Below are 60,948 nucleotides of genomic sequence, written 5' to 3' on the forward strand. Positions count from 1 at the left end.
TTTAGTGGTGTTAATGTATCTATTTTGAGGTAGAGCTTTCTCGTTTTGTTTCTTAGATATTTTGGAAGAGTATCTATTTTAAGATCGTTAGCATATTCATATTTGTGATATACCAGGGTATTTTGAACACACACCTTAAAGAAATGGTTTGGAATGCATATAATAAGCAAAGTAACACAAATGAACTAAAATTTTAAGGTATTATGACTAATGTATTAATCTTACTATTATTATTATGTTGAGGATAGTTGAGTCAGTGTACTCTCTATTAACTGTTTCTTCATAACCCCTCTCTACGCCTTGACTGGATTATTGTTTATCATTTCATCAGACTAAGCAATAATTGACTTCAGATATGCGTCCCTCCATAAAAAGCCTTTAACCATTCTGAGATTCGATAACGCGTTATTGGCAAGTCTGTCAGTTTTTGTAAATAATTTCAGTGCTCTATTTTTTATGTATATTTTGATCAAATCAATCTTGAAGTTCCTGAAGAAGTCATTCGTTCTAATGTACCATGGTACCTTGAAAAGTCTTCTCAGAGCCTGGCTTTAAGCAGTTTCTAGTTTGTGAATATAGTGTTTGAGACCTAGCTGAACGATCGAATTATTTGGTTATATAACATCTTCCTATTCTTAGCATTTAGATTTTAATTTTTGAATAGCTGTTGGAGATGATAAAGAGTTTTGGCATAGCTACTTCTTTTAAGCCATGTGAACCGTTTGTCCAGCGTGATGCTAAGATATTTACTTTAAAGAAAATGTGAGTACTTTTCTTACTTATAAGCAACTGCCATTACGATTTTTGTGATAAATTCTTTCTAATGAATTATTTCTTTCCTAAGTTATGTAGTTCAAGCATTCCTATATGCCTAGCAATTCAATGCAACTGTCAAACGAAACCTTGAACACGAACTCGCAATTAATTTCAGCAGATGCAGTCGCTTTGTTTGGCAAATTCGCCTAGAATTTATCGTTGCCATTGAATTGCCTTACTGCTTTCTACGCCTGTCATTAGAAATCGAGACTCAACTAGAAGTTTACATAACTCACAAAGTATTAAGATTTAGTACTTTTGCATCCTGCTGCTTGTGTACAAAGTCACCTGCGCGTACTCAATTGTCAATTGTTGTCTGTAGTGAAATTAAAAACTTCAATTGCAGCAAAATTCAGTAGAAAAGTAGATAAAATTTGAAATTTATGTGTGCTCACCTCTGCACCTTCAAACGCCTTTTAAAAATATTTACAACTTATTTGAAGCACATACGCTGAACTCATTTAATTAGTTAATACTTCAGCTCACTTCCACTTCTCGAAAGCGGAACTGTGTTTGTGCCCAGAAATCTCCTTGTAAGAAATTTAATAAAGGCAACATCGTATCTTCAGGTTGTAATTTTAAATTTTCAGTACACATCCGCAGGAATTTATACTCGCGTCAATATAAAAGGTGTAGATTATAAAATTCCTGCGTGTAATGACGCCACGTGTGGGTTGATTAAATGAAATAATATAATTTCAAATATTTAGTACGTATTAACAGAAACACACCATCATACATATACATACGTTTCAGTATAATATTACCGAATATCTGTACTCACTCAACAGATACAAGCACATATTTGTACGGAAATCAAAACGGAAGTATTAACCGCATTATTTCGGTGCAGATACATTGCTTAGATTGAACTAAGCAGTGCTGGGAAGTGTTGTGGAAGATCCTTTGTATATTGTATAAGCTTCGTTCAAATCTCGTTTGGGATTTATACTACACATTCCAGAACTCTAAGAGTTTGTAATTAGATTTAAGTTGTTGTGAGAGTTCACGGATGCATACGAAGTGGCAGAGGTTGGCGTATTAAAGTATTGATTAGGAACAAATATGATTTAAATACCAAGACGGCGAAAATTAATTCCATTTCAGTAAATAAAACAATTATGACATCATTATTAGTAAAAAAAAATAATGAATATAATATTTTTGGAAAGTTAAAATAATATTTATTTAAATTAACATAAAGTCAAGTACGGCTTTGGAACAGTTGGTTAAGTAGCGCTGACTCTGAGCTTCAAATTTGGCAGGGTACGAGTTCGATTTCTGGTACTCGCAGTCGAGTAATTAAATACAAGAATTATTTCCAAGACCACTTATGATGGGGATTTGGCAATAATCGAAACAGCTGTATAGTCAGCCAAAACTTCAATTAATTAAAATAATATAAAATTAATTTTTGTTGTTGTAGTTCACTACTGTTCGAAAAACCTCGTTATTATTTTATTTTATTTATTAAAATTAATTTTAAAGTTAACTAAGAATAAGGAACTGCACTGCTGGTTCCTCAGTCCTGTCAAATATTATGTTTGACAAATAAAAATTGGAAAAAAATAAGATAATAATAATTACAAAACTTTCAAGAAATTGATTATTTCCCTAAAAAATTTTTTTTGTTTATTAAATACCGTAAAATAAACAGGCAACTTCTGATATTTCATTCTAGAAGAGCGCTGTGACAATGGTCTTTTCTAGTAACAACCAACTATAACAAATCAAATCCCAGGTTCAAAATGTTACTCATTCATTATTTTCTCATGTCAGACGGGACTTAAGTATACGTTTCAGCACTCCTTTTATTTTCCATGTGGAAGGCGAAGTATGTAGCGATAACATTCAATTAACTAGGAAAAACCTATCTGTTTTTCACTTTAGTGCTGTACCAGGTTACTGCACCCTGAATGTAATCGAAATGTTGTTGTAAATAAAAAAATAGCCCGTTAACATCAATTATTAAAAAAATTTAACAATAAATTACTAATAAGTTATTATAATTAAGAACTGAAAAATGAATCTACAGTTCAACGCAACTATGAAAATATACCTCACTTTATTTACACTAGTCCCAGCTAACCCTAGCAACCCAAAATCCACTCTTGTTCAATTTATTTTTTGTTTTGCTTAATTTTCAAAATGTTAGCAATCTATAAAAATAGTTCTCAATTAGCTTAGAAATCGTTGTAGTAATCAGATTTGTTTAGTCAGTCGAAAGTAATAAAATTACAACACTGAACCGCAAAGTGCAAAGTTTCGCATTTCAATGCAATTCACATCCCTTCGAAATGCAGAGCTGCATGACTTTATCTCTGTGCAGACTAATTTCCGTTGTCTGTCTGAGTGACTATTAGTGCTGTGGGTCCTTATAGTTATTTAACAATATCCTGCTGACAAATTATTAGTTTTTCTGCTTGAATACAATGACAGGTAAACTGCTGAACACAAAGTGAAAAACAGTAACTCAAATTTCGTTTCAAAGGATGAAACACCGCAATGAAACTTCGAAATTAAGTGCTGTCAAACAAAGTTAGCGTACTGAATGTCTGTGTCTTCTTCATAAAATATCCCACTACCGTTCAGCCTTGCGAACCTACCCCATGACTCCCGTAACTTGACTGTAATTTCCATGTAAACATTTTAAATTTCATTGTAGCACTCGAGGATGAAGTGTTACACAACTTAGGTGTCTGAAATACTCACCGAGACGTCGTGATACTACCAATCGGGCAATGCAATTAACTGAAGTAAGCAGTATCATGGCCAATGGTTACAGCATTTGCTAGACTGTAGACTGTCCACTGAATCCCAATCTGTTGCTATGTTTCCCCATTGCTGTTAAAATAAATTATAAATTTTGACTTGTTCGGAATCCATAAAAAGCAAAATTGTTGTAATATAATTTGTCTGCATGTCTGTCCTGTTGCATGTCCTTCACTGTAGTCATTTTCAGCATCAACGTCAACTTCAGAAATAAAGCAACTGAAATTATGTTATAAATGAACACCAGTGAATATTAATTTGAAAAGTTTTTTACGCGACTTTCTATTGCATGCAAAATATTTTTATTAAATCTTAAATATTAAATTAAGGACATCAATCATTTCAAACCAATGTGTTTCCATGTTAACACTAAAGTTGGAGATCCTTCACGTAAGGAGTTAGAAATTAAAATTATTTTTCTACGAAAATACTTGTTTTAAATTTAAAAATTAGCTTTAGTAAATCAGAAGAAATTCTGAGACTCTGATATTATTAGGAGATACAAACTGCGACAAAGTCCTGGAGAATCAAGTAGGCTAACTATGTATGTAATAAGTGATTTAATTAATGACAATTAAATCCTGCTTTGGAAATTTAGACTAAAAAAGAATAATAGAGTGTCCACGAATCTCGTTGGATTGATGATATTAAAACTGATTTGATGGAAATGGGCATAATTGATTGTGAATCGGCTGCAAGAAACCATAGATTAAAGAAGTGTTATGAAAAATAAACTACAATCTTGAATATAAGCATCTAGCATTCAAGGTATTTTCAATTATTTGCGCTTTTATGCAGAAAGCGAACTTCTAAAAAACCCATATATGTATATATAATCCAACCAACTACCTTGGAATATAGATGAGAGATAGTTGAAAAAATAAATGGTTTAGGATTCATTTAAACTTTGAAACAAACATTATTTTATGTATTATTTTATATTTTAGATTTAGGATCAATATTTTTTAATAATTGAAATCACTTGGTTTTGATCCTAAAAGCGAAGAGACTATAATATAAAAATATTAATTCCTTAATACCAAGTGAAATATAATTTGATGTTTTTGAATAAATTTAACAATAACACTCATCCATAAACAATATTACTAATCGAAATATGCACCTTTTCTTATCTTTATTATTTAGAATTCGAAATAAAGAAGATCAAGTTTATATAAAAATAATTTATCTCTTATTTTTGTTTCCGGTGTTGTCTTGAATACGCCCAGTATACTAAGAATTTCCGTAAAAATGTGGGAAATTTGAGAATATTGGTGTATATATGGTAGGTACTTCAAGATTAGTGCATAGCTACTGCTTAAATTCAAAAGAAGTGACGACATCAACATATCGTCTAGTCTTCTTAAAAGTCTTTCTTTATCCAGATCTATTGACTAGACTGACAAAAGCTGTATTATATTTGTACGGTTAGTAAAAACATGTCAAAATTTATTTATTTTAGTTTCTGTGTCCAACTTTTTTATATGCTATATCTTTATACTGAATATAACACTCAATTGTATATTATACTGAGTTCATATCTGTGCTTTAAGTGCCTTTACTTATAATCCAAATTTGATTTATTATGACATTGCATGCTAAGTTTAATTAGATACTTTAAATCAATTATATGTTTTTCACCTGTGTGAATGTAATATTTATTAGAATCAAACCGGCTCTAAAAAAAATAGAAAAGAAAATAACTGAGTTTAAGGCACCAGGTGAAACCAAAGACTATATCCTTTAGACGAGCAACTGACCTTAATTGAATCGAAAACATTATCTGATTCATATGGAAGCTGGAATGTTTCTATGAAAGGATCTCCACCCAAAGTTGCTACTACACTAATCAGTATGAGTTATCGTTCAAAAAAATCTTCTGCGAAAAATATAACTATCATATTTTATTTAACTAAAACCTCTTTTTACTGTTTAAATAGTTTTGCATATTAAACAAGACAGATTACTTCAATTTATTTTAACAAGTATACAAGAATTGAAACCAACTGATGTTTTTTTTTTTTTGGAAAACTATCCCAAATTACAAAAGAAGTATTCAGGAAACGTTCAGCATAAATAAGAAAAGCGTGAAAAGTTAATGCGCTGCTAAGAAGTGTAATATAAGAGCATAAAGAATGTTTATTCAGGCATCAACGTTGAAAGGAAAACCAAAATGGAACTAAATTTCACATTTAAATTGAATTAATATAAGATTCTTACCTACGGCCCTGTACTACTTTCCAGTTCTTCCTTTCCTATTATAATAATTCTTTCGTTTTTGCTCTGGTAAAAATATAACAAATTCGTACCTTTACTGACACAAATTCCCTTGTTAGCGCTATTGTTAAGGCAGCGCTAAGTTTTCTTCGGCTATTATCCTTTCGAGCTTTACAAGTTTTGCATTCCTGCATTCTGGCATTCCTGCATTTTTGCTTACGTGAATTTAATTTGTGGTCAAAGTGGCGAAACTGAAAATTAAAATTTAATATCGCAATGCCCAAGAAAATCATAATAAAAATTATTTACTTGTAAAGTTTTGTGGAGTTGAGTTCTTTCTGGCCATGTTTATTGCAACGAAGAAAATGGGTGGACTTACTTATGTTACGCCATGTTGCACTAATGGAGAAGGTGTGAAAAAAGTTGCAGTTATTTGTAGCAACAAAAAGTTAAACGATAATGTGAAAAGTTTTAGTTAAGTCTAATATTTTGTAAAGAAACATTTAAAGTAATTATAATTATAAAATTACAAAGCACTTTGTTCTCACAAAGTTCTAAACACAAAAATAGTTTTCACTTAATGATCATAACTATAGCATGTAGTGTAATTTTGAGGTAAATATCACAAAAAAATAGATTCTCATAAATTATTTAACATAATGCACATTATACTTCTTTATATAGAAAGGTACGAATAAGCGTATCAAAAAATGTCAGTCTACTCTGATAATAAAAAGTTTTCCATTAATTAATTCAATAGCACTTATGGAAGGAAGTTATGGAAGTTTTTGAAATATCCAAATCGCATATATATTTGCATTATTATAGATATCAGTCATTTTGTTGAGCTCAGATTTAATTGAGCATCAAAAAGCTCATAGCTTCGAAAATTCGTATTTCAAGCTGTACTAGAGTTATTTATAGATTTGCGATTAAAATGTTAAACAAATTTTTAATTCAATATATTGTTTAAACCTTCCCATGGAGGTAAAATTCGGTACCATTCAAATATCTTAAAATTAAACAAAGGTAATGTAGCTAACTTATTAGCTACAAATCCAAATTGCTACTATATAAACAGATTTAAAACCTATGTGGACGTTTATAAGGCAGCTGTGACATTTCAGTTACCAAACTTACATTGGCAGAATTAAATGTTTCTAAAATTAAGTACTGCAAAATGTAGTTGATGTACCCTTTTATACCAGAAACTGTTGTATTCAACGTAGCTTTGACATGCCTTCTTTATCAACGTAATGCAAGAATATCCTGAAGCTGCCAAAGAGCAATTAACACATAATGCCAACATTGAAGCATCCAATCTTCTTCAAAGGACTGCACAACGGATATGGCTAAAACATAAAATTGTTAAATAATCCATATTACCTTTTGTCTATAATGTCTAGCCTTTCGCAAGATTTGTATGTTCGAATACAATTCGTATTATATTCGAAGTTTGTCAGCGAACAAGAATCTCTATTTGTTAGTAAAGTATAAAAAACTTACCGACATCTAGTTAGTGTCGATGCTCGATTATAAAAAACATATCCTACTAAAGAATTGCGAAAAGAATTAGATTAGAAACTTATCACCACGTCACTGCATCCTCTGAGGATTATTGTGACATTCACACTTTAGTACCATAGCCGAGTAGTAGTTAAGAACGCCATTATGTCCCTTGGAGAGATGTTGCCTAATTCCGTTATGAGTGCAGCTATCGTCTCTAGTAATACCTAGATTCAACAGCTGCTTTTTGACTCCGCAATGATTAGTAAGAAACCCTGCGAAAAGTTAGATGCTACTTCTGTTCAGCATTAGTAGCTCCCTAGTTCTGACTTTTGATCGATTCGGCATGGATTCTTTAGCTTGTCTACAGGTAATTTTATTATCCCAATCAGTCTGAGCTGCTCTTTCCAACCACTCATAAATTTTAAATTTGAAAAAGCTCCATGAAGGACGGCAGAGTGGTTGTAGCTCAATACATTATGAGGCCGCCCCTTTTCTGGCTAGTTCATCGGCTTTCTCGTTTCCCTCAAATCCGCGGTGCTCTGGAATTCATATTAAGTGAGCCATGTTCGTTTCATCAACGTCTTTGAGAAGTTGAAGGCATTCCCACACTAGTTTTGAGGTCAGTGTCAAATGAATCACCATTATATGTCTTATATGTTCTCAGACTACACCTTTATTGGGTTACAATCGTCTTGATAAACTTAGTATTACTTTTATTACTTTTAATTTTTTTAATACTTGTCTTTGTATATTAGTTGAATGTTATAACAAAGTCTGTTAGTTCTTTTCTCAATGAGAGGTTTTTTTTTAATTTTTTAAATATCCTGAAGTTTTTTTTACAAAAAATATTCTTCTTGCACAAATGCTCAGAATGCAATAAATGCATGAGTTGAGTGCTTCATGCCAACCAGTATTGATGCAGAACTCTTACACTTTCCTTTCCTTTCAAAAAGTATAATCACAGACAATTTCATTGCTCTTAAATTATTTTTTATTTTTTTACACAGAATACATAATTTATCTTAATAATCTTCATTTCAATCAATTTAAATTATATTTTATGTAAATTATTTAAGAAATTTTTACCTGTAAACTTTTTAACAGAAATATTTAAACTCCCATTTTTTATACCAATTTCTTGTTTTTTATTCTACTCTAAAGCAACAGAAAACAATAATTTTTTTAATGGCTGGAAGGAAAAGAGAAACTGTATAATTAAAAGAATTTTAAGTGTAAAATAAAAATAAAATTAAAATAGCACAAAAACAAAAAATGCCTGAAGTTAGAAGCGGCAACATCCGCTCTTGACGGCAATAACAAAAAATGCCAACATACAAGTGCTAATATCTTTGTTTGTATGTGTGCGCACTAACACAGAATAGTGTATGTGTTAGTGTCTGGTGTGTTTATGCGAAGAGTTTCTAATGTACAAAATTAAAATAACACACAAAAGGAAATCATCATAAAAACTGCAAAACCTGGTCAACAGCCAGAACAGCGTAAACAGTCTCCGACCAACATAGCAAATGCATGCGTTGATGTATGTGTGTTGTGTATGGTGTGTGGTGTGTGGTGCGATGTGTAATTGCGTAGTAAAAATTGTGTCATATTCGCCTTCGTTTCGCTTGCGTTTATACATACGCGACGTGGTAAATCATTTCCTTCACGCTTCTTTCGAAATGTGTGTGTGTATGTGCGTGGGTATGTGAAGTGCTATGAAATAGTAAAACTCAAAAGATTTTAATTTTTACACTACATTGAAAGAAAGTAATTAAAGTCCGTAAGGATTATAGTAAATTTAAAGACAGTTTAATGTTGTGTATTATAAACTTACACAAAACCATCAAGTATTTTTTAAACAAGAAATGGTTTATTAGAAATACCAACACAGTTTTAAAATAAATAGTCTTCAGACGTTATTTAGTATGTCATTTTTTTACATGTTTTCTGTGCTAGCCTCACATTTTGGAGACAGAAGACAATTGCCTTAGACGAGCCCGTACTTGTTTTACTTCATGGTTACTTCATGACTAGTAAACACGTAAAACTATTTATTGTTACTAAACGCATGTCAATATAACGCTCTAATAAATAGTCAAAATAGTCTATATAGAATTCCAAAGGTTTCGTCGTTAAATTCATCCTTGTTAAGGAGCAAGAACAATCTAAACAATCTACTGTTGTTGTTTAAGTCAGTATGTAGTTGAATAATGCGATTGCATATTATTTGAAATCATAAATTCTAACATCACTTATCTGTAGTTACCTTAGATGACCCTTTCTTTAATAAACTGAAACAAAACTTTATAGGTTCCTTAACTAAGCGGACTGGATTTAACCATGATGTCTGCATAAAAAGCCAAACAATCACTTGGTAGCGAGTAGTTGGCAACAAATCGATGGAAATACACTTAGGCTACTCTATACTGTAAGCACTAATTAACCAAATCAGCGTGTTATTCGTATTACTTTTTATTCAAGCCAAAGTTGACACTAAGTATAAGTTTACTCTGTCTTTGCCCTCCCTTACTTCTCAGTTTTGAACGCAGATAGCGGACTTTAAAACTGAGGTATAAGGAAGTGAAATTTATAATAAGTGTGTTTAAGTTACGCGTTTGTAGCAGTCTATCAAGTTAGTCCACTCGCTCAGACCCCCTATATGTAGATTGCGATACAACTATTTAACACGACATCTTAACTGCTTGTTATTTTTGGAATCATTTTGAAGTCTGAGTACTTTTGTTAGAGGCATTAGAACATAATAACTTAAGAAGGCAGCTGGAGAAGAACTCTTTCATTGTTTCTTCTTCTTTCTCATCTGTACAGTTTCCGCAATATTAATGGTATGCTGATATCACTTGGTGGTTTCCAACAGGTGGTCCGTGAGTTGGTTAAAAATGGTCCTTGTATCAAATTTAACTATTTTTATAGATAAATAGCTTGTAGTTTGTCCACTTGTTATCAGCAAAGGTTTTTTAAAAGAAATGTAATTTCCTATTGGTACTTCTTGTCTTCTTTTAAAATGTTCAAAATTCAATTTTTTTGCTAGTTAAATTCATGCCACCCCCTTTACCAATCCATATATGAATAGTCGCATATTGTAGTTGTTTTGACCGACTATAGGTATTTGTTTTGGTTTCCCTACTTCGTTTCCTTTAGTGTTTTGCACTTTTAAGTAAATTTACGTTTGCCATTTTTTTCTACTTCATTTTTGCGTAATTTACATTTAATGATGTGTGAATGTAGGCATTACTTTTTATATATACCAGGGCATGTTTGGCGTGTGCATGTGTGCATATTTAAATACACAATATACACAATGTAGTAACTATGTAAGCTTAAGACGTACACAGAGCTATGGCACAGAAAATTTTTCTCTACTTCCGCTTCCGTTAGTACCAATGCGCATTTTGTTTACAATCATCCGCTTTTGAGATTCGTGGACCATTGACCTGTTATTGCGGATGCTGAGTTTTTTTTTTTTGCTGAGTGTTTTTTATTTATTTTGTTGTTGCATGTTGTGTTTATAGTTCTGGAGAGAGAGTTTTAATATATTTGCATGATAATTTTTTTTAATGACTATGTTTGTTGAACTGTAATGATTATGGCCTAGAAGTCATAAAATATTCAAAGCTATTGAAAGTATGGGCACGTCTACGCCTTTCATAAGTTCTTTAAGTCGCGTTCTCATTTTAATGGTAAGTTAAAAAATTTAATTTAATTAAAATTAAAATCTGTTAATATTAATAATATCTAAAAGTTGTTAACAAAAAATAGTCCTAAATATTCGACACGTGTATTCAAATCACTTTGAGTCCTTAAAAATATTATTCATATTAATTTCATTTTCAGATTTTTTCTAAATTATTTCCAAAATTTATTATTCCACTTTTTTAACCATTTTATCCTCTGGTGGCATTTCTTATCCTCTGGTGGTTATTTTTGTATGCTACTTCATAAAAACTTGGAAGCTTTTTTGTGTGAGCAAATGAATACGTGTTTATAATGAAATGATAATGAGTTTTGAGATAAATTCGAAACATGATCCTTAAATGCATTTTTTCTTACTAATTTACTGCCACATTCAATGAGGTTCTTGATGCTGTTGAACTTGCCACTTGGAGCACAAGTGTAATTGCAGCTAATTTAGCACTGATTAATTTGTGTCTACCGAAAGGATACTTGAACGTACTCGTGTAAATACATGAGTTTTTAGTGATTTTTTGAGTACCCTATCTTATTACGACTGACATCATTTCAACTGAAGTCATTGCACTGCATGAAAAAGCCAATTAATTTGGTATGAATGGCATAGAAATACAACTAGGAAAGTTGAATAAACTTACTTTTTGGGTAAATGTATAACTTTGTGGCTTATGAATAAAAGTAGCCGTAGTACTTTCAATTAATTAAATAATTTATTTTGCAGAAAATCATTCTCAACTACGCACTACATAAACTCGTAAAATATTTCCTAAGGATTTTAGTTCAAATAGTTCAAATAGCACAGACAACAACTTCAGTTAGTTAATTATTAAAACAAATTAAGTGTTGTTCTTAGAAAGCAATATTTTATGATATTTATTGACATTATACCAGTTAATCCAAGTAAATATAGGTTGAAGGTGAGTATAGTAACTTTTGAACTTTGATAGTGCAAATACTATTAGTAACTGCGATAAACAATGCTATTTTCGCAGAAAGTTATAATGTGGATAATTTATATAATGAGAGGGATTTAAATATTTTAGATATAAGTTATTGATGAAATCTGGCACTTAGTTGATACTCAATGCTATAACTTAAACAAAGTCTTTATTCTTTTAATAAACACATAGAATTCTTCGAAATCAAAAAAAGGTTTGAATTAATTTTGATAACATTTGTTTCGACATAGATCATTTAGACTTATTCCAAAGAATAACTAATTACCATAAGTTGTCCTCAACAAGGCGAAGAATTGGTACGACATACTTATAACCTATAAACAAAAAACAAAAGAAAATGGTTTGAGTTTTATTGTATATTCTAAATATTATTAAAAAATATTTTGCTTACCTTCATATACGTATTAAAGGATATAGGTGGAAAAGTTGGTGCACGTATGGAGGCTGGTTTTTGACTCCGTTCAATGAGATAGACTAGCATACGTTTATATTTGACACTGCAATTAACCCAGTCTTGATTATAAGCAGCATCGCCGACACGTTGACTCTAAAATAAATTTGTAGAACTTCTATATTTGAAAATTTGAACCAACACAAAACTCTAACTACCGAGGATATCAATCCATCTCCACAATAGCACACAACGAAAACTTGTAACAGTGATGCACTCAAAAATATCACATATTTGAAAATATCCTCCCAAGTGGAATTGGTCAATTGAAAGCCAATAAAGCAAATTGTCAGAGATGCAGTAAGAAAATTCAACAGCAACGAGAAATTGAAAATGCTATTAACTTGTTCGGTTAACCTACAAAACGTTTTAAAATTACATACAACGGAACCACGACACAGTATAAAAGCACATCACAGTACAGCTCAGATACTCACTCCAAGCACTTGGCATGCCGTTGTACAATTTCCTGCAAAAACTTTATGTGCTCATTATCGCTTTTGCCAGCACCCACAAACTCTTCCAAACATTTTGATATGTTGTCGAAGTGCATACACAGCTGCGTAACAGATGCAATAAGCAATAAATCAAGTGAGAGAAAGGCCGCACCAGCCAAGTAGGCGCCATGAATTTGCGTCAAGTATGTCAACCAAAAAATGGTTAGATCTTCGGTTGTATTAAACGGATACCACGTGTAGAAGCCCAATTTTCGCTCGAAGCCCATGCCTAGTATGTACCTTACAACGGACTTGAAAAGCGGATAAAAACTGAAAGTGGACGTGTACGCCAGACACAGCATGGAAAAAACAATCATTATACGCCGCATGAGTCGTTCATGATAATGTAATTTGTACTCCTCTTGCTTCGCTGTAGTTGAAGGAAATATGGCTTCCAGTTCATCCAAAAGTTTGCGAAGTATCTTTTTATGCACCGCCAGTGCTCCTTGCTTGAAGTCCACCATGAACGAGAAGCCGATGCAAGGTGCAACGCCAAAGGCAACCATTTGTGTTGCTGGATCTTTTAATCCATTTACGAAGTACACACCTTCAGCTAATGACAAGAGATTGAAGTTGATGAAACCAACATAAAAGTAAATCACGTACAGCAAGCTTAGTTGTTTATTGGTGGAACGATGCGCATAAATCTCTTCGCCTATTGTTTTATAGAAAATGATGGGTAAATCAATGAATTCATGATAACTGCGTAAATGTGGCATTTTAGTGGCCATCAATTAAGGATTTATTCACTTCTGAAAGAGGCTTCGCAATGGATTCACTTTTATATGCCAATAGTTCAAGTGCAAAGTAAAATTGACAAATTGCTTTTTAATAATTAAACAATTAGTCAGTTTATAATTGAATGAAACTTTAATTGAAATGAGAACTAAGCAGTTGTGCAACCCAAACAGATTTAATTTTTAATTTCGTAAATCAAATAAGCAAAAAGGATTAATTAAATTTACTTCCTTCAAAATCCGATATCAATAAAAGTTTGGTTTTGCTTTATTTACTCATATTAAATGTTAAAAATTACTAGCAAAAACGTTGACAATACTTTTAAATTAACAAAAATTGTATAGCTACTCTTTGTAACACTAATTAAATCCTTTACAGGTCAGTTTACCTTACGCTCCATATTAAACACATACGACAGCGACTCAACACTTTGGTAGCCCCCTTTCTTGAGGATCTTGATAAATTGCAAGACCTGACTCTATATAGCGTTTTAAGCTTCGCCAAGGGTTCTAGGTAGTTTTAAACCCCGAGTTTTTCCTACACATGCGGTAACACAATGGGCCAATAGGCCTAAGTGAATCCACCAGGGACCGTCGGTATAACCTAACCTAACACACATACAACGCAACGTGTTTATATTTCACCTACTTATATATTAAAAAAAAACCAATTAAAAATTGTAGTACTATAAGCTTTATTCGAAAAATTGCTACAATTTTTAGAAACATGAGGTGTTACCATTCAAACATGGCATGAGGGCTGTAGTTAACTCTTAAACTTACTCAGGTTAGAGTTGTTGCATCTCTCAATCTGATACTGCGACCCTTTCAACAGCAGATGTTTAGATGAGCCGCGTTCCTCATCAACTAGATAGTTATTTCCAAACAAATAATTTTAATTAGTACTGACAGAATTTATACTAATAAAGCTTTTATTGGTGCATTATCTTGAAACATATGTTTAGAATACCGTACTGTTAAGCCCACATACCAGGTAACCACATAAAACAACTAAGACTTATTATTCTTTTTTATTTGATAGACATTAGTTGATGAAAATTGAGAAGCTCAATAATTTAGTGATCACAATACCAAACTGTAACTAGGAATAGGAATACGAGTAAATGGGGTACCAGCTCCCAACGGAGCAAAGCACTGCGACCGTGGCAACAGACCCTAACCATACAGAAGACATTCCGCCTTTCGAATGGAAGCCAGAATGTAACTTATAGTTGTAGCAATTTTTTCTTCTAATATTTATTAATTCATCAATAAATGTCATAAACGACTTATGCCCCACTAATTTCGCTACAAGGTCAGAAATTTTGAGTTGTTAAAATTATAGAAATCCCAAATTATAGCCAAATTAATTATTTAAAAAATAGACCGCGTTTAAAAGTTAAAAGTCTACCGCAATAATTTAATTATTTGTAGATAAAAGGGTTCAAAGAGCTTCATCCAGTAATAAAATTTAAATTTGATTATTGTTTTATTTTATGTATTTTCTTTCTCTTTTTGGTTGTTGTCATGAAGCTAATAAAAAATGATTATTTTTTTAAACATTAAATTTTGATGAAAGCTAAACTCTTTCAACTCATTTTTGAGAAATGGAAAATGTCAAAATTAATAAAAAAAAATTATACGAAACTTTCAAACAATTCTGGAAGACCTTTTAAGTGGTCCCAATAACGTTGCAAGTACAAATTTAATATTTTTTATAATGAATTAAACTCTAGCGGACGTAATTCTATTGAAGCGGTCAAAGTGCAGTTAATCCAAAACAACAAAGCCGTCATTTAAAGCTTGAACAGCATTTTACTTTTATTCTTGCCAAAATAGAACAATATTTTTATTACGGTTTCGTTGTTCTTTGTTTTGAGAACAGAAAAAATCTTTGTGAAAAAAGATCAAATCTGTCTGCTGCCATCTTTGAAGTCACGCCATCCTGTCACCATATGCCGTTTTGCGAAGTTTGATTGAAATGGTCGGTATGCAGCGTATCCGATACAATAGGTTGTCACTCTACTCGACATGAAATTTCAAAAAGTACCATCAAGTGGACAGTTGTTCATCCGAAACATTGAAAACGCATAAACTCAACTGATACGGCACACCGCACAGCAGAATTACTGGCAAACGTCGGTTGTCGGTTGCACTGCCCATTTGCCTTGAAGTATTTCCATTTGCTGCCATTGATGAAAACTCACCAGGCATTCGCTGTTTCAGTTTAAAACGAAACCCTCGAAACTGTTATGTGAAAGTAACATTATCACGTACGTATCTGCCTAATGAACAGAGTGTAAGATACATAGCTTTTTATCTGAGTAAAATGAAGTAATTTGACTAAATTCTTGCCATTATATAAACTAATCAATATATAAAATGAAGTCTTCTAATTTTAGAGACTTTAAGTTCAATGTTCGCTCTGCTCCCAAAATGTTTGCCAGACACAATAATTCCACGGATATTCGAGTTTATAAACAAAAACTTTCCAATATTTGCATTTAAATGAGTGTGTAAGTACGAATTTTGAACTTGTTGATTCCAGAGTTCATAAGTATTTGTATCCTGAATTAATAGGTTGACTTTTAAGCACGGAGTAACTGAAACTGAAAATTGCTGCAAGCTTTTTCTTCACTGCATGCACTGAAATCAACACAAATTCGTTCATCTAACCTACAATTAGGGCTAGACAACATTATTCATCAATTTGGCATATCAAGCATGTCTGCCACAAACTTTCTCTCTTGTCAAACGAATTTTAATAAAATATCTTTTTTGCTACTTTCAATCAAAACTCAACTTTGTTCAACTTCAGTGAAATCTGAACAAAAAACGGAATTTCACACAAAAAACTGCATCCATATGAAGACATGCCATGCCATATAAATTAAGATACTTTTTGTGTTTGTTTAAATGAAGAGTTTGTTTTTCGAAACACAATCCAAATAAAAAGGGAATAGCATAATATGTATTATTTTGTTGGTATGAAATACTGTTGATATAAAGATGGCAACAAAAAATTTACTGAAAACAATTTTATTAAAAAAAAAGGATATGTTATACACACGCATCCTTGGGCAGAAGGAATTTAATCAAGGTTAAATGCCAAGCACTCATAGACTGACTTTATTTTTATTTGCCTTCACAGAATATTTAGAAAAATATCAACATTTAAATTTGTATATTTCAAAGGCCATACAAAAAAAATACAAATAATTTTTCTAGACTTAATGAAAAGCATTGAAAATATACTATAAATCAACTGCATCGATAAACACTACATCCCTCGAAATAACACAGGAATCTGATTCTTGTAGGTTCATTCAACCAGTGCTGAAGTTTTGAAAGCACTCTCAAATAAAGACAAGGATTTATCACATTAAATCAGATTTTAATATGAGTGACATACGAGCAATGACAAAATCGGGTCTAGAAAGCGATCCAATGAACTCATATGGTCACATGGAGCAGAGTGTATGCTCACATTTCAGACAAGGACCTGTTACGATATAACTCCGAATGCAAATACTGTTGTTGCATTATGCAAACCTAGGAATTGCACAAAGATAGGCTCTGAGAGAGACGTACGTTAGGACAAATGACATCTTCAGGGACCTCAAGATTGGTCCGATCAAAAAATACATAAAGAATACAACACTGAAATTATTTACGAAAACTGACAGGCTTACCAACACCGCATTATCGAATCTCAGAATGATTACAGGCTCCTCGAGGAGGTATGCAGATTTAAGGTCAGTTATTGCTTACTCTGATTAGGTGATAAACAATAATTCAGTCAAGGTGTAGAGAGGGGTTACGAAGAAATCTCGCAGTTAATAGAGAGAAAAAGTGCTCAAGTGCACTGACTCAACTGCACTGACTTAACATAATAAAGTGTGATTATATTTTATAATAGTTAATAGTGAATAAGACAATTTCTTCAAATGGTCGGATGGTTTAACAAAAGATTTTAGGGAAACCCCACATTTCAATTCCATCACTAAAGATGGTAGTCGGGGAGTATTTATTTTAATTTCTATATAAATATTACTGATACCTCAAAAGATAAAGTTTATTTAGTTTTTAAAATAAGATCAATTTTTTTTTTATTGTATTGTAAATTGTTAAGTCAAATATTAAAAATAGTTTAAAAGCAATAAGACAAATAACTCTGAAATATTTTTTGGAAAAAGAAACTATTTTAAAATTTTCACTTTAAGAGTTTCTTTATGAATATGGCATGAGAATTCGTTTCGCTATATACGTACATTGTTTTCTTAGACCAATTTTCGAAAATAAAAAAGTTTTTGGTTCCAAAAAATAAAAGAAATTTGACAGGGAATGTTGAATTATTGTGAAAATATTGCACTGAGACAAAAAATTTGTTCAAAAAGTTAAAAATATTTGTCTGCGAAAATACTTTGACACTCACGTACAAGAGTTTATTAAATTTGGCAGCAGTTTATACATAAAAAAAAGTCCAATTTTTAGAGAAGTAAAAAAGTTGACAATTTTGTTAGAACTTAAATTTCAATACCTCATATATATAGACTCTTAATAATTCTATTGAAATAGCAACTTAGGAAAAATATACATATGATATCAACAAATGTGTGAGCAGAAATACTTTTTATATAAACACTTCAATATTTAAAAAATATAATAAACATTATGAATGTATTGTAATGAGAAGTAACTTCAACAAAAAATATCTGGAACCATAAAAAATAGATTGATTGTGCTATAAAGTGGCGAAACATAATCCAATGGTTTGCATTATATTTTAATATTAACCTTTTTCAAAAGTTTTAATCAGGAAATATAGAATTTAAACATATCAAAAAAATTTTTCAATGCTTCTAACAACTTCGGTCTAAACAGAATCAAAAAAAGAAGATAAAAATTCCACTAATTCACACTATTCCTTTCCGGTATTTATCATAATCTGCCAGCAAATACGTAGTCACAAATGTACTCGAGAGGATAGTTGTCATTAATTTCTGGAGGGGGGAACACCTAATAAGGATGGAAGTGTAGGGTTCCAAGCCTGAAACACCTCCTCCTTTGGCACCTCCTCCCTTGAAAATGAGGTCCAGGCACGTTGAACCTCATTTTCATAGATGTGCATCTAATACAGCTTTTGTGTTAAAAGAGACATTGTTCATTCTATTAAAGATACAAAATATCCTGTAGAATTAGTAATAATAGTTTTAATAGAAAAAGTAGTGGTGTTTGTAATAATAGTAATATCAATAACAGCAATACGCCATCCAACTGATGCATTGTGCTACTAACTTTGCCAATATTCAAGCAAACTTGGGGGCCTTCCACAAGCTATTTCACTAAATTTATCATTTATCTTAGCCGTAGGAGAACTGAATGACCACAACGCAAAGTTTATGGTGTCACACAATCAGAGTTAAAATAAATAAAACTCCAATTAGATTACTCTAACTCCGTGATGGCTGACGCCATTCTCGACACCGTCAAATTAAGCCGACTTCTACCTATCAACCCACACTCTACTCCGTTGACCTTTATACTCAACGATACCAGTCAAAACACTACACTGCAGCACAAATTGTTATTGATAATTTATTGAAGCATTTTTTAATTTTCTTAATTTTTCTTATATATTAAATAGACAGCAATTGTACTGGATTTCTCACACCAACTGCTCTCCACACCTGTCACTTCCCACTCAAACGACACTGTTATAATATCTACAAAGTCAATTATAAATGATGCATTAAACTCTCACTCCTCCAACCCCTCTTTGTTAAACCTTCTCTACTATAGAATGTTAAACATTTATTATTATTCGTTTATCTTACACCTACAGCACCTATGGCAGGACATACATTTATGACAGTTGTGTTTGCTTGATAAAAGAATTATTGTTTATATAATTTAATCCTGCATAATTAAATTACAGTATGTGGGTGATAATTACTACTCTATGAAAGAACTTCATTAACAATGGACAGGCTATTGCGATTGTCAGTAAGCAAATGACACTTTCATTCCAAATTTAACTCATACTTTTCTGAATAAATTAAAATTTATTCATACAATATTCGCTTTAGTTACAGGCAAATGTATACAATTTTTGAGTGATTATTATTTTTATGTCTTACCGAGGGCTTCTATGTAAGCTTATTATACAATTAGAGTACATTGCCCTTCCTACATAATAATTAATTATTTTTATGTGCTTAAAATTAATAAAATTCATTGTAAAATAAGATATACAAAAGCAAAATAAATATTTTATTTGTATGAATAATACTTTATGGTACTAAATACCTTTATAAAAAAATATAGGTCCTATAATTATGTGGTCTACAGTGAACTACTCGAACCATTGAATTTTAAGCACTCCTGCATAAGTTATATATATTAAACATTTTAGCTTGCTTAATTAAATTTAAGAATAAGATAATTATCTTTTGCTTTTGTGCGTACAGTACTTTAGTTACAGGAAATATTAGCTAAGTTTGCGTTCATTGCGAACGGCAGATCGATTATACAGTTTGAACATGACTAGATCTATAATATGACTAGAATATAATACTCGTCACGAATTCACTATTCACGAGTCATCTATTGACTGAAAACGAATGCCTCGAAGTGGTAGTTTGAATTTTGAAAAACGAAAAACGTCGACCGACTCATGTTAGGAGTGTCGGATGGCTCCATATTCCCACTTGATAAGATTTGTTGAGTATTGCGTTATGACTTTATTACGAAAAATCCACCACGCTTTGGGCGATTTTGAACTAAAAACTTAATAGTTTAATCATTTCTAAGGTTATTTTGGGACAAGATTAAGTTCTTCTTTATTTTGGAACAAGATAAAATATAATTTTAGTACACTCCAGAAGAGACGAAAGACAAAAAGCTCCAAAGAAGGCGTAGATTATGCTGTCAGATAGGACTGAGTATGTTGCTTAATAATTATTACATACTGTACAATATTATTGATTAAATTAGTCTTTATAATTACCAAAAAAATGTTCTATTTAATCAGCAAGCAAGTATTGTTTTATCAAGACAATTCAGCAGCGCACACTTGGGAAATCGAATTAATTAATCCTTTTCTATATTCATTATTCCAAAGTTAAAAGTTTAGCTCGAAGAAAAAAATAGAGGTGATGAAGAGATGATGAACAGTTAAGTATTTGAAAACTTATACAGAAAAGTCAGTCGCTTTTAGCGAAGATTGTGTCAATAAAATATACAATAACAAAAAAATAAAAACAATATTTTCTACTTTGAGCCTAGAACTATTTAAATACTTCTCATATCAATGCAAATCACTCCAGTTCACTGTAAATACTTAGTAAACTTGACGTAAAAATTCATAAGAAAAAACCACATTTTTATATGTAAAATAATTTGCTAAGAAATAGTAATAAATTGTTCTTGGCTAGATTTAGAAATTAATAGTTAATTAATTCTCTTTAATTTTCAGCTTAACGTTTTCATTATTATTTTACGTCATTGTGATGGAAATGAAGGTCGATAACTGATTAATTATTTAATTGCTTACACTGAAATAAAAAACTATTTTTCAAATTATTGTGTAAAAACCAGAATAGAAAAACCCACTTTTTTCAAAAAAAAATTTTTAACTAAAATGCAATAAGAGAGTTAGACTGCTTAGCTAACAGATAGTTTTATTAGCAGATGTATGTAGTAATAGGCGGCCCTATTAATAGACAACTCTACTACACAGCAGCTCTACTAGCAAACAATACTATACTATATTAGTAGACAGCTCTGCTAGCAGACAGATATCTTTTAATATCTCAGATATCTATTTTAGTAACAGATGTATTTAACAGCAAGTTGCCCTATTAACATACGCCTCCTCTAGCAAACAATTCTACCTACTAATTAGCAGCTCAACTAAAAAACGACTCTACTAGCAGACAACTCTGCTAGCAGGCAGCCCTGTTAACAGATAGCAAACTATTAATCTGCTAGCAAACATTTCTGCTAGCCAGCAGCTAAACTAACAAATGACTCTACTAGCGCACAGCTCTAACAACAACAGAGAACTCTATCAATAACAGTTGCAATTTAAGCATTTCATAATTTAAAAAAACGAACGAAAGCCGGTAAATAAGCATGATGGAGAGAGAGAGAGAGAGCAAATATACGCAAGCTTTTGTTTTGTTTATTTTCCTTCGACGCGCTTATTTTGCTTTGTATGAATGAGATGGTTGCTTCTTCTTTGCTAATAATTTCATAAGGGAACTCAATTGATTACAGCAAAAACACATGTCATTAATTGTTTTTATAGGAAAGCTTTTTCCGTTTATACAAATTTCACAACGATAATTTTTTGTTTTGACCAGCAGAATCTCATATAAACAAGCTGAAACGTGCAAACCGCAGCATTAATCTGACAGAGCGCACGTTACCAAAGATAAAAGTAAACATGTTCGAACGTAAACAAAATTTCTGTTTTATTTTGATATTTTATTTTACGCTAATTTGTGTACGAGAAGTTCAACTAAAAGAGTTGCAAGTTCAAGAACCAAGAGATGACTTGCAAGCAGAATTCTGCCAGACATCGAATAAGATGTGCGATACATACGACGAAGCCGAAGACAACATAATGCCATATTCCAGAATATTGGAGACGGAAACATGGCAGACACATCCAATGCAACAGACATGGAACACAATAATCGTTTACTTTGTGGCAGCGATCAGTAGACTGAGTTACTACGTAGTCAAAACTCCAACTTATTTCTACATTTAAGACTTTAATTAAATATATTAAGATGTATTAGTTATTGTTATCCTATGCTGTGATGGTATTTTTGTATTTTTATGTTGTAATAGAAATATAATTATAAACATTTTTTATACAAATGATATTAAAATAAATATTAAAAATATTTCATTTAAAAATTATAAGAAATATAGCTTTTACTAACGAATTCTAATATGAATTCAATGAATTCTAGTAATCACAGATATAAAACTGAGACCTAACCATTGTCACAGTACTATTTTGGATCTGGGTGTTAAAATTCTTCACAAATACATACATGTATGTCAATCTACAAGATAACTTGTAATTGATGGCCTAAGTAATAAATAAAACTGACAATTATCTTGTGGTTAGCAATCAACGTGTAAATAAAATGTTTTATCAAGTAAGTATATTTTTATTTTATACTCTTTTATACTCCAACCATATGTAGATATGGTTGGTTGGTTGCAGTGGCAGGCCATTAGATAACTTTCATGTACCTCAGTTAGCAATTTACGCCGTTTTGCTACCACATTCCTCGCAAGAACTCTAGTATAGAAGAGTAAAGACTAAATCCATCCCGCCGAATTTCCAACCGATAATTTAATAGATCTTTCGTCTTCACCGATGAACAGTCTGATAAACTATCAATTATTATCTTCCTAAGAACCTTTATCTTCTGGACGCCAAAGCAGGGCATTCGCTGGGAGAATCGATTTTGGTTTCTTTTTTCTGCTCGTTTCCACAACTTTTGCATTGAGGATTATGAGGAATGCGCAATTTCTCTGCATGGGTTACTATACACCAATGCCCAGAAAGAACTGCTGTAAGTCTTGCAGGGAAGCACCCGCTCTGGTGCTTCCCTAGATATCGGTATATTCTTTAAAAATCAAATTCATGATATACCAATTAGCTCCTTTAAACTTATTATAGATAGTTTATCATTTTCTAGTTATTTTAAGTTTATCATTTTAAAAACGCGTATAACTTTATATTGATTCCTTAAACAAATAACACCAAAGACGATTAAACTAGAGCAAGCAAACCGAGTTCAAAGTCGTGACAACCGCTTCTCACTGGCGTCACAGCGATAACAAAAGGGAATTGCTCAGATCTTCTTAGTTTTACGTAAAAAAGCAGATGATTTAACAAGAATAATACATTATAATAACAAGAGTTAGTGTAACTCGTTTCACTCAGACAATTTTCACGACATCGCTATAAGTAGTAGACATCTAAAAGTGGAAGCGATGAGTGCTATTTCAGCACGCGACCTCTCAACCTTACCTCACCGTACTCTTCCACTTTTCTCAAAAGTTTATAAATCACGATACTAGTTATATATCAGAACGATATAACTGTTTTGGTTAAAACATTAACTACTTCCCACTTTAAACTTATGTTTTATTCTTGTTCTCAACTAACACTATTAAAAAACTAAAACAATATGTATAGTATTACTTAGAAGAACCAATGATTTCATTTTGTGTAATCAGTTGTGCGATACAAATGTTTGCACACTTAATTGCAATATAATAGTTAATTGTAGATTGTAAATTTTTTTTTGTTTGCTTACATATCCCCTATAACATTTTAATATGATTTTATCACTTTTAGTACTTTGAAAGTAATCTCTCCATTCACACCAATCAGTACCCAAAACTAAATCTTATCTTTAAGTATTGTAATAGTAGTGAGGTGTTTAGTGGTTCCTCATGTACCTATAACCACGATGTCATAAATTATAATCTCTAATACCTACTTGTGAGGTAAATAATCAGAAAAATTTAAACAAAACTTTAGTGACAATTAGCCAATAGTAACAAATATTAATCAACAGTCGTTAATTATAGCCAATCGTTGCCAACGAAGATATTTCCAATACTTTTAAACGAATGTATCTTACATATAATCTTAACTCCGTGCTATAAATATTTTTATGAAAATAATTAAATCAAATGAAAAGTTTTAAAACTTTTAATAAGTATTATTTTATTCTATAAACAATAATTGTACATAATTCAAATTTTAAAAATACAATGAATAGGAGTCTCATCCTCCTCCTCCCGTTTTAACTTCTACTTTTTCTGGATTGCAATTGCGCCTTGTTCTCTTTAAATCAACTAAACTTCAATTCTTCACATTTTGTTGGCACTTGGAACTTTTTACATTTTATCTTATCTTCTATTAGATTTTCTTAATACTTTGTTTTAAACTTTTCCATTTAGTTGGAAATTTTCAAACGCAATGCACGTAGGCAAGTATAGCAAAAGTTCGCTGAGAATATTGTCTAAACTAGGCAATTCCGTTCTTAAACAAAACAAAATCAATTTAAGAACTGTCACAATAGTTGCAAATAATCTAACGATAAAATGTATCTCTAAATATGGCCTAAATGAAATACATATAGCATAAGGATACATCTAAATGGTTTATAATGCTTACTCGTGGCAGCCCACCTCGCAGAAGCCAGGACTCTAAGAAGGCTTAAGAAGGGGATTCATTACAATATCACTATTTTAAGTCATGCTAACGGTTTTGATAAACTTTAGCTTGAGGTTTTGGATCGAGAAAACACTCTGTTTTTTTTTTAATAAAACGAATTATGTGCATCCTGCTTAACTGGATATATCGGACAAAAATTTGATAAAGGGAGCCCTGATGTGTATATTCACATTCTGACCAGTGTTGCACAATATCAGAGTAGGTGAGTGATAGTTATTAAAATAGTCCCAAACCAATTGGCTTAGCATACCTTTAAAAATACATAGTAATGGAAAATTATCATGCAAATATAAAACATGAGAACTAGTGATTATAGAATATTTAAGTTGATTCTATAACACTATTTTGTACCATGTCGATTTTTCATTTAATAAGTTTTGACGTAAAGTTTAGAATTTAGGATTTATTCTAAAACATCCTATGTACAGTATAGAATCTTCTTTTTTTTTTTTTCTTCCGTAAACTGCTTATTCGAGTTCTGCTCGTAATACAGATAATATACGGAAACCACTATTTTTTCTCTGTTCTTTTAATCAATACCAGTGGACCATAAGACCTCAACAATTTCTACAAATGATGTTATATGTACTGCATGGTTTTTTCTGTTTTTTCCAATCAATCCTACTGAAGTATACCTCCTTAACTACTTCTTATGTTCGTATTTCACTCGGAACTGAAGTACAGATTATGGTCACTGTGTAATAAACTGAAACGAGTTCGATGTATTCTGCTTTGGACTCCATCTCAAGGTTGAGTTCGCAATATATGTTGTTGTTGTTGTTGTATGAATCAGAAATAGAAGGTCATAAAACTTCAAAAACTTTTTGTATTCACATTAGTCGCAACTGATAAAACTCTTATCTGAAAGAGAACTTATTATGATCAATAATATTCTGTAATTTTAAGAGCAATTAACAATCATGAGTAATTATTTTATCCAACCAATATTTTAAGAGATAATCTTATAAAACCTTGTGTAAATTGAATAATTAACAAATTAAAACTATTTATTTTACTGATAATAGAGTAAAAGTCATAGCCTCTATATCTTCTTATTTGGCACTACAGTCCATTCTGGACCTTGGTCTCTCTTATAGCCACTATTTAAAAAGGGTAAAATATTTTACCTAATTTCGTACCCTTAAAGACCTAAAGAAGCAATGAACTTTGCTACTCCAAACTAAAAATAGTTATTTGAATTTTAGATAAAAAAGTTTTAAAAAACAATGTAGAGAACAATGTTGTAGTAAAGATAAATAAAAAAAACAATAAATAAAATAAATTTCAAGACTCTAAGGAATCTGAAAAAAAAATTATTTGTTGGCAATAAGACAATTTCTATAGGAAAAATAAAATTACAAGCTAAACTTACAATTTACATTGAAATATAAGAAAAGTTTTTCAATTTCTGCAAAAATTAAATAAAAATGAAAAATGTATTTATTTTATAAACTGAAATAGTGAAAAGTTAAACTATGGGATATGCTTATGCGCTATTGCATTTGAAACTGTCAGCCATATTTCATTATCTTGACATTTAGGGATACATAGATACTTTTAAGTACAACTTTCAAATTCATATAACTATTCAAATTTATATAAATTACAATTTATATAAATATATATATTATTATGTTAAAGCTAGTTGAGTCAGTGCACTTAGCAGTTTTACTCTCTATTAACTGCGTGGTTTCTTCATAACCCCTCTCTACGCCTTGACTGGATTATTGTTTATCACTTAATCAGATTAAGCAATAATTGACCTAAGATCTGCATACCTGCTCGAGAAAACTATAACCATTTTGAGATTTGATAACGCGGTGTTGGTAAGCCTGTCAGTTTTCTTAAGTAATTTCAGGGCTCTATCCTTTATGTATTTTTTTATCGGATCAATCTTGAGGTCCCTGAGGATGACATTCGTCCTAATGTACTATGGTACCTTGAAAAGTCTTCTCAGAGCCTGACTTTGTGCAATTTCTAGCTGGCGCATAGTAGTGTTTGAGGCTTTACTAAACCCTACACAACCATATAGAACTGACGGTCAATTTATTTGATTATATAAAAGCTTCCTGTTCTTAGCATTGCAATTTGGTATGAATCGCAGCAACCACCATACTCCTATTTAAAGGACCAACCTAACCCTTTTTTGTCGCATCGTGATTACCATCTGATTTTTTGGTTCCTGTGTAGTTAGCGCGGTTACATACAGCCTTTAACGTTTAAGACACTATAAGGTTATTCTGATTTCCCTAGATTATCGTTTCTACTGTTCTGCAATATTCTCTTATATTCTTTTATCTATAAGAAAACAAGATCAGTACCAAATATTCAGTTTAAACGATGCTATCTACTGATTTTACTAATTTCGGCATAACTACATACACACATTTAAAGTCCATCTGGAGAAATCTAGCAGAGAAACGTATGTATGACGTTATCGATACGTCACGTAGAACTGATCAAGACTACATCTACTTCATTGAGTGGCCGACGTCTTCTCCACTTCATTACGAATATCTTGACGAACATAGTATTCACATTTCATATCATTTGTATGATAAGTAAAATAAAAATTACATAAACAAAAACCCAGAATTCTTTTGAATTCATATATTTCCAGTAATTTCACAATTTATTTCAAACAATTTTATCGCTAGGCACGCCAGAGAGCTTTATAAGCTTTTTCTGCGCGCCTACAGTATAAATGAGTAGAGCAGCAATTGAAATACAACAGTAAAGCCGCAGCTGCAGTTTGTGAGCTTCGCAAGTACGATGTCGCCCCCTAGAGTTGATACGACTTTGAACTTTTTCGCCACAACTTTAGTTTTAATCGTTATAAGCATTTTCATGTGCTTGCATAAGGAATGCCAGTTGGGCGCGAAACAAAATCAACCTCATCTGGACGAGATGTACAATTACTTCAGACTGGATGAGTCGCAATTTCTAAATGAATTGAATTCTGAACTGGACCATGGTATATATCATGCTACCTTTATCGGCTGAATGTGTTAATAATATAATAATGTGAGAAAACAGCACACTTCTATAATGAAGTATCTATTCTTGGTGTTTAATGAAATGTTGATTGTGATAACATGAAGAACAGAAGTATCAATTGTATTGACATACGACAAGCATAAACATGGCATAGTGTATGGAGTCATTATATTATATGAATAAATAAAATTGCACGAATAAATTACTTTTGAAATTATTTAATTATTTTTTGTTTATATATATTTACTTAATCAAAAAGGCAAATAAATAAACATTAGTAAATAAACAAAACAAATTTGAAGTTCTCCCTACTTTACCCACTATTTCTTATAGCTGAATTCACAATAGTCTTTTTGACGTTTTCCTTTTCTTTTGACAATTACTACTTTGTTGTTTTTTATCTTCATTTGTCATTCATAAAAAGTGAAACCATTTTACCTGTGCCTATTGTGTTATTTTATCTGCAGAAAAGCATTTGTAAATAAAAAATACTTAAGAAATACATAACAATTTTCAAACGGTATTAGCAAATTTAAATTGTTTTATTTGATATAAATTTCATTCGTTTAAAACAAGCTATTTAATTTATAATATAAAATCTCTTTTCTGCGCACTAATTTGTTCAAATGGACGGTCAGCGCAAGGAACGCAAATCAGCAATGGTAACACGACAAATATATGTAAATGCAAAACTTGTTCTGTTCTATTAACGTTTAATTGTTTTAATAATTTGTTCAAATTATAAAAGCAAAAGCGTTTATTAATTCACATTAAACAAAAATTGTATATTTTAGGCTCCACTATCGCCTTGTCCCATACCCGACATAAGTGATGACGAGCTGGTGTCAATATCTGTACGCGATCTTAATCGTACACTTAAAATGCGTGGCTTAAATCGAGAAGAAATTGTGCGTATGAAACAACGACGTCGTACGTTAAAGAATCGTGGCTATGCTGCAAGTTGTCGCATAAAACGCATCGAGCAGAAAGATGTCTTAGAAACGGAAAAATCACATGAATGGTTGGAACTGGAAACGATGCATGATGAAAACGAGAAAATTCGCAAAGATATAGCAAATTGGAAAAACAAATATAAGGCGTTGTTGCAGTTTGCTGGACAAAATGAAATACCTATACCGCCTGAACTAGAAGACATCTAAACGCAAATTTTTATAGTGAAAATTTTTTTATATTATTATTAAGTTGTACAAAATGTTCCAAAACTGAATTATATAGTGATTTCTTATTGTACTTGTTTAACTTGTATACGAATATGTTTTATTATACCCAGATTAATCTTTTATTTCTTTTATAATACAAGATATTAAAAACTATATATGAAATGGATTAAAAACTATATTTTGTTTATATTAACAAAGTAGTATAAATGAATCTATAAAGAACAAGTGTATAATGTAATGTGAAAATATCTAATAAGTTAACATCATTCCAAGTGTTGGAATCATTTAATGTGTTTGATGACTAAAGGAGTAATTGATTTGACTTGACAAAATTTAATTTATTTATATTTGATGTACACAAAGAAATTTCTTCTATTAACTTCTTGTGTAGGGCATAGTCTCAAAAGTTCTATTAAATTGCATACCGTTTGGAACTGCACTTGTAGTCTACATATTTATGCATAACTTTAATTTTTCTAGCTAAGGTTTTTAAGTGGACATTATGCCAACGAATATCATGTTACTTTATTTGAAATCATTCAAAACATTGTGTAGGATAGCATACTTTTTTAGTACTATTTGTCAAAGATATATTCATAACGTTTCGAAATATATATATTTGCTCAAAACAAGATATATTGAATATGACTATTGATTTATATATACATTTATAATGTACTGATGTTATAAAAACAATCAATTCAAACGTAAAATGTGTTTTATATTAGCTGGAATCAAAATAAGTATGAGTACGAAATACACTTCTTGATAATATCTAAAACTATGAATTAAATTGTTTAATGTTTAAATTCAATAGAATTATCTTTGATATATATATTAGATAAACAACTGTTTTCAATAGTCTTTCATATTCTATTTAAAATCCAAGAAATAATATACATATCTTAATGATTAATTTTCAAGGATGGCTACAAAAACAGATAAATTAATTTTTGGGAATTCAATTTGTCATAAAAACAAATCCAACATAATTAGCCTTTACACAATAATTTATTTACCACCATATTTATTTATAGTAAAACAATAATAAATGATCTTATTTAAAATAACACTTATGTATCCTGTGAATTGGAAGCATCCTCGATAGTTTGTTAATCGATTTTATTTAATGCTCGTCTATTGTGAATTGCTTTATGTACCTTAATGTCAAAAGTAGCGTAAAAGAAAACGAAAATAAATTGAGTTTGTGAGAAGTTAATTTATTATAAACAAAAATATAATATAAAAATAATTGCTAATAAAACACAAAATATCTTTAATAAAAAGTTATATGCTAAAATTGAAGTTGAGTAATTTAATCCAAGAAAAACTGAACTGAATTTGAAAATCGACCAAAGCAAAGAAAGGAAAACAATAGATTTTCCAAAAAATGGCCTCCAGTGAGATATCCAGCTCCAATGAGCGGCACTATTATGCGAAATTGGAAGCAATCAAAGACATTCGCGACAAAACTATTGCGTTAGAAAAATTAAAAGTTAAAATTGTAAAAGAAGTGAAAATTAGCGATGATGAAGAAAAATGTCTGGACGAATATCGTAAGGAAATGGAACATTTGTTAGAAGAAAAGATGTCACATGTAGAGGAGTTACGTCAAATACATGCCGATATAAATGATATGGAGAATATTATTAAACAAACAAAAGAAAACCAAACTCGTAGTGTAGATATGGCTAATAGAGTGTATGAGGAGTATTTGGCACTAAAATATCAAATCGATCATATGAGACGTGATTATTTAGGGCTCAGTCCACTGCGTGATTTACATGAAGAGGAGGGTAGTCCCATATCGAAAGATCGATTTCAAACAAATTTTCTAAAGGTTGCTGCACAGTCGGCTGCAGCAGCAGCTGCTGCTGCTGCCGCTGCATCACAACCAACATCACTTGCACGTCCACATCCTCGCCATCCATTGATGCCCGAAGCTACTGTTACTGCTTTACCACCTAGTGGTGGTGGAACAGCTGGACCAACAGGTGGACACGCATTTATGCCACCAGCACCGCCAGGTTCGGCTGCTGCTGTAAATGCTGTTGCACGCATAGGTAAAGGAGATTTTTCAGCACCAGCTCCTCCTCCCCCGCCTACCAATCGTTTGCAGCAAGCACCAGCTATTGGTATAGGACACCATCCATCGTTTCGTTCAGATTTTAATGTTAATTTACGTCAACAACCGCCGCCCATGAAATCATGTTTGTCTTGCCATCAACAAATACATCGCAATGCACCAATATGTCCACTTTGTAAGGCTAAATCGCGTTCGCGTAATCCTAAAAAGCCAAAAAAGAAAAATAACTAATTTACACATAATTTGACAGTAAGTTTTGCGAACTGAATTTATAATAATTTTTTTTAATAAAAATTTCTTTGAATTTATTTACAGATACGCAATAATGTTATTCTTTGAAAACGTAACATATAAGCCAGTGTATAATTAAGAGAGATTTATTCTTAATTATTCTTAAAAGTCTGTATAATTATAGATGCTATTATTTTTATTTTTTAACGCATATTTTTTATGCTCATTAACTTATCTCAGAAATTCTAATCAAATCAAATTTAATTAACGTCATTGCATTTCTTCAAGAAAATCTCTTAATATTAGTCCATAATTCTTATATATAAATTTCACATATTATTTTATAGTAACTGAAATCTTCAACATGCTATAAATACTAACATTTATGTTTACATTAGAACAGATTTTCTTTGATATTTTTTCTTGCTATCGTTACTGTAATAGAGAAAAACTTTGCCAGCTCGTGTGCAATAGCCACCCATCCATGAATTAATTCAAATTTAATTAAATTAATATAAAAATTAATGTTTTCATACAAATTAATCACAGTTCTATATTTTGTAGATATTATTATATTATATTTTTATATACTATTAATATATTTTAAATATTATTAATATAATATCTTATATATTAATTTTTTATTATACTATATTTTTATACATTATTATATTAATTATTAAACTACGTCATTAAATATAACAATAAATTTTTTTGTAATTATACTGCATATATTATTACAATTGTGTAATAAATAATTAGTATTATGTATGTTTCAATAGCTTATAGCTTTTATGTTTTTGTGAAACTTATTTTAAATAAGAGCTTTTTCCTTTTCAATAATTTTTCACAAATGCATAAATCATTAAATATAATTATATGAAACGTATATATTAAAAATTTATACAATTTTTTATAATAACATTTTTTGCAACTAACCAGATTGTTCCGTTTTCAGAACAATACGTATCCCGCTGGCACGGAGCTCGTACATCACTGCGACCTTTCATTTATTTTCAGTATTAAGTAACATAAATGCAATGTAATGAGAGCACGAAATCTATATACTTTTTATAATATTATTTAGATTTATGCAAACATATTAAGCATGCAATTGCATTCATATACATGATATATAATTTTAATAATAATGTTAAAAGTTTAAAAAAAATTATATAATAATGTGTATGTAAACATTAATTTAAAAAAGTTTTCCATTTTAACTTAAGAGCTTAAACATTTTTTTATAAATAATTGAAATTATTCAATGTAAATTTAAAACCAAAAAATAATTTTTGAACTTTTTGTAGTGCTTAATAACACATTTACTAACATTTACTTATACAAATGCAAAAAGGTCGAGTAGTTACATATATATTTTGCTTTCCAAAAAAGACCTTTAACATTTTATTTATATTATTTTTTAATTACATTGTATTAAACTGATTAATAAATAACAGTATTCAAACTGTATTTCTAACGATCTTATAAAATTTATATAAATACGACATTTTTTGTAACAATAAATATAAACTCGTCTTTGAGATAAAATATATAACAATAAATTTTTTTAAAAAATTTATTCCATATCACTGAACTCCAGGCTGGAAACTGAATTAAAACGAATCACTTTGCCGGTATTCCTGGCAAACATATCATCAACTTCCTTTTTAGTTATCGAACGATTGTGACCACAGAGCATATGATCCACATACCTAAAAAATGACCAACAAATCAAATGCCGATTTAAAAAGAAGAATATTTTTTACTTACGTCTTGCGGCGCGTATATGTCTTGGAACAAAACTCACAGCGATACGGCTTACCAGTATGCGTGAACATATGCACCTTTAGAGCACAGGAAGACTTGAATGTGGCTGGACACACTGAACAATAGTGAATAATACCATTGTGTCGTTGCATATGATATCTGAGTCCGCCTCGAACTGCATATTGTTTTTTACACAATTTGCACTTATAAGGAAGTCTATTCGTGTGGGTCATTTTATGTATATATAAATTTGCTCGACGCACATATGCTTTCTTGCAATTCCCGATTCCATACTTGAACTTCTTTTTTTTGTGTAAGCATAGGTGCCATCGTAATTCATTTTTGGAGTTATATATATTGCCACACACATAACATCTATTGTTTTTCAAATGTTCAGTGTAAGTGTGATTTTTTAATTCGCCGTGAGTAAGATATTTCTGGTCGCAGTACACGCAAATATAATTTCTATAGACACTCTGATGCACCGAACTTTCATGGTGGTTTAATCCGGATAAATACTGAAATAGCTTAGCTGGAATATACGAAACATGAATTTAATACGGCACATACCTAAATACAAACATATATCAATAAATATCAATAGTTGAAATAGCAATATGTATATCTATTAAATACCTTGATAATAATGACACAATTCTGAGGTCATACTTTAGTAGCAGTTCTGTTACTTAAGAATATTAAAAAATAGAAAATTTTTCTATATTTGTTCAATATTAGCTTCTGTTCTTTTAAATAACTATTCAGGGAAATATGTAGACAGCGCCTATGTGGCGTAGAGTAGTAACTTATCTTCTAATTGATAATTAACTTTATACCACATTATTTACAACGACTATCGACTATCACAGCCTGAGAAGTTCCTTTGTAAGAAAACATGGACTTGACTTCTTGAACGCCCCGGAATCACATGGACGGAGCAACTAGTCCTGTATACCGGAAGTACTCGTTTTTTCAGATGGGAAAGTGCAAATTGCTACTTCTAAATTTCAAAAAGCTGACCTGAAATAACTAAATTTATTCCAATATCATTTAGTAACTGATTTCTTAGATATTAGTGCCAACACCACATTATTTATCAATTTATTCTTGTTAGGGGATGTGGCACTGCGGCCGTCGGGTCTATTATGCTCCCTTCTGGATTTAGAGTAGGTCTCTAAGCCCTGTTGCGTCAATAAAAAGTAGTACAGAGCCTACTTTACAGAGTTTTATTACCTCTTCCGTAGGAATATACACTCCCAGGAGCTTAATCTGTATGTGCATTATCGCAGGCCATTCTAACAGCATGTGTGTGGCCGACTCCTCATTCGCTTCACAGAATCTACATTTTGCATCCGTAAATATACCCAGTCTCGTAAGGTGGTATATTAGTTTACAGTGCCTTGTTAGGTTTGCTGTGATGATTTTAACTTTTCCTTTTATAGGTTCATACTATCCTATCTATCTTATATCTTATAGGTACCAATAAGTGATTTGGATAATGTTAATCCTGGTATATTATCCCAGTAGCATTTATCAATTTAAATAAAATTTGAAATTGTTGGCCTTTAAAAAATTAGGTACAACTGATTAATGACTAAAAGGAATACATCATTCCAAAAGGTATTTAAAATTATCGAATTTATCTTATGAATCATAATTGTTAAAGCAATTAAAAATAATAAAAACAATTTATAATAATATTTAAATACATTTTAGTTCAATATTGGGTATATTCAGTGACTTCAATTTTGCTCATCCATATACGTACGTACGATATTCCAACAAAGCGGTATGTTCAACATAACCGTTTCCTTCATACTTTGTTATTTACCGCAATTATTTAAATGAATGTAAAATCAAATTTTTAAATCTTTAAGATTGTTAATTTTGATCTAACCTAATTTGAACCAAGGTTCGATAGTCAAAGTCAAACCAAATTCATCACTAAATTGCTTGAAATCCGTAACTGCTTGTGGTTTCACTTCATGATCTGTAAACCTTACAATATATAAATAAATTAATGAGTTTTTTTTTCTGATTGGAGATCTTTATTTAGTTAATATATTAATTGTTCATAGTAATAATATTTATCACCAACAGCCTGCTATAAAAGTAAATAAGTGTTTATTTCTTCTGATTCCATTTGCAATAAAATTTTATAGAAAAACAATATATAAATAACAAACACTATAAACAATGTTTTACAAATAAAATATGGATAAATAAAATTCAATAAAATGTTATATATATAAAATATTTATGAAACTTTTTATTGGATAAAGTACATAAATGCTGCTAACTTGACAATGGTTTGCTCCGTTTAGAGTCTCCTTCCCTAATGTTTATTGAATTATTCTACGAAAAAATATTTCACAGTAGTTCATGGCTTGTTATCTTTTTTTAATTTTATTCCATAAAAAATATACACATAACGATAGATACTCCCATTTCGAATTTAAATCAGAGTTTCTATTTACTGCTCTGTATCTAATATTATATAATTAATATATATATATATAATTTAATCATTTTTACTAAATTTATTTTATGTCACATTAAAACAAAATCTTTGATATACAATATTGCAATTAAAACTAATAAATAATGCCGAGGTACAAACAAAAACTTATCTGCTAATTATTGACTAATAATTAATAGCGAATTAGCGAAGCTATAATAACAATGATCACAAGATTATTACTAAATATTTAAGCAAAAAATTATTTATAACATCATCGCTTGACTATCTCTTGAACAGTTGTGATACGTGTCGATTTTCCGGTATTACGTTTAAACATTTTTACCAAATCATCATCAGACATGGTACTATTATGCACACGCAGTAGATGGCGCTTAAAACTACAGTTTGTAATATAAGAACGAAAAGAAAAAGAGAAATTTAGTAATTATTTGATATCAAGTATCGAAAATTGAAACCTACACATCACGATTTGCAAAACCATGATCCTCGCAGAATTCACAGCGATACGGCATGCCTGTGTGCTTAAAGGAATGTGCTTTAAGTTTCTGTTTAGAATTGAACTCAGCCCCACATTCCTTGCAGGGATGCTTCACACCCATATGCTTTTGTATATGATATGTAAGACGTACTTTGATTGCAAAACGCTTATCACACATATGACATGCATAAGGCAGCTCTCCAGTATGAGTGCGTAGGTGCACATTTAAGTCGAAATGGCGAGCATACTTTTTGTCGCAATGCGGACATTCTATATTCTTCTCGAGATGCAATTTCAAATGGTTCATCAATTGATTTTTTAGCTTAAAACTATTACCACAAATCTTGCATTGAAATTCTCTCTCCTTATGCGCTTGCTTGCGATGCTGCTCCAACAGGTACTCCGTATTATACTCTTTATTGCATTCGAGACATGGATAAGCAACATCGGGTTTTTGGCCTATGTGACATTTCTCATGTTGATTGAGGGATTTTTGACTTTTAAATTCGCGAGCTGAATTATATATTATATATATAAAGTAAAGAGTTTATTTTCTTTCTTAACATTTAAAGTGCAATAATAAGAAATTCAGCAAGCTAAAAAAAAATTAAGTACTAACACCAAAAAAAATGAAAATACAAACCACAAATTAAAAATAAATTAAAGATGTATTAAACTACAAATTCATGGACCTATCAGTGAGTTAGTTACTTACAAATTATAATTTAAAACGAAATATTTCTAATAAGTAGCAACCATTTCCAGTTTAAGTGGGGATTTAGTTTTGCTCAAAATAATATAGAATGAACGAGTTTTGTTTGATTCTTAAGTTTAGAATCAAAAAAGATGTTTGTAACAATTTATTTTTTTTAATTCTTAATATGTACTAGAAATAGACTGAATATTGACGTTTCCAGGTAGCCATCAATAGTCGTGTATTCACAGAACTAAATACCAAACAATATAATAATAATAACGTCAGAAATGATATACACCGATATGCAGTTGTTCTAACCGACAATTCTTAAAAGGTAGATCGTATAATTGAGTATCAACAACTGGAGTTTAGAGTAGCTATAAGTAAACTTATCTTATCACATTTATAAAATAAAATGTTTAGATAAGCACTAAACACCATTTTAATCATCTAACCAGTGATTATACGTTCTCAAATTTTAAATGGAAAATATGACATTCGCAGTTTGTTCAAATTTTATATAAATAGGGTTTATCATTAACAAATTTAATATATATAAAATGATCTCAGTAATAATTTTCAATAAAATTATTTAAGGGCACAGGCACCAACACCAGCGTTTATTATGTGATCTTTGTTAATAACATATCATAGCATGTCGTCATGTTATGAGTTCTTATCACATGAATGGTTCTTATCCTTAGAGATTTTTTTTAACATGTTTTTTATGGAAAAATAAAATATAAATTCATAAATAAAATAATAAAATGGATATTAGGTTAGGTTATACCAGCGTTTCCAGGGAATCCACTTAGGCCTATGGGCCCATTGTGTTACAAATGGATATTAGAACCACAAAAAAAAAATAAAAAAAATACATAGTGAACCAAAAACTAATATGTGTTTTAAATAATTTTTCTCGATTATATAATTTGAAAAAGAGAACAAAGATACTTACGACAATAAGCACACAAAAACTTTGGCGTGTTAGACATTTCTTCTGCTTCTTTCTTCTTGTGCAAAATGATATGCTTTTCTAGATTTTTGCTTAATAACTTTTTATTGCATATGGGACAAGTAGCAACAGCATCATTATTTGTCTCGAATTTTGAAGTTGAAACCTCGTCTGGGTGATCAGTACATATATGATTTCGTAAACTTGCTGCCGATGAAAAGTTCTTAGCGCAGGTTTCTATATAGCAAACGTGAAATGAATTCAAATGCGTTTTGTAATGTTCTTTCAAATACGATTCAGATCTGTATTTGATTTTGCAAATATTGCAATTGTAACTTTTTCCAAACTGATTTTGATCGGGCTCTTGATCACTATATTCCTCCACATCAGTACTATTTAACTTTTCATAACATTCGTTACTTTCCGAACTTTCTCCTACATAATATTCGGCTTGTACATTCTCTATAGATGGAGATGTTTCTAAAATTTCTACACTTTCCGTAATATTTATTGCATCCGCCATATATATTTCTATAATATAAAAATGTTTAACACACTAATGTATTTAGTTAAAAAATGTTTACCTTGTTCTACACCTTCTTCTTCGCAATTGTGATACATTAAAATATGTTTATCTAAGGCGACTTTGGAACGAAAATAATTTTCGCATATTATGCATGAATAAGGACGTATATTTTTATGATAATTCATATGTCCCTCATAGGATACGTCACCACGTAAAATCATTTTGCATTCGATACACTTCCATTTACGCGCGCTTCCAGTATACTTTTGCGATAGGTCAGAATCATATTCAATCAAATATTGTTCATCATTCTCCTCAAGGCCATTTACATCTATCAAAGTGTTCGCTTCGACAGTTTCGATGTTTTTCTCAAAACCTTCCTCTTCATTTATTTTATCTATCTGAAATTCACAAAATTTAAATAATATGATTACCCTTTTTCTTTGCAATATATAAGAATCTAGTGACTTACTTCCATATATTCAATACTTTGTACCTCATCTGCATGCAATTCTTCAATTCCGCACACTTCAACTTCATCTATATATTCAGCATTTTGCTTTTTGAGTAGTTCCACTTTTTTGCGCAATATCCAATCGCTTTTGCGTGCCTGATCAATAAATTTATATGTAGTCTCTAAAGTTGTGAAGCATTTCAGACACAACGTTGCCGGTAAATCATCGCCAGTGGTAGCCATTAACTGTGTACTGGTCGCAAACACATCAAAATAAGAGAGTTCATCCGTTAACTGTGATTGCATTTCAATATACTCAGGAGCTGTCGAAGTCATGCAAGCTCTACATATCATTTTGATTTTGTACTTTTTAGATCTTAACGGGCTCAACAAACAAAACAAATAATTTAAATATTTCTTTACGGAAGACGTGTGTTTAGCGCTGAAACAAATGGCGTCGTTTGTCATATGTCATACAGTGTTGCATTTTTCGTTAATGATTTTTTCTCAATTTTGCTGTGGTGAAATTTACATAAGTGTGGCATATGGCAATAAAGCATTTTACCAAAATATTTTTTTTAACCCAACATCTTTTTTATGTGAAGAGAAAATCACTATTTTGTTATTTTTTGAACAAAGAATACATATTTTTTTGATCATTCAAGAATTTCTAGAGCCTTGAGGATTGCCAATAATATAATATTAGTTATATCTCTTAAAGCATGTTAAGACTATCAATCTTAACTTATTTTTAGTTTTATCTCGATAATCGTATAAGATTTTCTTGCATTTACCATACCTAAACCCATATACAATTGCTTGCAACGAAAAAAAAGGGAAAAAACAGCTGTTTTGACTTCTGTTGCTTCTCATGTGCATGTGGTATGCTGCAAAAACAGCTTTTTCATTTTAATGTTGCAATTCTGCAACAGTGGTGTTCTCGCACTCTTGCAATTTTAGTATAGCATACTTGTATTTCGTGAACCTTGCAATGACTATTATATAATTATATAATAATAATTATAATTAATAAATATATATATAATACATCATTTAAATTGGATTTTGTTTTGAATAAAAATTTAAATTGTGCAATGAAAAAATATGGCGTCGAACAATATTGTAAGCAAAATTTAAAAAAAAATGCTTAACAGTCAAATACTGTTAAATACTGTGTGAACACTTCAACTTTTTTTAAGAAAAATTGTTGATTCGCGCAGAATAAGCTGAAGTTTAAGTATACTATACTATTATTATATATAATATGTATTGTATGTTGGCTTATTATAGTAAATCTTAATTATCTGATTTATTTCTAAAAAGATGATTTTTTTATAATATATTTAAACTCAATACGAAAAAAATATACAGATTGCAACAGTGATGCCAATTCTTAATTCGAATATAGGCCAGCATGCATTTTTTGCCACATTTGCGAACCACCGAAAACGCTTATTATAAACACAAAATTTTGCTTGAACGCACTCTACGCGTAATAAGCAAAAAATGCTATTTACTGCGTAAGGGTCGAATCGTAATCGAATTGAACACACTTTGTTTGCTATGTGGCCAATGAAATTGAACTTAAGCATCTTAATAAGAAATTTTCTTTGAGAGAGGAAACGAACGGATCACGGATCTCCGTGGTAAATAGCAGTAATAAAAATCAGATCTACAGCTGATTCTAGCTCCTGGGTTTAGATTTCTTACATTTTACCAAAGTCAAAATGTATTCTCTCTCACACACACACCTGACTCGACCTATTTTAAGCCAAGTTTTATTCATTACAAGTTCGAGTTTACATGAAGTGAAGAACACGTAAACAAGTAAGAATTTTTGTATAAACGGCAAAGAAAAAATAAATATTGCAACAGTGATACCATTGTCTTGCTTGGCGAATATAGGCCAGCATGCATTTTTTGCAACATTTGCGAACCACCGAAAACGCTTAATATAAACACAAAATTTTGCTTGAACGCACTCTACGCGTAATAAGTCAACTTATGCTATTTACTGCGTAAGGGTCGCTTAATTTCGTAATCGAATTGAACACACTTTGTTTGCTGTGTGTTCAATGAACTTGAACTTAAGCGATCTTAATAAGAAATTTTCTTTGAGAGAGGAAACGAACGGATCACGGATTTACCGTTTTAAATAGCAGTAATAAAAATCAGATCTACAGCTGATTCTAGCTCTCTGGGTTTAGATTTCTTACATTTTACCAAAGTCAAAATGTATTCTCTCTCACACACACACCTGACTCGACCTATTTTAAGCCAAGTTTTATTCATTACAAGTTCGAGTTTACATGAAGTGGAAGAACAGCGTAAACAAGTAAGAATTTTTGTATAAACGGCAAAGAAAAAATAAATAAATAAAATTAATAACAATTTTTTATTAAAGGTGGTTTCAAAAGATCGAAACGGAGTTATTTTAAAAATTAGTTAAATTGAAGAAATTGGCATAATTAATTTCGTCAGTAGAATTTGTGAAAAGAGAAAGTGCGGCAGTGGTAAGTGAATAATCATGACGAGTTTTGTTTCACTTATAATTTCTTTTGTTGCCTAAAAACCAATAAAATGTATTCAATAAACGTCTGGTATTGTGGCAGTCGTTATCATAAATTTTTTTTTTTTTAATTTTGCTTGTAACAATAGTTATATTGGTTGTGAAATTACTTTTTATTATTTTAATTGCATTAATGGCTTATAATAACTTTGATTTCTTCACAGCAGCAATAACAATGTGTAAAGATTTGGTAAAGGACGACCACATGAGGAATGAAAAAACCTCGAGCAATAAATTGAAAGGTGCAGATGCCAACGTGCTTCCCACAAAAAAATCTGTGATCGTTGCTTACGTTTTGTGGTTGTTTGGTGGCATATTTGGGTTACACCATATATACTTGCATCGTGATCGACATGCCTTTATCTGGTGGTGTACTTTAGGTGGCTACTTTGGTGTTGGTTGGTTTGGTGAAATATTTCTCATACCCGAGTATGTACGTGATGCAAACGAGGAACCAAAGTTTGTTAAAAGTTTTATTGAAAAATTGCGTACGAATCAAAAACCGCCTTACTCTGGAAAACGATTTTTGGGTCAGGTAATGATCGGCTACTTTTTCGGACAACTTATACAAATGGCCATACCACAAACAACAATCGTTGGCATTGACTGGGGTTTTTTGCATTGGTTAATACCATTATTCATTGCTTTAGGAGTTTGGACTGTGGGAAATATTGGACGTGAACGTGGCGTACTGTGGCACTGTCTAGTCGCTTCATTTATAATATATCCAGTGCGTTATCTCATTTATGATGAAACTTACACGCTTTTGTTAACTTCAATTATATCAGCTTTAGTCTTTGACAATTATTCAAAGCATTGGTTGCGTTCGCCACCTGTTAGGCGTGGTGCAGCGATACGTACAGTAAAATTTACCGGCGCTCTATTGATTTACTTCTCGATTTGGGGCTGCTACATAGGTTTTAATGGTACTATATCTGATGGTGAAGGTGGTGAAGTACATATTTATGAAGCGGTTAGAAATTTCTTAGCTTCTGCTTGGTGGAGTGATATGGTACAAGCTTTTAAAGACACCTATCTATATGCGCAACATCATGGTTGGTATGAGACTTGGAAGGAGATATTTGAGAGCATGGATGTTGACGGCGAACGCAACTCATACAAGGTGTTGGGTGTGAGTGCAACGGCATCTCAAGCTGAAATTACTACTGCATATCGTCGTCTGTCGAAAGAGTTTCATCCAGACAAAATTAAAGACGACACACAGCGCGCTGAAGCACAAAAACGATTCATTGAAATACAACAGGCATACGATTTGTTGAGTAAAATGAAGTCCAATAGAAGACGCAAGAACAAGCAATTCCAAGAGGACGAAGCAATTGTTCTGTAAGTCGAAATTTGTGCACTCGATGGAAAGTTATTATTAGTTATTGTGAAAATGTTTCTGACTTAATACATTCTCGAAAAATAGTAGGAACGTCCACGGAAATGCAATCTAAACAATAAATTCTAGATCATTAAAGAATTAATTTCATTCATTAACAAAATATTTTAAACCAAAGTAGTTTTTAAGTTCATGTAATTTATTTATATTTATTTCTATATATTAATACTTACAAATGTACATATTAACTTATAATATATGTTGTTGTATATGTATGTACACATTTGTAAGTATATAAATCCGATCCGCAGGCTTTTATAATTCATAACATTGTTTTGAAAAGTTTGTAACAATATACCGAAAACATTAATTATTAAGTTATTTTTTTATTTTAAAAATAAAACAAATCAATTCTATAAAAAAATATTTATATGTAAATTAGTAATAATTGTTCATATATACTAATCATTATTATATATAAAAAGTTATGATTTTTGTTCTTTTTTAATAAACGATGAGAGCTCTAATTAATCTCTCTGATATAATTGAATTATAATAATTTGCTAAACATTATGTATGTGACTATTTATAATACATATATAAATAAATATAAAAATCCTCAACTTCATTGTGCATTTTTGCATACACTCATATATACATTAATAATATATAAGTAAATTTCTTATAATATCTGAAATGAAAAAAATTACTGTTTTCTGTTTATACGTCGATAAAATGGTTTGTTTTTGAGACATCGGGGACGCCACCTTGAATCTTTATCTATGCCATGGCTTTTATTTACATATTTATGGCAATATTCCAAAAGGCATAATGTTGCAATATATAATCATCATCAAAATTACAACAGTGGTCCAATCTGGCCTTCTCCAACGCGTCTCTTCATCGGAACTAATTGCGACTCCATTTTATGTAGTCTTTAGAGTACTTTATAATGAATATATAAGTCTTGTAGCTATTTATAAGTGCTTGTAAAACCATTATCTTATATAGTAATAGTTGTTATAGGTTTTGTTGGATTTCAGTAGTCGTCTGCGTATGTTTTCATATATATCATTATCAGTTGGTATACCTGACACCAGGTAATTAAAGAATTGCACCACTTCAAACTCATGCCACACTACCCTGGTTACTCAGCTGTAGAAGTTTTTATTATAGACAGCGCATCAAATGTACTTGGGCTTTCAAATGATACAAAAAATATGCAATCTGATCTATTTCAAAGGATTATTGTACAATGAATTCGTATCACTTGATACATAAGCTAGTAACGCGGTTTACTTAGTGAAGTTTCCGATTGTTTTCTGCAGTTTCTGGTTGTAAAGGAAGCAACCCAAACTATTCCATTGTCCGAGTTCATAGAAGATGTTAATTGATTTTATAGTTTTTACTTAGTTTGTTTTGTTGATTCTAGTAAATCTATATATATATAGTTGAGTGAATTTATTAGGAATGCTAAATTCTTGCTTGGCTTAAATTGTTTTCACTACGTGTTATTTACAATAAAATATTTACTTACACATAATAATACCTTATATAAATTTTTAGATACATTTTTATAAACATTTTAAAGTAATAATAGTGATTGAAGTTACTAGTAAAAACAATTACGAGCAGTTTTAGAAAAATATCATCTCCAACCAACTACAAAATAAATTCAGAGCATGTTTCGGATAAAAATTAAGGAAATGAATCATTTCTTGTTAGGAGAAAAAAGTAATCAATAGATGCTATTCCAGTTGCCATTTCGATGATATGCATTTATATTACATATCATAAAGATTTCTTTATGTCTGTTCCTAATTACATATATAAATGCGTTAATATATAAATACTTTGTATACATTTATCACCAAACGAGGAGCCATGAAATTCTGATCCAATGTCTTGAAGTGAGCTGGTTTTATTCTGTAGTTATCTCTATCTACCGTCGCAAAATTAAGTCCCGCTCTCCCAATGCTTTCCAATATACAAATCAGTAAGAATCTTTAAGTTATTATTTTATATCAACAAGCTATTGAATGTATTTATAACACCGGGACGGCGCGAACGCCATTCCCGACTACCAAAAATTACACGCACGAGTTATTCGCATTAGGAATAATCGCGGAGGTCAACTCAACCGTAGTGCAATGGCCAAGCCTCACTCCGGGGGAACCGCCTTCTTGATCACGGTAACCCCTACGCCAGGTAAGTATGCTTCACACTGCTCTGGGCACACTATATAGATATCGATGTAACTGAACTTCATGAGAATTAAAATTCAAAAATAGGCACAATAATTCATTCTTTCATATATTCATGAGATATTTATACATTATTAGTCAAGATTGTGGTGGTTGTTTCTTATAACACCCAGTCGCAAATGTTCATATTCCTTCTGCACTACCATACACATGCTTACATACAATAATACAGAAACTACACTAAAATATTACAGAAAACAGTAGCAACTAGTAAATTAACACTCGGATTCAATTCTTTTTATATAAATTATTTTATATGTTGATGTAAAAATGAAAACACTTGTCAAAGTCTTGAAAATTAATTTAAATTTAAATATTAAAGAAGACAAAACGAAAATTTGAAATTAGAAATGCAACTAAAATTTCGTTGTGAATATGTCAACTATACAGCTTGAGTAAAAGTACCTGCTCATTACTAATGTTTCAATGAGTGGCATCATCTTCATTTACAGCTGGGTTATGAAGTGCCTATGTAGAATGTTGAATAAAAATAATTCAAATAAAAAATATGCTGTCATGCGCTGTGCCATGTGGAAATTGGTTGGCCAAAATATTTAGGGATGTAACTTAGTGTTTTATAGAATTATTAAAAATAATTACTTTATCATTTATATTTAAAATATATTACACAAATATTATTATAATCATATCATATCATATCCTATAATCACCTTAACATCTTATCACATCTATATAAGTTGACATCTGGGTGACCAATAGTACTTCTTGTTAAACTGTGCAATTGCTTTCTCCAGCTCCTGGTTGTAAACGTGACAGTTCAAGATATCCTCTTGGCGGAGTCTATCAAAGATATTGATTAATTTAAACTGCAATGTTTGCATTTTAAGATTATATTTTTGAAAAATTCCTAAATTTATCATGTAATTCCCATCTGTAAGATTGTATCAAGACATAAAAATATATAACACATTAAGTTTTCAAAAGTAATGCGGTAATGTCCAAAGCATAAGGTAGTCTTAAGAATTTATAAATATTTACCATAGATATGCTAATCATTTACTCAACATTAATATACTTGAATTTAGATTAATAACTGGTTCCACATTAGTGTTTTTATTTAATAATTTGAACACTAATATAAAACTAAAGCATGCTTATACAAAATTTTTAAGGAACATAGTAAAATATTCACTTATCTCCTTGATCAGCTACAAATATACGTATTATAGTTAGGGAATGTGGCACTGTGACCATCGGGTCTCTTGTGCCCAAATACACGTATTACTAGGATAAGAATTTTGATCTTTAATTTCATTGTCAGTCTACCACAAGAGATCTAGATCTTCGTGCTTCATGTTTCTCATGAATACATTGATTATATTGGGATATTTAGAGATGTAGGTCTGTCATTAGAAAGAGGTATATCTGTATACACTGGTGGCTATAAAGAAGGTGGTGAGGGGGGCAACAAAGATTATTTTATGTTGAACCTATTTAAACCAATGCACTTGAACAGTTTTATCCTTATTAATTCGAGGTATTTTTAAAACCCCTTTACGCCTTGACTGGATTAATGTTTATCACTTCATCAGACTGCACACCTTCCCGAGGAGCCTGTAACCATTCTGAGATTCGATAACGCGGGCTCTTAATCATTACAGTGGAAGTATTTGCTTTTAAGAAGGCTAGAGCTTACCATCGAAAAATATATTATTCAATGTATGTACTATTAAATAAACTGCTTTAAAACTCTATAAATCTAATTTCATTCCGAATAATTTTTAGCTGCAACGCATCTCTGAATGAGATATCAACACAGTTAAACACTTCATTCTGTTTGGTTATCAGTTATAACCAGCCAGTTGGAATCTTTGGTAACACTTTTGGAATAATTAAACACTTACAACAGTTCAACAGTTCAGTAAAAAAATATAATGCTCTTTAGAGATTTGCAGGCAAGTTGAGTTATTTTAAGTATGAAAAAATGTTTACTAATTTACTCTGATATATCTAATATCAGTCTGAATTGCTGATTTTTGTGGATTAGAAAACTATGCTGAGATTAAATATTACCTTTGATGACTCTTCCCAAAGTTGTTAGGAAAAAGAAGACACCGATTCATATCTCCTTTGTGACTACTCTGCACATTTGTGATATTGTTACGGACTTACTTAAGGACACACTTCACCATATGCAAATTAATGTTTATCTATTGTCAATCCTCTGCAAGGGTTAGTGTTTCACATGGATTTGTTGTTTTAAAACTCTTTATTTCTTCTACTATAGCAGAATTATTGCAGAAATTCTCATATTATCACAGAAATTCCATTGTTGCATTTCATTATTCGTATCGTTCACTCAAATTTTTGATTGTGAATATTCCTAAGGAATATATGGAATGTAGGTGCATACTTTACATTCCTTCAGTAAAAAGTTTGTGGTATGAAGTGCATATTACATTGAAGAGCATTTTAGGCTTTATTAAAATTAAATTGGTTTCAAACCATCAATATATGGATAGATTTTTACGGCAACAAAGTGCGCTACCAGACATCAATGGATCACTCGAATCACTATAATAACTCAATCTGTCCTAAGACGATCATTAAAAATGCACTATTATGAGGACTTACATCTCTGTAAGAGATCTAATTGATTCTATTTTAAGTTGAGTTGTATAATTACCTACTAAAGATTCATTAATTATCGACATTCATCCAACTTTTAAGCATTCTCATTAATCTTCATTTCACTTCAGTAAGTAAATTTTTAGATTTTGTGACTTCTTGAATATACCAGTATAAAATAAAGAAACATAAGAAAACATAATTTTTTTCATTAAAATTTTATCTTTATTATTTTCATAAAATTAAAATAATAAGTACATTAAAACCTTAAAAATAATAGAAACAATTACGTATAAATACATAATTTTTTTGAATCCTTCTTCTCTAATTTGTTTGGATTTGTTGTTGTAAAAACAACTTTCGATCACAACTAATGAAATTTATTATAAATTTATATAAAATTTATATAAAATAATGAACTACTTAATGACTACGAATAAAATGCATAAAATGTATAAGAAACATTAAACCAAAACATTTCTAATGAATTTCAACATTAAAATGAAGTGTGGCGCAGGTCCCGCTCAAAGGACCCTCGCCTTAGAAGTAGGAATTGTAGCAAAAACAGTAAAATAACAAAAAATTAAGTAAGACATTTGTAAGGATAAAAAATAGAGAACCGAAAATAAAAGTAAGGGGATAGAGTAGCAGGAATAAAACTTTTAAGCATATTACCTAAAGTTTATTTACTTTATAATACTGAACAAATATGTATTTACTAGTGTACATATGCGTGTATATAAGGTTGATGCATTTCTATGTGCATTTCTATTTGATACTCTTCGACTTCAGCGAATCGATGCCGTTTCTTGCGGTTTATTGCGGTTTGATTGCTGAAGACGCTTTGTGACAAAATCTCAAAGTTCGAAAATATTAGGTTTAAAATCTGAAAATGGAAGTACATTTTTGCATTTCGACTAAATTGCTAGCTACCTGGAATGTTTGTATGGATTTCAATTATTTTAAACATTGACATATGTGTCTTTCATAAATTATTAGGAATCTACACATTGCTTGCTTCTCTCGATTTAAAATCAAATCGTTTTTTACGTTTTTACATATTTACATATTTTTTTAAATTAAATAAATTGTACTTAATTGCTAAGACTGCAAACAGTTGCTTTCAATTTTTCAATTTTTCAATTTTTGAATTTTTTCTTTTTTTATAATAAATTTTTCGAATAAAATAACGCATTTAAGCTAAAAACTGCTGAAATATTTGCAACAAATAATATATTTTAAATGAATCCCGTATTTGACTATTCTCAAACTAAAAAAAATATAGCATACTTTAAAGCTGTTTTCCTTGGGAATTACTTTAATCGAGCCATTCAACTCGTAGGGCACGTGGGCGCGCTTTTTAATTATTTCATTGGGCGTTATTAAAGGTTTGTTATCGTCGTTTTTGTGTTTACATTTAAAGATGTGTCACCACAATATCTTCTTCGAGATCATCGAGTTCATCGTCAGTTTCTTCAATAGCTTGAGCCTCAGCAGCTGCAGCAGCTTCCTTCTCTTTGGCTTCTTGTTCTGCCTTTTCTTTGGCTTCTTGCTTCTTGACACGACGTTGCTGTAAAATAAATTTAATATTAATTAATTTTCATTAAAAGCTTTCGATAGCAAAACTTACCTTTCTTCTGTACAAGATTTCGACGATCACGTAACCAATGCAACCAAGAGCTAGCACAGCCAACAAAATGTAAAGTTTCATACGAGCGCATAATGTTGTCGCATAAGCGTATGCAATCACAAAGCCAGCTGATTCCCAAAGACGATAATTAGAGAAAGCAGCTTCTTTGTTACGTCTGAAGAGTAAACCGTAAAGACCATTGATCTGCGTCTGCCACACCGCATCACCAACACCCCATAAACCGGACATGGCGTAGAAAATAAGTGGATTTGAAGGATTTGGATGCCAGAACAATTCAACAGTGATGAGTGTGAAATGCACTATAGCACCGAGTACAATAATTGGCGTACGTCCGATATATTTCATCACGGAACCAAATAGTATAGAGCAAATAGCGTTAACTACACCAAAACAAATCATCACGAAACCAATTTGATGTATGCCCAACGCGCAAGATACGTAAGCTTGTGTGAAATCAGCACCGATAAATGCTTGTTCCATGCCAATGAATACTGTGATGGGTATGAGTAACTGTTGATTTGGTTTCTTCATTTGACGGAAGGTAGCAGAAAGCAGCTCCATGCCGGAAAGTTCCTGAGCAGATTGTGAACCTTTACGTTTCTCACCATAGCGTTTAAGTGGATCCAAGAAAATAGCAATTATAGCTACAGCCGCAATGATACAAGAAAGGTATATCATGGAGATCTCAAAGATTTCATGATCTGGTGGACGTTCCAAGTTGCCGTGAGTATTGCCATTCACACAGAAATTTGCGCCGCAGTACTGCAAATCTTCTTCGCTGATTGTAGTATTTGAATCACTACCTCCGCCATGTGCGCCATTAGAAAGCACTGTTGAAAAATAGTAATATTATATATTTGTTTTGTTTTCATTCTTTAGGTTAGGAGCCTACCTAAACTGGAGATGAGATTTCCCCACAATTCAGCGGTTTGCCAAGCCAAAAAGAAGAAGCCAAAGAATCGTACAATGATTGCATCAACGGCTTGTTCTGTTATCTTTGCATAGACTTGTCCTACTTGTGTTAAGTATGTAGCTTTAGATGCCCACATAGGAGCTGCACCTAAACCGACTAGAATACCAGCAGGAACCAAGGTATAGAATCTAAAAATTACAAAGTATATACATTATATAAACGACTATACTAGTATTGTATATTAATCTTTACCTTGGGAACAACTGGAAGGCAATGTATGGTGCATAACATAACATGCTGAAGACCAAAGTCCACTTAACTGTTAACTTACGAATAATTAAAGTAGGTAGGAATATACAAGAAACCACAAGGGCTGCGTAAATAGCACTAAGCGATACTGTTCCGAGACCATCTTTGGCATTAATTGAGGACTGTAAATTTGCTGTACCCTATAAAACAAAAATATTTTTTTTTAATTTATTATTTTTAAGTGTTCGTAACAGTATAAAAAAAAAACTGGTTTTTAAAAATATTTAAAGTTTTATTAAAAATTTTTATTAAATTACCTGAAAAGCAGTAAATTGTACCATGAATGCGAACGAAATGACGCTTATATTTTTCAATATGCGCCATTTTTCAGCAGGGTTAAGTATAACTTTCTCTCTGAGTGATGCTGTATCACCGTCCAAAGCCTTGGGCTGTAAAACAAATAATAGGTTAACAAGAGTTCGAAAATGATATATGTTCATAACGAAAACTATCACGCAGACTCGTTTATTCTCAAATGAATTCAAATTAACAGACTTCAATGGCTAGAACTTGCGATCTAATTTATCTATATTGTGAATGCTCCGCGTAAAGGTACAGAGCAGCAACATGTATAGAATGAAATGAATTTACCACAGAAACATAGCTATTTCAATTTTATGACCAAATCAAAATTTATTCCGATAACACATACGAATTATGTTAATCAAAAATTTACATACTTAATGAGATTTCAGCAAAAAGTTTTAACCAGAAACAGTTTTAACCATAAAAAATACAAGGTAAGTTGGTGAGTTGATTTGATTTTAATTTGCAAACATTTTGCGATGTTTTTAAATGAAAAAATTTTTTTCGTATCATACATAGAAAATGTATCTATATATTCATATATATGTAAATTATATGCATCTAATACATATATGTTAAATATTAAATAATTATATACTTATAGATTTGTGTCCAGAAATTTTAAGAAAATTGTGGCTTTATATAATTTTTTTGTTGTCTGAATTCCATTAAATTAATAATTAAATATTCCAGTGTATAAACTTTATTTTATTGTTCATAATTAATTAAATGAAACGGTTTGATTTTGTTTTAAGTTGAAATAGTAGTTTTATATTGCAACGCATACCCTGATCCAGCGAGATATTCTAAGTGGGTTGTATTGCGCACATAATAAAATGTTTATAAACATTAATCATAAAAGTATGCAACATGGTTGTTACAGTTAACTGAACTATTTTGTAAGAGTAATTATTGATATTAATAATAAATAATATCATATTAAATAATATTATAGAAATAATAATAATATAATTGCAAAAAAATCAATTATATTATTTAGTCGTTTATAAATTCAAAACATATAAAATAAAAAAATAATAAATTGTATTGAAGACATTATTTTTTTTTTGAAATAACATTGAACCATTGTTGTCTCAAATTCAGTAGTTAATTGCAATATGAAACTATTAATAATTTAACTATATTTAGTAAATAAGATTGATTATGCAATTATAACTGCAGTTCACCAACAAATCATAAATGCTTTAAATGCAATTAAACACTCTTACGTGCTTCAAAACACCTTGAAAAACTAAGTGGCAGCATAACACAATAGCATAAAAAAACTAATAAATATATATAAAAAATACTAAAAATAGCAACAAAAGTCGTTTAATTGCAACTTAATGACTAAAACTACCAATCGCCTTCTACAAAACAATACAATTTATTTTAATTATAGTAACTAATAATGATGTTTTGAGGAGCGAAACGATTTTTTCTCCAACTGAATGGAAAGAAATATTTATGAAAATATTTAAAATTATTGCATAATTACTATAGGTCAAATTGTCTTGTCTGTGTAACCAAATAAATTATTTTCAAATGTAATTTTCAGCTCATGCAATAGTTTTCCACCTAACCACCTAACCACTAACAAACTTAACTAAACAAAAAATCGGTAAGATAAAAATAAAAAAGATACATTAAACCAAATCACCTTGAATTTTTTATGCAGATGCTTTTTGGCTTTCAATTGCAAGCACAAGAAAAATATTCTAACGAACTTAATATGTTTCACAAAATGAAATCGAAATCTTGCAACAAATACTATTATTTTCTAACTTACTTAATTTATTTTTAAAATATTTATTTTTAGCTACAAAGGCTAATACACTGAGCTAGATACGCGCCTTGTTAATCAAGTAAGTAAATATCTCAATTTGACTTTGTAAATACATACGTAACAAGTGCACATGTCGTGCATACCAATGAGATAAATGGCCATTTCATTGCTGCCAAACTCAAGGATATGGCGCAGTTTACAAGTGTGGCTAAGTAAGATGAGAAACATTTTCTGCAGAGCAACATTGTTGCTGTGGCTCAGTATAGAAAACTCAACTTCTAATTTGAGTCAAATCGCAAAAGTTTACTTTTTTTAATTTTTTAATAAATATACATATATAAATATATGTCATGTACAAAATGTTTATTTTCTTTGTTGTGTCAATGTAAAATCTCCCACAAACAAACAGCTGTTAGTGATATCAGTAAAAATGCTTCCCAACAGCTGCAAACGACTTTCCAGTAACCAGCAAAGAAAATGTTCACTTAAAGTAAAAACAAAAACAAAAACAAATAAATGCAAAAGCTTAAGCAACATTTTTTGCCATTTTTTATTTATTTTTTTGATATTTTTTTTGTTTTTCATATTTATATTTTGCATACTCTGCTAAGGTTTGTGGTAAAAACAAAATTGTTGTTGCTTTTATTTTTTTTTTTTATATTAAATATTTGTAGCCTCGTTACTGTATAACACATATAAAAAAGAAAAATATATACACGCAAAAATATTATAAATTGAGTCCATTAAAAAGACAAACAATAACCGCTGCGAACCAGTTAAAACCGGCAAATATACACACTGAACAACAACAAAAATCAACAAACCAAAGTTTAAGCTTAAAGCCGGATTTCTAATTTGTTGCTGTTGTTATTTCAGTGTTGCGAGAGAATTATTGTTATTAGTTATGTGTATGATGACGTTTTAAGCCAGCACACGTACAGACACATGTATATAATCGCACTAGTGTAAACGTTGTTTATAAACATGTATGCAAATAAATTGCTTGCTGATGTTGACAATGTTGTTGCTTAAGAACTTTTTTGCTGTTGCAGATTTCAAAAATTATGCGTGTAATAAAATTTATAAATTAATGCAGCAGAGATTTTAAAAAATATGTCAGTAATAAAATATATAAATTAATGAAGCATATTAAAAATAAGAAAACATATATTGAAAAAATTAAAAATTAGGCGTTTTTGCCTTTACAAAAACTTGAAATACGCAAAAAATTACAGCAATGCATTTGTGGGTATATATGAGTTTGACCGCAAAATTTCTTACAAGTGAATTTTATTTTGTTTTTTTATGTCTTTTATTTTTATTTTTGGTTTTTCTTTTATTGTTGTAATGCATTAAATTATGTTACTCGCACACGACATAAAACCCAACCCAACCCAACCAACCAAAAGCAAACCCAAATACAACATTTGTATTTTATGCTTTTGCAAGCAGCAAATTGTTGTCAACATGTGCCGCAGTTTGCCAACAAAGATCACCTGTTGCCAACAACAAGTTGAAACCCACTTTTGGCCAAGCACGAGATTTTCAAGTTATTTTTAAAAATAAAAATCAGCTAAAGTGCGCTTTTGAGTTTATTTGAATTCTGTTTCTCGTTGTTGTTGTTGTTGTTGTTGCTGCTGCTGTTGTTTTTATTTTTATTTTTGTACTGTACATTTGTGCATATCGTGTGCTTGTACAATTAAAAATATCTGCAAGACATTTAAACTTTTTTGTTTCACTTACGGGTATTTTTTTTTGTTTTTTTTTTGTTGATTATAAATTGAGTTTTGTTTGCTGATTTGCCAGTTTGTCCGTTTGTCAGTTTGCTAGGCCATTTGTACATAATTTAGTGGATTTTCTAATTTTAGCTTTGGGTTATAATAACGCTTGCAGCACTTTACTAGTTTTTTCCTCAATCATTTTTTTAATATTGTATAAAACTTCTCTTATATTTTTTTGTTGAGTGCCTATTTTTTAATTTTTGATTTATAGCACTTTGGATTATTTGTTGAGAGTCATGTAATATTTTTTATGCTTTCAATGTAATACATTTTTAAAGTGTTTTGTTTGTTAATAGAATAAAAAATTTATATATATATATTTAAACATAATAATATAAATCTCTATTGTTTTTTTTTTTGCAATATGTCAAAATATAAATGGCCGTCAATTTTTATCTGTCAACTTCGAAAAGCTGGGCTTATGAAAACGGTTCGACTCACGTGACGATGGAGTGCTTAATTATATACACGTATTTTTAAATTTTTTTAATCGAGTTTTTGACTTGTATATTTATAAAGAAAGTAGAAATTTGCATATAAAATACACAGGTAAAGTAACGTTTTTTTTTTTTGGTTTTATATAAGATAAACAATTATTAATTTAAATAATTTAAATGTGGCTTATTACTTAACTGAAATAACTTTTTATTTTGGAGTTAATTAATTTAGAAGGTATTACCGCGTGAGAACTATAAATTCCATCTAGAAAAATTAAAAAAAAAAAAGTTCAAAGCAGAAGATTTGAATATATTTATCTACTTCGAGATACAGCATCTAAGTTATTGATAGCAAATTACAAAATAAAAGATATAAAGATTTAAAATAAAAGATATTTTTTTTGTTGTACAAACTTTTTTAAAAGTATTTTTTATTCACAACCAGAAACCAGAAAAGTTTTTTAACGGAGAATTTTTTTGAAAAAAATGGCTGTATTTAGGTTTTTATAATTATTTTTCTTCCTTATGGCAGTTAGGTTAGGTTGGATTGTACTAGCGATCCTAGGGATTGAAAATCACATTGAGTTAACTCCAGTTGACAATAGAGTATCTATTTTAACAAGAATATTCTTAAAGTAAAATTCAGCTTTCAATATAATTCAAGTTTAGTACTAGTATATATCAGTTTTTATTATAACAGTTATATACTCTTTCGTTATATATTATATATGGTACACAATTTATATAACATAGTTCAAAAAATAAAACTATTTTTGAAAGAAACTAAAGAAAATGAAGAAATTTGATTTTAATGATGCACTGGAGTCTTTAAGTTTAAGAAAATTTCAAGAATTAAATAATAATGAAACTTTAAAGAGTTTATAAGTCTGTTGCTGTTTAGTTTTAGGCATTCACGGAGAGTGTGTTCTTATGTTATAATGTCTGAACCGGACATATGCCAGTGATTGCCTTCTAAATGACACATTTTTCGAGATGGTACCTCAGACTTTTATAAAACTAGTCAAATTTATTACACTTTAAAATCATAATTTTTACAAAATATTAAATAAAATTTTAATAGTAAACGCCTACATAAATTTTAATAATTTTTTACTTCCTTAACAATTAACGGAAGAGCTCAGAACAAAAATTTGCGACGACAAGTTTTCCTTCACTTTGCACTATAAAGGAATCCGTTCTCATAGACTTAATTGCTACGAAATTGAATAATCATGTAAACAAATTCATATAAAATATATATATATTTATATATATTTCCTTTATTCATAGACATAAACAAATGCATAACTGGCTTATAAATTGAGTGCACAACACCGAATACGACAGAAGATCTCCCCACCACGTCTTTGACTGGTATTGCTAACGTATGATCAAGGGATTTAGTTAGACCACTTAGATCTAACCTAAGCTAAACACAGCCATATTTTATTGAATGCATTTTTTAATTATTGTATTTCTGACTCGTATCACATGCTTTAAAGCCATTTTAGTAAAAATTGTATATATAGTGAAAGTAACTTTTTTACAAAATTTAAATTAGGAAAATCAATCAATCTTATGCACTTTAAGTGTTACTAATGTTTATTGACATAACATGAAACTAATCTGAGATTAATTACAGCAAATATATTCTGATTGAATATTCAAGATTGGAAAGTATCTACGAAACTAGATGCTGGCATAGCCATAAAAATAGATCATTTCAAGTAAATGATAATTTTGTTGTCAATTAGCGGAATGTAACTGCCTTTCACTGTCAGCATAAAAAATATTTCCAATACTTAAAACATAAAAATAAACACAAAAAATTATAATACATAAATGTATTTATAGATGATATATTTAAAAGCAACACAAGTGAGGGTTTGCTGTCACAATTAATTGATATATAGTATGTAATGTTCTAACTAAAATTGCAGTTTGAAGGATAAATCAATAAAAAAAATTGGAAAATCCACTCAAAATAATTACTCAGCTAATTTTCAAATAAATAAACAATAAATAAATAAAACGTACGTTGACTTTTTCTGAATAAAAATATTCATACACATATTTTAAAATATGAAATAATTTTATTACAAAAAAAAAATTAATATTAAAATTATAGCAAGTCATATCGTTCAGTTCACTTAAAAAAAAGAAATGCTATTAATATAAATAGTTAAACAATAACTAAATTCATTTAATGAAAAATTGTTGAAAGGCTCAGAAATGACTGAATGTAATTATTTACGCTATTTCATTAATTTTAATTTTTTTATATAATATATTCTTGCTTTATTTAATGATTTATGATGTTTCTACACTAAATAAGTATTATATCTCGGTATCTTGCCGGCGTTTCTAATTCTTTTATTGATATTTCGATATTAGCACAATTTGTCAAATTAAAATCTTGTAAAAATAAAAATAAAAATAAAAAATTGTGTATTTCAAAAGTAATTAATAATTAAGAGGCGGACAGTCAACAATGTATTAAACGGATATAATTACTAGCTGACAGTTTGACGAACGCACAGTAAGTTAGACAGCTAATGTTAATATTATTTATATAGTTGTATAATATTTCTATTTTACTAATTTGACATTTTCATTTTCATTTCCATTTCCATTTATTTTTAATTCGATTTTATTGTGAAATATATCAAAACGGGCTTTTTGTTACTTAAAACGCTGATGAGGAAGTGCGATTTTTTTTAGAAGTATTTGAATTATGATTATTGTATTTATTTATTTATTTTTTTTTTGTATCTAAATAGCTTATAAATCTGATATTCTATAGTCTGACTTTCTATTTGAATCTATGGATGCTACGAGTCTATTGATGTATTAACTTACCTTCACGGGTTCATCGTTTTCAAATCCAGCGTTGCTGAAACCAGTCATTTTGCTAAGCTTAGTTTAGTGTTTTTATTTTTTTTTTGCTTCTGAGTAAATTAGTATTTGTTTTTTTTTATCTGTAAATATAAACAATAATAATTTCTAGTTAATAAACAATTTAATTGCATAAAGTAAATACGTAAATAATTATTTTTATACATTTTTTGTTAATACGCTAGCATTAATAAAAGTCCGAATCAAAATTTTAATAAATAAAATCTATGTAAAATTATTTAATTTGAAGTGTTTATTTATGGTAATAAAATCCGGCTTTAATGAAATATACGTAATAAAGTATAACTTTATGTAATAATATTTTATGCTTTTAATTAAAATTAAACAGATTCGATTTAGATTATTATTATATCATTATTATAATTTCCAATTGAATGATGATAACATATAAAAATAATAAGCGCTGCATGAGTTATTTAATAAGGAAAAATTCATAATAGCATTGTTAATAATAATTATAATAAAAATTTAAATAGACATACACATATATACATATATTACAATTATTAGATTAAAATAAAAGAAATTAAAATATTTATTTATTAAAAAATTATTTAAGGCATTTACATTTAAAGAATTACATATATGATTCTTTAGAACTCTATATTAGTTTTACATTTGTAAAAGAAATTGAAATATTTATTTATTAAAAACTATTAAAGGTATTTACATATAATGGGTTACATATATGATACTTTAGAACTCTATATTAGTTTTACATTCGTACATTCGTACTTTATACTACAAACGTAAATTTTTTTACACAATATTTGGTGTTAAAATTCAATAGATAATTTACAAAATTTTTAATATTAAATTATTAAAATAAAAACTTTATTTTTATTTAATTATTATTTATTTTATTATTTCTACTTACTTAATTTTATATTTCAACATCAAATTCTACAAATTTTTTGTATATAATTATCATATTAGAAACCTTATTATTTGTATTATTATTATCTTCATAAAATATCAATAAGCCAAATTATCAACACAATGATTCCAATTAGTTTATTATACGATCATTTCTTTCTCTATTAAATAATTTTCATTCAAATATTGTGGCAAATATTGTACAGTACAAATACAAATATTGTGCATGAGACATATCAGGGGCGGTCAAGTGTAAAGCCGCTGACTTGTGAATGAAACCGAAAGAAATATGAAACTTTCAATAAAAATAAATTTAACAATAATAAATTGTTTAAAAAAAGAATTGTTGAATAATGGCTATAAGGCATCTACACATGTAAACAATAAAAAAATATTATTAACTGAAAAAAAAAATACGTAAAAAATCATTCAAGGTAGTTCAAGTTCATGTGAACATTTAATACAATTATTATGGTAAAATAGAGCAATTGTGTATATAATTACATTAACATTGCATTATCTAAATAATTGAAAATAATGTTATTAACATATAATAAATCATTTTAGTTAAACTATTTGTTGAAATGCTATTGATTGGAAAATATACCATGAAATTGTCTTTCATTCAAAACTTTTAGTATAACTTAACAAAACCAAAAAAAAAAAATAAAGTGACATGCATTTTTTAAGATATATACATCCTTCAATAGATTATTAAAATATTAAAATTAACTATTAGATTATTAAAATATTTATTTAACTTTATATTCATTTTAAATTTGTTGTATTACATAGAAATTTATAAAAATTATATTATATAAATAAAGCTTACAGCTATGTCATTTTAGCCGTCTGCTGGTTAACTTTATATGTATTTCAATTTTATATGGAATTTCTATGACGGAGCCTTGTGAAAATTTACCTATTTTAGGCACTTCTACCAAGACAGGATGTTGTGTTTTTTATTTCACATGTAATATGAATTGCATTTATGCCAATAACAAATATGATGTATTTTCCCAACAAATTTTAATTATTATTATTTTACCATTATTCTTTTGAAATGTGTAATAAGAGATTTATATTCCCTTTTAATAAAGTCATTTATATTTTAATATGAGAAATGGTTTGGGTAATAGAAAATTAAATAGAAAATATCACGCAACTGTTGGAAATAAAATACGTAACGTATTTCATAAAGATTTTACTATTAATTTAATGTATATATTGTATAAAAATATTATTTGTAAATATTTCGTAAGTATTAGCAAAAGAATTATTTTACTACAATAATAATAATAATAATTAACTAACAAAGAAATTCCCAAATAAATTATTAATAATTATAAACTATAATAAATATTAATCCAAAGCTATATTGTTGGATTACATTTCCAACTACTAATTGAGTACTTCTTGATGTATTTGGGTGTTACGTATCAAGTAAGTGTAACCTGATAACTAAATTTATACATTAAAATTGATTAATTACCTTAAAAGTCATCAACTGAAACGTTTGTAAATTGACTGATTTTATATTCATAAGAACTTTTACAATTCCTCGAATTCAATGAACAAAGCGTCTGTATTTTAATGGGTTTTCCGACACGTGATAACAAAAACAGTAGGAGCAAAACAAAATAAATTGCCAAAGAAAATAAACAGTTGGACTTGTTATTTAATATATTGTTATTTAATATCAAAATTTTAACTATAAATATATTTATATTTATATATTCATTAAAGTACGAATTATTTTACTTTCGTACTTTGTACTTTCGTACTGTACTTTCAGCAATGAAAACTCAAAACCTTTGTATGAGGCTTTAATGACATATATATTTTCTGTGTAGCCTATGTTTTCTGATTTTAATATATAATAACTTAGTTATACAATTTACCATAATCATTAATTAACTGATATTTTATGTTATCCTCATAGATGTTTCAAAAATAACCTATTACCAATTTATAGTGATTTTGGTTAGAATTAATACCTAGATTAATACCTAGTATATATAAGCCCTATACAATTGTTCAGGCATTCAGGGCATTATTTACGGATTTCAAATGCTGGCATATGATTAATATAAGCATATGAACAATAATTAAATCTTTATAGAAACTTGTCTTTTGCGACATATTATACATATCTACTTGTGATGTATTCAACGTGTTTATGTACGAATTTTTTTTTATTTCCATTATTGGTGTTGTGAAAATATTTTTATTTTTCAAAGTGAAATATTTTCGTAACAATATATAAATAAGTATTTTATTTTGTCGTGCACGTAAAATTATATTTATAGCCGGAAAAATCCAATTATTATTTCCCTATATGCTTGTAAGTATTTCCTCGCAGAATTTTTCCTTGCAATTTACTATAACTAATTTCGAGTTATCAGAGC

At 29.9% G+C, this 60,948-nt stretch overlaps 6 protein-coding genes and 1 non-coding gene across 13 annotated transcripts; 3 read left to right on the forward strand and 4 right to left on the reverse strand.

Annotated features, from left to right (window-relative positions):
* Positions 1–12,204: 12,204 nt before the first annotated feature.
* LOC119667182 (odorant receptor 67c-like) lies at positions 12,205–13,648 on the reverse strand. The gene is made up of 4 exons (XM_038076470.1): positions 12,870–13,648; positions 12,591–12,789; positions 12,373–12,528; positions 12,205–12,295 (listed from the first exon to the last, which is right to left on the reverse strand). Exons 1-4 carry the CDS (start codon positions 13,646–13,648, stop codon positions 12,239–12,241), a joined length of 1,191 nt encoding a protein of 396 aa, XP_037932398.1. The 3' UTR covers positions 12,205–12,238.
* A 14,716-nt stretch (positions 13,649–28,364) lies between these two features.
* On the forward strand, positions 28,365–29,237 carry LOC119671657 (transcription factor MafK). 4 transcript variants are annotated; one of them, XM_038082396.1, is made up of 3 exons: positions 28,365–28,461; positions 28,580–28,621; positions 28,736–29,237. In XM_038082396.1, exons 2-3 carry the CDS (start codon positions 28,601–28,603, stop codon positions 29,099–29,101), a joined length of 387 nt encoding a protein of 128 aa, XP_037938324.1. In that variant the 5' UTR covers positions 28,365–28,461; positions 28,580–28,600; the 3' UTR covers positions 29,102–29,237. The 4 variants fall into 4 exon arrangements, with proteins under 4 accessions (XP_037938324.1, XP_037938325.1, XP_037938322.1 ...); XM_038082397.1 differs by having other exon boundaries at positions 28,580–28,603; XM_038082394.1 differs by lacking the exon at positions 28,365–28,461 and having other exon boundaries at positions 28,468–28,621.
* A 1,114-nt stretch (positions 29,238–30,351) lies between these two features.
* On the forward strand, positions 30,352–32,564 carry LOC119671658 (zinc finger C4H2 domain-containing protein). Of its 2 annotated transcripts, XR_005251838.1 has the most exons (3): positions 30,352–31,457; positions 31,524–31,607; positions 32,398–32,564. XR_005251838.1 is itself a non-coding variant. In XM_038082398.1 (2 exons), the coding sequence occupies exon 1, from the start codon at positions 30,513–30,515 to the stop codon at positions 31,437–31,439; it is 927 nt and encodes a 308-aa protein (XP_037938326.1). In that variant the 5' UTR covers positions 30,352–30,512; the 3' UTR covers positions 31,440–31,457; positions 32,398–32,564. The 2 variants fall into 2 exon arrangements, 1 of the variants encoding a protein (XP_037938326.1); XM_038082398.1 differs by lacking the exon at positions 31,524–31,607.
* Positions 32,565–32,959: 395 nt separating this feature from the next.
* On the reverse strand, positions 32,960–39,317 carry LOC119671660 (zinc finger protein 260-like). Of its 2 annotated transcripts, none has more exons than XM_038082399.1 (5): positions 38,820–39,317; positions 38,406–38,748; positions 37,825–38,352; positions 33,213–33,741; positions 32,960–33,154 (listed from the first exon to the last, which is right to left on the reverse strand). In XM_038082399.1, exons 1-5 carry the CDS (start codon positions 39,267–39,269, stop codon positions 33,019–33,021), a joined length of 1,986 nt encoding a protein of 661 aa, XP_037938327.1. In that variant the 5' UTR covers positions 39,270–39,317; the 3' UTR covers positions 32,960–33,018. The 2 variants fall into 2 exon arrangements, with proteins under 2 accessions (XP_037938327.1, XP_037938328.1); XM_038082400.1 differs by lacking the exons at positions 32,960–33,154; positions 33,213–33,741 and adding exons at positions 35,789–36,068; positions 36,151–36,682 and having other exon boundaries at positions 38,820–39,305.
* Positions 39,318–40,914: 1,597 nt separating this feature from the next.
* Positions 40,915–42,892, forward strand: LOC119671661 (dnaJ homolog subfamily C member 22). Of its 2 annotated transcripts, none has more exons than XM_038082403.1 (3): positions 40,915–41,136; positions 41,206–41,314; positions 41,538–42,892. In XM_038082403.1, the coding sequence occupies exon 3, from the start codon at positions 41,546–41,548 to the stop codon at positions 42,716–42,718; it is 1,173 nt and encodes a 390-aa protein (XP_037938331.1). In that variant the 5' UTR covers positions 40,915–41,136; positions 41,206–41,314; positions 41,538–41,545; the 3' UTR covers positions 42,719–42,892. The 2 variants fall into 2 exon arrangements, with proteins under 2 accessions (XP_037938331.1, XP_037938329.1); XM_038082401.1 differs by having other exon boundaries at positions 40,916–41,136; positions 41,535–42,892.
* Positions 42,893–44,764: 1,872 nt separating this feature from the next.
* LOC119673541 lies at positions 44,765–44,928 on the reverse strand. The gene has a single exon (XR_005252069.1). It is a non-coding gene; the product is annotated as a U1 spliceosomal RNA (small nuclear RNA).
* Positions 44,929–48,272: 3,344 nt separating this feature from the next.
* Positions 48,273–57,728, reverse strand: LOC119671662 (UNC93-like protein). Its single transcript, XM_038082404.1, has 6 exons — positions 57,608–57,728; positions 50,696–50,827; positions 50,382–50,578; positions 50,109–50,317; positions 49,196–50,046; positions 48,273–49,135 (listed from the first exon to the last, which is right to left on the reverse strand). The coding sequence occupies exons 1-6, from the start codon at positions 57,653–57,655 to the stop codon at positions 48,983–48,985; spliced, it is 1,590 nt and encodes a 529-aa protein (XP_037938332.1). The 5' UTR covers positions 57,656–57,728; the 3' UTR covers positions 48,273–48,982.
* Between the last annotated feature and the right edge of the window lie 3,220 nt (positions 57,729–60,948).

The sequence above is a fragment of the Teleopsis dalmanni genome, chromosome 1 (assembly GCF_002237135.1).
Source record: "Teleopsis dalmanni isolate 2A chromosome 1, ASM223713v2, whole genome shotgun sequence".
In the NCBI taxonomy this organism is placed as follows: domain Eukaryota; kingdom Metazoa; phylum Arthropoda; class Insecta; order Diptera; family Diopsidae; genus Teleopsis; species Teleopsis dalmanni.

Excerpts from the sequence above, each read along its gene's own strand:
- LOC119671658 (XM_038082398.1), top strand. The coding sequence starts at position 30,513 with ATGGCCTCCAGTGAGATATCCAGCTCCAATGAGCGGCACTATTATGCG.
- LOC119671657 (XM_038082394.1), top strand. The coding sequence starts at position 28,568 with ATGGACGGTCAGCGCAAGGAACGCAAATCAGCAATGGTAACACGACAA. Across the intron at positions 28,622-28,735 it reads TGGTAACACGACAAATATAT|GCTCCACTATCGCCTTGTCC; the intron begins GTAAATGCAAAA and ends TGTATATTTTAG.
- LOC119671661 (XM_038082403.1), top strand. The coding sequence starts at position 41,546 with ATGTGTAAAGATTTGGTAAAGGACGACCACATGAGGAATGAAAAAACC.
- LOC119671660 (XM_038082399.1), bottom strand. The coding sequence starts at position 39,269 with ATGACAAACGACGCCATTTGTTTCAGCGCTAAACACACGTCTTCCGTA. Across the intron at positions 38,353-38,405 it reads AGAAGAAGGTGTAGAACAAG|AAATATATATGGCGGATGCA; the intron begins GTAAACATTTTT and ends TTTATATTATAG. Across the intron at positions 33,742-37,824 it reads GTTTTTGTGTGCTTATTGTC|CTAAGCTATTTCAGTATTTA; the intron begins GTAAGTATCTTT and ends CGTATATTCCAG.
- LOC119671662 (XM_038082404.1), bottom strand. The coding sequence starts at position 57,655 with ATGACTGGTTTCAGCAACGCTGGATTTGAAAACGATGAACCCGTGAAG. Across the intron at positions 50,318-50,381 it reads GCCTTCCAGTTGTTCCCAAG|ATTCTATACCTTGGTTCCTG; the intron begins GTAAAGATTAAT and ends TGTAATTTTTAG. Across the intron at positions 49,136-49,195 it reads AAATCTTGTACAGAAGAAAG|CAACGTCGTGTCAAGAAGCA; the intron begins GTAAGTTTTGCT and ends TTTATTTTACAG.
- LOC119667182 (XM_038076470.1), bottom strand. The coding sequence starts at position 13,648 with ATGCCACATTTACGCAGTTATCATGAATTCATTGATTTACCCATCATT. Across the intron at positions 12,790-12,869 it reads CGGCATGCCAAGTGCTTGGA|GTTAACCGAACAAGTTAATA; the intron begins GTGAGTATCTGA and ends AACGTTTTGTAG. Across the intron at positions 12,296-12,372 it reads CCTTTAATACGTATATGAAG|GTTATAAGTATGTCGTACCA; the intron begins GTAAGCAAAATA and ends TTTTGTTTATAG.